Source organism: Rattus norvegicus, chromosome 7 (genome assembly GCF_021556685.1).
Source record: "Rattus norvegicus strain SHRSP/BbbUtx chromosome 7, alternate assembly SHRSP_T2T, whole genome shotgun sequence".
NCBI lineage: Eukaryota > Metazoa > Chordata > Mammalia > Rodentia > Muridae > Rattus > Rattus norvegicus.
In genome coordinates, this window is record NC_141540.1 from 21,773,711 (window position 1) to 21,845,799 (window position 72,089).

Here is a 72,089-nt window from a genome sequence, read left to right on the forward strand (position 1 = left end):
CTTTATAGTCTGATATAGTGTCCACTGTTTTGCTGCGTTTTGTTTCATGTATGCAGTAGAATGCTCAATCTTGTTTTAGGTTTCAGTCTGTTAGTCTGTGTCTATTTTTATTGGTGATTTGACATTGAGAGATGTTAAGGACCAATGATGGTTAGTTGCTATTATTTTGATGTTGATGTTGGGGGTGTTAGTGTGTGTATGTAATTCTCTTCTCTTCTCTTCTCTTCTCTTCTCTTCTCTTCTCTTCTCTGTCTCTCTGTCTCTCTGTCTCTCTGTCTCTCTCTCTCTCTCTCTCTCTCTCTCTTTCTCTCTGTGTGTGTCTGAGTGTTTGCTTGTGTGTGTGTGTGTCTCTGTGTGTGTGATAATTAATCTCTTGTATTTTCTCAGGTGTAGTTATCCTTGTGTGTTGGAGTTTTACTTCTAGTACACTCTTTAGGACTGGAATAGTAGAAAGATATTGTTCAAAATTTGTTTTGTCATGGAATTTCTTGGTTTCTATATCTATGATGATTGAGTGTTTTGCTGAGTATTGTATTTTGGGGTGGCGCCTGCCTTCTCTTAGGATCAGCAAGAAATATGTCCCGAATTTTTATCTTTTAGAGTCTCTTTGGAGAAGTCAAGTGTAATTCTGATACTGTTATTGCCTACTTCTCCTTGGTCCTTTGCAGCTTTGAGTACTCTTCCTTTGTTCTATCCATTTTTGATTATTATGTGGTGGAAGGACTTTCCTTTCTGGTACAATTTCTTCCTTTAGTTTGGGAATTTTTTTTCTAGGATTTTGTTAAAGATATCTTCTGGCAGTTGGTACCGAGAATCTTCATCTCTTCTACTCCTATGATTCTTTGTTTGATCTTTCCAAAGTGTCCCAAAGTTCCTGGATGTTTTGAGCTAGGAACTTTTTTTTTACATTTATGTATGTATGTATGTATGTATGTATGTATGTATGTATGTATGTATACATCATACAGCTTCCTGCCTGCATGTATGCCTGCAGGCCAGAAGAGGGCACCAGACCTGATTATAGATGGTTGTGAGCCACCAAGTTGTTTGCTGGGAATTGAACTCAGGACCTCTGGAAGAGCAGACAGTGCTCTTAACTTCTGAGCCATCTCTCCAGCCCCAGATCTAGGAACTTTTTACATTTTGTGTTTTCCTTTACTAATCTATCATTTCTTTAGTATTTTGTATGCCTGCGGTTCTCTATTGCATCTCTTGTATTCTGTTGCTTTTGCTTGTATCTGTACGTCCACTTCTCTTTTCTAGGTTTTCTGTCTCCAGGGTTGTCTCCATTCCTATTTTCCTTACTGCTTCTATTTCCATTTTTAGGTCCTGGACCATTTTATTCATTTCCTTTCCCTATTTATATATTCCTGTATTTTTAAGGGATTTATTTGTTTTCTCTTTATAGGCTTACACCTCTTTTTGCTTTCCTATATTTTTTAAAGGAATTCTTTTTTCTCCATTAAAGGCCTCTATCGTCTTCATGACATGGGGTTTATGGTTATAGTCTTGCTCTTCAGGGGTGTTAGGATATTCAGGGCTTGATGAAGTAGGAGAATTGTGTTCCAGTGGTGGCATATTGCAGTGGCTTCTGTGGATTATTTTCCTGAACTTGCCTGTTTCTCTCTGTTTGTCTGTGTTGGTGGCTGAACTTGGTGTCCTGGGTTGGAGCAGACCTCCTGGTATGCATAGGAAACTGTGGACTGGGACTTTGTGTACTGCTGTATAGCTGCAGGTGCAGAGGTTAGAGGTCATTCACTGGGAATCAGTTCCCTCCTTTTGTCTGAGACCTGGGAATTGAAGTCATGTCTTCAGGCTTTGTAAGAAGTGAATGTCTTTGTGTGAAGAACCATCTCATTAATCCAAGTATTTTAGGGTTTGGCGATGTTGTTTTCTGGTACTGGGAACTGAATTTACGGCCTCATATATATTAAGCAAGCCGCCTACCACCAGTCTATGTTCCTAGCTCTATATCCTTTATATTCCTTTGAGTTTGCATAATAAATCTATAAGAAGTGCAACCACAAGTCAAACTCCAAAAATTCTGGACAAATTAAAAAAAAAAAAAAAGAAAAAGAAAAAGAAGAAAAGGTTTATTTTTCTTACAATGCAAGTTAGAAAATATTAAAACTGTCCCCACACTATACTTATTAAGTATTGCCTTCTTTGTGTGTGTGTGTGTGTCAGGAGAGCAGTGTGAGCATCACAGAACATAGCCCTCAGACTGCCAGGCCAACAGTGTTCCCCAACCTTCATAGGGCAGCACTGACTACTTCCATTCCTGTTAGGAGCTTCTTTCATTGTCTACCCTCCTACTCCCTCTTAAAGTTCATCCCAACCGTTATCTAAAACTGTGGTGAGTCATATTGTGTATCTATGCAGGGGAATGATGTCACCAGGGACTGAATGTGTCTCGTTGAATCCTCTGAGGTTGAACTTAGCACATGAAAACGCTGGAAGAGAGTACATGCTTGGGCTGCATGCCCCTGTACTCATGTACTCAGTCTTCTTCCTTGTATCCAGAAAATCTTTCTCTTTCAATAGGACCCTTGTCTACCTCTTTCTTCTCCATGAAATTGCAGGGTTTCATGCATCATTGTAGTGTGGAATAAGAGTATTGACATAATTTTCCCAATGGATATTATCAGAATAGATGGACAATTATGCAAGACACTGTTCAATAGCAAGTAGATCTACAGAAATGATGCTTCCTCTCGGGAAAATAAAATTTATGCTTTTTTCAATGGTCTGTTTTGGTGCTATTGTATACCAGATAACATTCTAAGCAGTTTTTCTCAACTTCACTTTTAATAAACAAAACCTCCTTGTTAAATTATTTTTTTCCTTTTTCTTTTTTTCTTTATTAACTTGAGCATTTCTTATTTACATTTCGATTGTTATTCCCTTTCCTGGTTTCTGGGCCAACATCCCCCTAACCCCTCCCACTCCCCTTCTATTTGAGTATTCCCCTCCCCATCCTCCCCCCATTTCTGCCCTCCCCCAATAAACACGTTCACTGGGGGTTCAGTCTTAGCAGTACCAAGGGCTTCCCCTTCCACTGGTGCTCTTACTAGGCAATTCCTTGCTACCTATGAGGTTGGAGCCCAGGGTCAGTCCCTGTAAAGTCTTTGGGTAGTGGCTTAGTCCTTGGAAGCTCTGGTTGGTTGGCATTGTTGTTCATATGGGGTCTCGAGCCCCTTCAAGCTCTTCCAGTCCTTTCTCTGATTCCTTCAGCGTGGGTCCTGTTCTCAGTTCAGTGTTTTGCTGCTGGCATTCACCTATGTATTTGCTGTGTTATGGGTCTATCTCTTAGGAGAGATCTACATCCGGTTCCTGTCAGCCTGCACTTCTTTGCTTGATCCATCTTGTCTAATTGGGTGGCTGAAGCAGAAAGATAAATCTACTTATTTCCCCTTTCCTTCAGTCTGGGACCCTGTTCCATGAAATGGTGCCTTTGAATTCTATCTAGATGTTTCTATTTCAGGCAAACACTTTTGAATGCAAATTCGCGAATATGTTCAGAGGTCAGTCTCTGACTCAGTTACTTTAACATTGTTATAATATGGCACTTGACCTCGGCAATTTAAAGCATAAAGAGTTTCTTTGTGGCTAATAGTTTTGGAGAGTAGTACCTGACCATCTTGTCAGGGTGTATGGCTACAGGAAGGCAGTTATGGCATGTGAACAGTAGCTAACAAATTATTTCTTGAAGCACAAGCTAACTGGGAGAGATTTTGGCTTTAAAAACTTTTCAACTGGCTCCTAATGACACACCTCCTCCAACAAGGCCACCCTTCTGATTTAACTCTAAACAGTTCTACTGCCTGGAGACCAACTATTCAAACATGTGAGCCTTTATGGGCTGTTCTCATTCAAATGACTACAGCTACTATTTTATCCGAAACCTTAGTATAATTAACCATCTTAAATAACTTTTCCCAAATGACCCAGATGAGTGTTGGAACTAGAATTTCTGTTTAGATCATGAATGAACCTGTCTTACTAACCAGTACAAAATACCTGCAGTATTTATCCATGTAGTATATTGGATTATATCAAAATAGTGGTTACAATATCTTGTGACTAAGCTGTCTCTTTATAATCTAGAAATGATAGCCAAGCAAGACGAGAAACATGGTAGCTGACATATGACAGGAATGTGCTGTAACCAGATTCCACTCCACATACTTTGATCTTAAAGGATAGGAGAGTTGGAGAATTTCATTCAAATGACAAAGAAAATTCTGTCTGCCTATATGGAGATTTCCTTCATTCTTTTTTCCCCCCAGAAATGTGTCCAGCTCTCTTAGTTGACTCTCATTTTTAGTCTACCATTATATGATACCACGGAATGTCAAATAGTCTTGTTATCCCTCAAAATGTCTCAGTGAGGGTCCTCAGCATATGAATAGGGTCACCAAAGCTTAGAACTATCAGTAACTTTTTATGATTATGTAGCTAATAGGCGTTAGAATCCAAATGATTACTGAAGGGATCTTAGAGAAAACATACTTCAAAAGAGAGTCCCTTGGAAAGGCTTACAACGATGAGTGTCATAAATATGGATGTGCATGATTAAATATATGTCATACCTTTTCTTTTCCAAAGATACTTCTCATGACTGCTTTAATTGGATGTACCAGAGCTGTGAAGCAAATGGAAAATTTCCTTCTGTGAACTCTGGGTATTCTCCCCCTAAAATATACCACCCAGACAGGATGATATCGACCAGATTACACAGGTCCACAGAGAAAGCTTGACATGCTCACTTTGAGTGAATCACCTTCCTCTGGATGGCAGAATCAGGCAGGATCAAATCCAATAAGCATTGAAAGTCAAGAAAGAATGCTGATTTGTGTAATGAGGTCAGACAGGTTCAATGCCTAGGGCAACTTGGATCTGTTTCTCTTTTAATTAACCTTGAGACTTTGTCTTATATTATAATGTTAGTGAATTAACAAAAATGCAGGAAGTAGGAAACAATAATAACATGGGGGGGAATATATCTCATAGTAGAGCTTACATGATTGTCTTCATTTACCCTGTCTTAAGGACTATAACAAAAATGCCATTGTCTTCCAAGTATAGCCAGTGTCCCTGCATGATGTCAATCATGCAATCATTTTTCAGGCAGATGAGCTCAAGAACTTGATTCATGGCTTCAAATGTGGCTCTGTGGATGCAATTCTCTCTCATAAAAGCTAGCATTTCTGTAGGAAAATGTTTTCTTTTGTTTATCGGTATTCATTTTGTTTTTAAGTATAAATTGCTTTGCTAGTTAATAGGTTTATAGATCTCCTTGGTCCCTAAATATTTTGAATTGTTTATCTTACTAGTTCCTGCCAGTCATATCGGCATCTTCAGCAACTTGGACAGGCTCCACCAGCCTTAAGAAAGTTTCCTTTTTCCCCTTTAGTGAAAATTGTAAAGATCTGTTTCTTCAAGATATGAAAACAGGGACTGGAGAGGTGGACAATTGGCTGAGAGCACTGACTGCTCTTCCAGAGTTCCCTAGTTCAATTGCCAGAAACCACATTGAGGCTCACAACCATCTGTTACGGAACCCGACACCTTATTCTGTTATGTCTTAAAACGTCAGCATACATTGTTCTTTCATGAAACACTATATATATATATATATATATATATATATATATATATGTTTTTGTAAAAAAAAAAGTAAAGAAACATCTTGTCTCAAGACATATATGCATGTGTGCTCCCCTCACATCAACTTAACAGTCAAAAATTCTTAAACAGCGTACCAGAAGTCACCCAAGAACAGGCCACAGAACAGAGTCAGGAACCTCCCGTATAAACAAGAACTTCCCTAGAGTCACAACATAGTTTTAGAGATTTAGGACTTGTTCCCGTCACGCCACATAATTTCCATGAACTTTTCCCATACAGTAACAAGATATGTGGACTTCTTCCCATGTGGGTATCCAATAAACAGAACTGCTTCTCCTGCTGATTCATTATATCCAATGTTTCTCATGTGGATTCCAATAACAAGGATAATTCCTATACGGGTAGATGTTCATCTACAACATGCAGGAATTTTTGGTATGTGGATTTGTGATATCTAGGAGTATCACACACACACATACACACACATCATATAAACAACTTCTTAATATTCATGTAGCAAACACCCAAGACTGCTTCTTATGTGGGTCCCTGATATGCAGGAATTCTTTCCATGTGGGAATATAATATCCAGTGCCTCTTACCATGAAGGTATAGTATTTCCAGGACTTCTTTCACTGTGGGTGAATGAGATCCAAGACTTAATTTCATGCAAGTAAACTGTATACAGGACTTTATTATTATTTTGGGTTTGAAGTAAACAGGATTGTGCCCCACCTTTTTGATGATATCTGTTGCTTCCTTCAATAAAAGTACCATATCCAGGATTGTTTTTTTTACATATGTGCATAATATGCATGGCTTTTCCTATGTAGGACTATGATATCCAGAGTTTTTATCCATATACGTTCCAAATTTCCAAGACCTCTTTTCCTTCCATTGCAGGTACATGATACATAGTATTGCATGAATTCTTCCCATGCACTCCTTACCATGCATGTACCAATATTGAGGAATGATTCTCACACAGTAACATGATATCGGCAATTACTTCCCATGTGAGTGCATAAATTTGAGGACAGCTTGCCTTAACAGTCCAACATATCCAAAGCTGGTTCTTATGAACGTATATGATATCCATGACTGTTTCCAATGCTTATACATGACATATAGATCTTTGTCCCATGCAGTTGTGTAACATCCTGGACTTCTGACCATACACATAAACTCTAAGCTCTCAGAGGCCAGCCCTGATGATGACCAGGTCCCACAGAGGAGGTAGGGAGTCAGAGAGAAAGAAGTGAGTCAGTCATGGTGGTTTGGAGGAATCTTGCAGCCTGACTGATTGGCGGTCTGGTTGCTTCTTTATTTATAGAGAACTCAGTAGGCAAGGATAGATTCACGTTCCAAAACATAGAAAATATCATTTTTGTCCCCAAACACGTTTTATCTCTTTTGGCCAGAAGTTTAGGCAACATTCATAAATCATGACAGAACAGAATTATCTTTTACAATTATCATCCCTCCTTAACCCCAGAACCCAACAGTTAGGATATTGTGGATTCCAGAGCACTGGACAGAACAGCATCGATGCCGGCCTGGGTATCATGTCCTGAGCAGTGGAGCAGGGTACTGATTGTCATTAGGCCCAAGAAAAACTTCGAGGCAAAGCTAATGCAATTATTATTCAATTTCCAACATAGTACGATGTTTATATTTATTTATTTGTAGAATTTATTCATATGTACAATCTTGTTCTTGGGCATAGGACACCACTTCATGGGAAAACTTTTCTAAGAAATGGAGGTCTTGACACCTCAGTATCCTATCATTTTTTTCAAACCATCCTCTGTTCGTCAGAAGAAGCTGGAGATGACTCCAGGCCATCTAACTTTCTTGCTGTATCTTTTCCTGCAGAGTCTTGGTATATGTGGCCACCAATCTTCTATGCCACATGAGTGCCTGAGGGTATAGTAGGGAGAGGCTTTTGCCTGTTCTGCTGCTAAATTTTTAGTCCACTGAATCTTGTTCACCTTTTTAAGTTTAGTTTGCTCTGATTCCCTTGTTGTTGAGTAAGTACAGGGGAAATGTTCCAAGAATATCTATGAGCCAGAGACCCACTACGTGATCTCTGATGTCTTTGAGTTACAGCCTTCAGAGGGCAAGGATATCTTTCCAGTAGGGCCAGAAAGGCTAGCTCCCTAAAAACAGTAGTAATATGCTCAGGACTGTTGTGGGAAATCTTAGAAACAACTGAGATGTCCCTCAACAGAGGAATGGATACAGAAAGTGCAGTACATTTACACAATGGAGTTCTATTCAGCTATTAAAAACAATGACAATGAAAGTTGCAGGCAAATGGAAGGAACCAGAAAATATCATCCTAAGTGAGGTAAACCAGTCACAAAAGTTCACATGTGTGTTCAGTAAGTGGATATTAGGAGAAAAAGCTTGGAATACCAAAGATACAGCTACCAGACCATGTGAAGCTCAAAAGGAAGGGGGATTAATGTATGGATTCTTCATTCCTACATAGAAGGGGTAACAAAATAATCACAGGAGGTAGAGAGAGGTATGCACTTCAGAGCGAGAGGGAGGGGGTGGGGAAAAGGGGAGCAGGATCAGGTGTGAAAAGAGACAGGGAGACATACAGAGGATCAGAAAATTACAAGAATGTGTGCAGCAACGCGGAGTGGGGAACTAGGGTAGCCACCAGAAAGTTGAGATTCTAGCAAAGCAAGAGGCTCCCAGGACACATGGGGATCACATTAGTTGAAATACCCAACAGTGGGTTGCAAGATCCTGTAGAGAGCATATCCAGAGTTTAGGCATGGTTTGCGCCTCAGGCATGGGGCCACCCACTCATCTCAAAAATATTAACATGGAATTAATTGTTCCTATCTGAAGGAAATGCAGGGAGAAAGAATGGATCAGAGCCCTGTGTTCCTTAAGTACATTGCAGGGATCCCTGCCCCTAGTTGAGAACACTGTCCTGTATCAAGGCTGAACTGCAGATACATGCCACAGAGCTATTCCACCTAAGTCTGGTGTACTCATCCAGTGGGTTCACAGGAGCTCCATACTGAAGTATGCACATGGAGTCAATTATGAGAAGGAGTGACTCAAGGGCTGCTGATGTCCAAATGCCTGACCCAGATCTGGCTTCACCTTAGAAAATCTGTATTTCTGGAGCCTCAGGTAACCAGATATTAGCCATGCTGGTCATTGTTTTGGCTCATAGGCATCTCCAATGGCTAGGACTATGTATTGCCTCTCTCTTCAACTACCTACTGTTCATTAGTCTGAAATGAGATGATAAACTCAACAGCAAAGGACACTGAAGTACCTATAGGCTTTGACTCAATGAATAAATGTCAGCCTGCTTGATCCATGAAAGCAAGAGCTTCTAGTTCTACATCTTCCTTTCCTTTGCTCCTTAAGACGTCATGACCAAGGCAAGAAATTTGTAAAAGATAGTGTGTGATTCAGACTCACGTTTACAGAACTAGTACATTGTGGTACAGCAAAGGAACAGTTGAGAGCTCTCTGGGCCACAAGCTGGAGGCAGATTGGAAATCACTGGGAATGACTTGGGCTTTTGAAATCTATAAAACGAACCCTAGGGACACAGCTCTTCCCCAAGAAGCACTGCCTTATCCTTCTGAAACAGGTTTACCCACTAGGAACCCAATACTGAATCACATGGTTCTATGGGCACCAAACCCCTAAAGAGATCCTTAGCATCATCAGAAGGAAGGAAAAGGCCCTGATGCAAAAGTCTAGACCAACACTGTGGAGATGTGCTGAGGGCACTGTCCATTTCATGTTCACATGGAGCATTTTTGCAGAAGTTATAAGGGAAAAGGAACACCATGTATATAAGTCTGTAGTCTGGGTTGGGGTTTCATCCCTATTGTCCAGGGAGCTGTTTTTTTGCATCCAAAGGACTCCTATGTACCAGTCTTGGTTTAATTTCTAGTCTATGTGTCAGGATTTTCCCTGGACCTGTCAGCAGAGGCCAAGGAAAGTACTCAACCTCGCTGCATGGCCAGCCTCTTCAGAAGGACAAACCTCAGGAGTAATCATAGCTCCCTGGGCTTTACATTGTAACATTAGCCTGTCCTGGCCTTGCAGGGACCTGACAGGCATAATCCTACCACCCTGGAAACACAGAGGAGCATCAGTACAACATTTGTCTCGATATTACTGTTCTCCAAAAGTAAGAGCATCCAAATTTAATGTTCACATTCCATATCCTGATGACATCTGTATTTTATTTTAATCTTTGAATTCTCCTCCTGGGAAAAGATTCTTGCCACGTCTGTGAAGAACATGACCAGAAAGTATCTGAACAGAACCTAACATCAAATAATGCCCCCAAATAAAGCCCAAACCACTTATTAAATGCAGGAAACAGTGGACACTTACTAGAGCAGTAAGGAGTGGACCAGATCTGAGAGGGGAAGACAAGAGATATAGTGGCCAAAATCAGTAGACATAGTGTCTAATGTTTATGACCCAAGGTTAGAGTGAGGAATGGATGGAGACCCACAAAACAGTGTCAGGAAAATAAACAGGCCATGGGTAAGAGAAAGCAAATAAGACACATTGCATGCACAAGTGCATTCACAGAAGCTTGCACAAACACGCGTGCACACACACACACACACACACAGATGGAGAGTGAGTGTGTGTGTGTGTGTGTGTGTGTGTGTGTGTGTGTAAACAGGACATTAATGAGGTGTCATTCTGCCTGGTTCCTTTTCTGAGCTATAGTGAACAGTGCAACAATGATGCTGCATGTCTGAGTATCCCTGCATCACATCGATGGATCAGACAGCTGTCCTATTTTACTCGTTCTGAGGGACAAAATGGCTGGCAGCCAGTGGGGTGGCCCCAGTTTCACTTCCCACTATCAGTGTGTAAGCAACCATGATTCTCCCTGTCCCACCCATCGTTTGTTGACCTTGGTTTCCTTGTTACCTGTCACGGTGGACAGGACACAGGTCACATAAAGCACTTTAAATTCCTCTTCCAGGATGATGAGGATGGGGAACACTTGTTTAAGTATCTACCTTTGAGGGTCTTCTTTGGAGGACCATGTCTTTAGTTTTCTAGCCCCTGTATTCATTTGATGACAGGGTTGGTGTGTGTGTGTGTGTGTGTGTGTGTGTGTGTGTGTCCACATGCACACTCACGTGTGTAGTTTTATGTGGGTCAGTGGTGTCTGCCACAAGACAGAAGAGCTGGCACGGATGAAATAGGTTTAAAAAATTCCAGGAATTCTCCTAATTGAAAAGTGTAGGCATTAGTTACAACTCAGGCCTACTGGTCTCAGAACAAGTGACATGACATTTCACCAGGATGATGATGTCACTTAGGACAACACCTGAGATCCTCCCCCCTGCAAATGAAGCATCCTAACTTCTCAGATTGAGCCAAAGGGCAGCCTTCTTCCCTGGATCTCACCTCACCTCACCCCATGATGTTATGAAGTTCCCTGTTCACAAGGAAAAAGGTCCATGAGTTATTTCACCGAGAATCATGAGAGCATCCATTTACTGGGCTGCAATTCTCCCAGGAAGAGTTTTCTCTTAGGAAGTGTTCCTTACTGGATCTTGGTACCATCCAGCAGTCTGGGTTTGAGGTTTCTCTGCAGGTTCTTAGCATGCTACCGAAGATTCTGTTGGCTATTAATTGCACACTATATCCTGCCCCTGACTTAGTGACCCTGGCTCTGGTCCTGGGGTTCCATATAATGTGTAAAACACTCACTGGACAAGCACTGTCAAGTCAGGGGCCAACCTCCTGGCCTATGTCAGCTTTGATAGACTTTTCTTTGTGGTGTAACCCATGTGTGTCCTCTTGAGCAGCTCTCAGGTCAGTCTTAAGTGCATCTCAGGGTGTGAACTCAGGATGCAGTCTTAGGGTGACTTTGAGGTCCATGCTCAGCACCCTGGTGCTCTTCACCACCACAGAGGAAGGGACTGACCAGGAAATAGGCAGCAGAAGGGTTGAGTAAGAGGCCTGGCTTAGATGAATCCCAGAGTATCATTCTTGATAAGACTCCCGGACTGACAGGTTTATTTTGGCTTCTAGGAGCAGGAAATCCAAGGTTAAATATTTCCCTGATACACTATGGGAATGGTCAGAAGTCCAGGCCTAGGGATCTGATCTCCTGTCCCTAGTCCAGCACATAGGTAGGAGGAGAATACATTCTTGCATGCCCTGTCTTTAACGTGAACAAAGACCATGTGATTTCGGGAACCAAGGCAGTTGCCTCATGATGCTTGTGACTTGCAAGAGAAAGAAGCAACTAGAGCCAAGGTACAGATGGAGGCTGAGGCAGGCCCTGCTTTGGTTCTGCTTCAGTCAGAGCAAGAAAGCCCATCAGTCCAGCTGTGTGGCTACATAGGTCATGATACCTGGCACTTGATCTCAGTGTGTGTCCTACACTTCTGCTAGCTTGTCAGCCATCCTGTGTGGTACTCAACCAATCCTGTATATTCCAGAGACTTCCCCTATGCCCTTGGTGTGCCAGTTCCTATAAGGACAAGCTATCTTGTGGCTGTTCTGTTGTGGTGCAAGATGTCATGTAAAGGACTTTCCTCTTGCGAGAATTGAATCATCTGGTCCCGGTCACATTCCTGATCTGAATCCTCCATACGGAGGCAGATGTGCTCTTTCAGACTGGTAGCTGACACCTAGCCTGCTTTGGGCCATGAATTCAATCACACACTCCCTCCTGTGTTCCTCTTCCTTTCATTCTAGATGTAGAGTGTGGTGTGATGTCAGTATCTCCTAGAACCACCCATGACACCACCCTAGGGCCACTGTACTGCTCTGCTGCCCTGCACTAGTATTCTACTAATGGTGACATCCTATGGAGTTTGACAGAGAGCATGGCAGTCACAGCACTATGGGTCATGGAGAGTCTCCAGTGGTCATTTCAGTGAATGGCAGCTCCCAAATTCTAACGGTGGAATCCCTGAATGATTCCACGTAGGTGTAGTGTTGGTGAGTCCTGGACCTTTAAATAAATCTGTAAGATTCTCATGTCAGACACCTTGTCCTTGTATTAATTTCTGAGTGTTATCTGTACTGCTTTGAGCTGTGGGTTTCTGAATTTGTAGGGGAGAATCTTGAAAATATCAGGCTCTGAGCCTTGTTCCCAGTCAAACAAGTTTTAAAAGGGCCAATAACCACACAGGACAGAACTTCAGATTTAATGGTAACTGTGAGTCCAGTCTATTTCCAGCCCCTTAAAGGGGTAAAAATCTTTCTTGGACTATATGTCAAGTGAGATAGCATAAGGACCCAACACTTCCAAAATCAGGACTTGCAAAGTTATACAAAGGAATGTATGAAAAAAGGCCTGTGGATACCTGGGCACAAGATTCGTGAATCTGCTATCCACAGACACAAGTTTCACAATCATAGTCCTAGTTGCAATAGCATCAGCCACAGGCTTCTCCTGTGGAGTGGGGCCTTCTTCATGATCTAGGCTTCAGACGTAACCTTTGACCTGAGTCTGTCAGACCCTCTGTAGGCTGGAATGTCCAAGGAGACTTTGGTCCTTGCACCTTTATCCCGTGTACAAATGCTTTCAAATATTTCTTAAAGATGTGACTTGGCCTTAGATGGGCCAGGCTTCTTGGATGTAGTCCATCTTCTAGGCCTGGGCTCATCAGGTAGAACAATCTCTTCAGTATCAAGAAGCTGAATGTGGAGAACAAAAGGAAGGAGATTGTGTAAATGGAGGGAATATTTTTTTCAGAAGATATGTTCCCAGCTCTTTCCCAATAGTTTTTGAACATACCAGACATTCTAGCACTCTACCAATGAATAAGAAAACCCTCATTGCCATTCCTGTCCCTCTAACCTGATGTCTGAAGGATCAGAAGCTCTGAAATGTTAGCCAAGGGGATATGCAAGAGCTGAAGGAGTCAGACAGGGAGCTTGTGTGTGCTCTATCCACTGTGTCAGCAGCAGCCTTCTTTTTTTGTGGAAAGAGTTGATTTCTGCCATGCTGCCTGTCCAGAGGCTTTCTAGATATCCTGTAGAAAATGTCAGGGTCAAGCACTCAGTAATTCTGTTGTTGGTTGCCCAATTTTATTCTGCATGGCCCATACTAGGGAACAACATGACATCTCCAGGTCTTTGTTCTCTTCCCTACAATGGGGTAAAAACTGGAAACAACCTGTCAGGGGTGTCCTCAAGTATACATCAAATGCCCGGTCACTTGTGGACAGACCATGACTGGGGATCAAGTTTTACAAAACTTTGAGAATGGGTGAGCACAGAGAACATGAAGATCCTGGGTACTGAGGGAGAGAGACACAACTACACCTTCAGGGACCTACGCCGAGTTATAGAAAGCATCACCTGTGCTATCAATGTACAGAAGACAAGCAAGGAGACCCACTGCACATCCTGCAGTGATATGACCAAGATTCCCCCTGGAGACTCAAAAGCTCAAGGTCTGCGACACAAATATAAACACAACCAGCGGTGAAGATGATGGACAAAGGGTTCCTTCTCCATAGCTGAAAAATGTCTAAATGGTACTTCTGAAGAATGCCCAGTCTACTGTGCACAGCCCAACAGTCATACAACAGAGTTTATATTTTAATGTTACTGTGTGCTCTCTATTTCCTGGTCTCATAGGAGCATCATGAAAATGTAGGGACACATTGCAGATATGCCACTGTCCAGAGTTTTCTTCGCAGAGCAGTACCTTGCTAAAGACACAAGCAGAGCCCTAATGACCCAAAAAACTCCAGTAGACTTCTTATGCCTTTTGTGCAAATGTGGGGGAGGAGGGTAAAATAAATTTTCTGGGCACTTACTTAACAAACAAAGGGTCTAGATCACCTTATTATACTTGATAAAAGTCGCCTGGAATCTGCTCATCATGAACCAGAAGAGACTCTTTCGTCCAATGACTGACAGATCTCTACTCTCCACCAAGATTGGCTTATGAGGGCCCAAAGATGTCATTGCCATCCAAGGATGATCTACTTTCTGGAAAATGAATTCTCAGAGATGGACGGAAGGTTTATACATGATGATAAATGTTGGGAAGAAGTCTGGAGGGATCACATGACTTGGTAATGCCACAGACAGGGCTCAAAATGGAGGCACACAGTGGTCTACAAAACAGTATCTGTTGAGAATCCTAACTCATCCACCATCCCATAAAGAGAAACTTATCACATACTAGACTGTGCCTTGATCAGAACCAGTTTGGTCCAAGATGAAAACCTGTGAGAGAGTAGTGAGGAGAAAGCCAGCTAAGCATCCAGTTCTCATTGTGCACTGCCACCCACAGTAGAGCAGTGTACACATAAAGCTTGACCAGTGATTCCAGACTGTGGGTACCTGTCCTGCCTCACTCTGCTGAAGTACCTTGAACTCAGGAAAACCCCACAACTCACTCAGCTTCTACTTAGGGTATATGCCAGCCGACCCCTCATTGCAACATCATCCAAATTTTGTAATGTACCAGATTATGGGAAGGCTGGTACTTCAAAAAAAGAACATGACATAGTCTTAGAGACAGCAAGGACACATGACAGATAAGGAGGATAAAACCCTAAAAGATGACAGTTACCAACAATAAAAGGATCATTTATGACATCTAGTAGGACCATCTATCTTTACACAGTTGTGGGAATGCCAAAGGCTTTTAGTAGATTTGTCTTTCAGTACTGCACTATAACTGTATGGACTCTGCCTGGCTATGCCTTAGCCCAGCCTTTTAAAAAGGACTATTTAGGCTCCACACTAACAAATGAGTTCTCCAAATTTTAAGCACCATCTTGAGCATCGCATATTTGAACACATCACTGAGAATTTGAGACTATTTCACAACTTTTTTCTTTGCCCTCGTCAGTCTCATGTCTTCGAGTTTCCTTGACAATTAAGCCCATGAGCACAACATTGCAAGTGGTCTTTTCAACTGCTTCTTGCAAGCTATGTTAAACTGACTGCACATCAGACAATACAAGTGAGAGGGTCTTCACAGCAACCATCTGAGAAAAATGACATAGTCTGCCTGCCTAAAGCAGCAGGGTCATTGCTAAGAACCAGAAGGAGACATCCCCAGGAATCACTGGCCAGATGCGACAGAGCCAATCTTGGGGGTTTGATAACTAGTAGGGTTGGAGCAGTGGTTCAGGAATATAATGGCTTAGAAAAACAGCATTTACTGTTTGTGAATACATCTTGTATGTAGAGTTTTATGTTGATTTTCATGAATGTTCATATGTACCAAACAATAGTAAAAGCATTTAATGGCATTATGAAGAGCACATGGCATTTCAGGATGCAACCTCCAAAAAAAGTGGTAGTACCAAGCCAGATTGAGTCCACCCTTGAGACTGGGAAAGCTTAGAGTACAGCATAGCATTCTGTGAACCCAGAGAGCATGGTTGCAATGTAGCCACAATGTGCAGCAAATGGAGGCACAGCAACATTAGAGACCACACTGACCTGTATCCCAGTGGCTGCCTATGTTAAACTCAGAGGATCCTGGGATTTCCAGGGACCAGAAAGAATCAGATATGTGATCCACAATTTCTTCTTGGGACAGAAGAAATTGACAACCCTGCTCACATCTATGGGAGAAGGAGCCCACCTCTCCCCCGAGTTTTAAATAGACAGAAGCCTCTGCTATGAAGAGTATAGGGCGTTGCCCCTTTAGAGACATCCCAATGTCATTGCTTCATGTCCCGAGAGGATATGTTGATCACAAAGGTCAGCTTGCAGTCATGGTCTCCCTCTATTTTGGTCTTAATAGCTAAATTCTCTGAGGATCATCATGAGAGGATATGTCACCTCTGCATTCCCTTCAAGTGCCAGCTCATCATCTGGACCTCAGAGAATTGAGAGATGGATTAAGTGCTCTAATTAGTTTGGAGGTGAGATCTGGGCCATGTCCGGAAAGAATGGGGTGTGAGTTACTGTCTTTTGCAATGGATGGAATTGCTGCTTTGGCTCACCTCAAAAGGCCAAGGACATGATGGAGAAGCTGTGAAGACTTACATGGTGGAAGGATATCCTGAGATATCATTCCCTTGTCTACTATACAAGGAAACCATACAGAAGGAAGAAGATGTCCACATGGCTCACAGTAAAGCCTGCTGTGACAGGCCTAGTTGTGAAGTGAAGTGGGCTCATTCTAGAGTTGTTAGGAAACAGGGCATGGCTGACATCTGCCCATGTTACACAAGAACGAAGCCTGCTGTGACAAGTCTAAATGTGCAGTAAAGCAGGCTTACTCTAGAATTGTTAGGACACTGGGCATGACCAAGAACTTTCCATGTTACACAAAGAGGGTGGTATGAGTTGGAAGATATCGAAACTGTGTCAAGGTCATGGCTGTGAGAATGACTGAAATGGGTGTGTCTGGGGAGGAGACTGTTTTCAAAATAAGCCAGGAGGAAGGAAAGATCCTGAGACTGTGGCCTGTCAAGCAGGGACTCAAATGTGGCCCTTTCCTGTGAGACTTGATGAGTTTCACTGTTGTTGGGGCAGTCACTGTCAGGAGAGACCTCAGAAGGGCCTTGGTTTCCCCTTCACACAAGGACACAGTGTATTACTTAACTCAGTCATGGACAGACATGGGTACATTTACCAAGACACAACCAATACCCTGTCCTTCCATATATCAATAATTTAGAATCATTGAGTTATTATTCTAGTCAGTATCTAACTCACACCTGCATCACATAGGATAAAGATGTACAGGGAACATCCCTTAAAACAGTTGTAGGGAGAGTGGTGGCACTTGTCATTTGCAACAATGTTTCCAACCTCACTTGCTTAGGATGTGGTACAATCAAAGAATCTGCTCTAAGTACAGGGACCTCAGACTGCTCGTAACAGTTTCTTTTTACATGAAATAGATACATGTCCTCCATGCCTCCTGAGAACAGAACCCCAGGACATCAGCTATGTGTGGTATGAGAGGCAGAACTGAGCTCCACTTTGTACCCTCTCCTCTCAGAGTTGTTTGGAATCCCAGTATCTCAGCAGCAAAGACTAGGTTTCCTAAGATGATCATCTTACCTTCATCTAATAGATGAGGTCCACAGTGATGGTCAATTCTAATTGCAAGGGGAGACTATGGAAAGACCATAAGAATGGCAATCTCAATCTTGTCCTTCAGATTTGTGGAGAACCTCTGAGAGCCTCATGTCAACAGTCATCCTAACTGTAACACCTTCACTCATCTTCTGGGAGGTAGGACTATATAGATTTCTTAGTGATGCCTAGAAGACAGAATTGGAAGCGTTATGGTGTTAGCCCTCAGACCCGTTTCCTTCTGTGGACTCCCTTCTACCTTGTTGTCCTCATCTCAGAGGCACATTGATCCTTGAACAGATTGTTGGTTATTTACAGTAGATGGAGGTCCCAGCGAAAAGTCACGTGTTTTTCAAAGCATCATTTATCCATCTCAAACTCTCTGTCACAGTCAGAGCTTGGCCTTCACTCTTTTGACACTTGCTCCAACTTCTTCACTGAGTGCAGCACACTAGAATAGGCATGACCTTTGGAGAGATGTGGTATATTAAATGTTAAAGGTGGAGATGGAAGACAGAAAACCCAACATGGGTCAAGATCATGTGAGAAAGTCCCGCCCTTTGCTTTCTGGACTCCCAACTTCTACAGAAGTTGTGAATGATACTAACAAGAAAGGAATGAAAACAAGTCCTGTTCTAAGTTTTAAGTTCCTTCTCACCACTGAGTTAAGATTGGGTTACTGGCTTGGACTTCTCACAGGTAAATAAGAGCACATTGTGTATGGGCTCTGGGTACCTTCGTGTGGGCTTACACATCATAAAGTGTTATAGATGGAATAACTTACCCATAGAAAATTCTGGCAAAATAAAGGTAGAAAGAACAGTGGCAAATAACGTACTATGCTAAGAGTCGATATGACTTAACATTAGAGAACTAAGCTGGGATATTGAGGATCTCCAAATCTACAACCAAGACAACTCCAGTAGACAGAGAAGATTGTGTTGTTGCGACGGGTATCCAATGAAGGAGAACAGCACATCTGTGGGCCAATGCCTTGGCTCCTACTCCCGAGTCCAGTCAAGTATTTCTCCAGCATGTACTGGCACAGCCTCTGATCCTTCAGGTTCTTCACCTACAAAAGCTTTTCCAATAATAGGTAGTAGAGTTCAGTTACTAGGTCCTTTATGAGTTTGAGAAAGACCTCACTTGAGTTAAACTTTGACCTTCACAGGCTCTCCAGGAAATATACATGCTACCTGCCTCCACATGCATGGATACACACACACACACACACACACACACACACACACACACACACACACACACAGAGAGAGAGAGAGAGAGAGAGAGAGAGAGAGAGAGAGAGAAAGAGAGAGATAGAGCAAGGGAGAGACAGATTGATAGACAAAGAGGCAGCTAAGCAGTAAGAAAGAGAACAGGAGAGAGTCAGAAACAGATGCCAAGAATGAGAAAAAGACAGAACAAAAGATATAAAATCCAGAGAAGAGATAGAAGAGACACTACAGACAGGATGTAGGGGAGAGTGAATAGGTAAATGAGAAAATATGTAAATAATTTAAAATGCTTTGCAGGGCTACATGTTCTCAGTGCCCACACCATCTGTTTAAATTAGGGTAAAGTATATAAGCATCATACATACGTAGTAGCACTGATTTGGACTTACTCTAAGAAGCACAATCTAGCTGCCATAAATGCCATGAAAGCCCGACAAGTTGCTAACCTTTATTGGTGGGAGGGGCTCCACAACTGTCAAAAGACCTGGCAGAGGAAACAGAAAAAGAAAAAGATCAACCTGAAGGACACCAAGTCTGCTGTGAAATTTTTATCTCTGCCTAGAAAGTACTAGTCAATGACACAGTACATACATCATAGTGTTGAGCTGATGGCTGAATGGAAACACTGTCAGGTATAATATGGGGAGAAACTGAGAAGGCCAGAAAGGACACTCTACAAGATGTCAGCTTTGACCCTAGGTAAAATGAGAAGCTAAAGCCTCTAGTCACATATCTGACAGTTTTCAATGTTGAGCAGCGAGGTGGCCACTGGGAGAAATTCATGATCTTTAATTATAACTGTCAATTAGTACAGGAAACGTGACCTGGAGGGAGACTCTTCACAAAGGAATCCTCTAGATGATCCTTCTCCTGTGAGCAAGTCTGTAGAGAATCGATTTTATGATCTTAAATGACATGGGAAGTAACAAGAATTTTAGCAGTGCCACTCCCTAGTCTTAGGGAAAGACTTCATAAGAGCAGAGGCCTTTAGATGAGCACTAGCAAGCAAGCCTACATGCATGCATTAATTTCTCACACTCCTGCCTGTGGATAGAACATGGGTAGCCCCTTTGTAGTGCCTTAGCTACACTGTGCTAATGCAGTATACCAGGAAGTATTAAGTCACTGGATTGAAATGAAACTAAAAATATTTTGTTTCAGATAATCACACTGACACTTAAAAACAACAACTCAGACAACAGTGGAAGTTATCTGGTGGTTCTCTTAGTCAAATTTATCAAACTGTAGCTACCAACTCTTGCTCGGTAGGACCAGGTGGACATGGCTTCATTCTCTATGAATGTCTGATCTCCATTCATATTCTAAGAAAACCAAGAGAAGAAGGCACTCTGCAACAGCTGGATACACAGATTTCCCACATTTAAGGAATAACCAATAACACAAAACGCCATCGCATTTGCTCTTGGACCTTTCCCAAGCCCTAACCAGCAGAAGAACTCTAGATCTTGGCACTGAAATGGATGACCTATATGACACTTGATGGTGGCAACCAGGGAAGGAAGGGGCCATACCATGTTGACCAGATATCCACACTGCAGATGCTTGTGACGATGCAGATGAGGTTGCTTGACACATTGTTGGTGCCCTCCTGTCTGCAGACAGAGGCTTTTGTTTGGCCTGCCTGGTAGCCATATTGAGCAACTTCTTGTGGGAAAGCACCAGGATCTGCAAGGGACAATTGAGAGTATGGAATACCATGGGATGATAAGGACAGCGTCCCCACTACTTCTTCACATAATGACACTGTACTGAGACTCTGGAGAGAAGATGTGTAAATAGAGGAGAGGGTGAGCATCCCAGGAAGACAGTCACAGGGTTCAAGTGCCCAGAAGTAGAGGACAGCAGAGGGTAGAACTTTAGAGGATATTCCCATGTTCCTACACAATCAGGTCAGTTCTGGTATTGAGTATTTAGTTCTAGTATTTAGAAAAGAATTAGAAAAGATAGAATCAAAGAAAAGTGTTTTTCTGTGCTGATAACTAATCACAAAATCTATAGTGCTGAAGGATACAGGGATGACTGGATCCAGTAGCCCCATCTTGTGCTGCTTCTAGGCATTACAGAAGGCCAGCTATTCATCACACTGTGTTAGTCAGATTCCCGTTTTACAGCACTAAGCACCCTCTATAGAAAAGGAAGCTGGATCCCAGAAGTCAATCAGAGTGGGAGAACGATCCTGAAGTGGTAGGCAGGACTGCAAACTGACCAGTGAATATCTGAGTGTTCAGGGAGAGCATTCATAACCTATGATGTTCAAAGAGTGAGGAGAAATCTGCCCACACCAAAGATCCTGAAGGGTCTCTTCATGGGACACGCCACCCAGGGAGCCCTCAGTCTCTATCAGCACTTCAGGGCTCTATTCATGCTAGGCCTACTAATTTGATGCTGGAACTAAAGGAACTTTGGGAAGTGGGTTGAGATCAATCACATAGTGAGAAATCCACATGGGACCTCCCCATCTTCCTCACCTGGTCTTTCCTTTGACGTGTAGACACGGTCCTCTCTGAGACAGAATGTTCCAGGAGATTGAAGAGTGTATTTTTTCACATATTGAACTAGATTTTTAAATCAATAGCAGCATTAGCTACAATTGCAGTTCAAAATCAGAGGTCAAGTGGTTTTGCCTTCACTGAGAGATCAGGTCCAGACTTTCAGGTCAGCCTGTGCTCACCAGTGACAAACAGGGAAGGACTTTGGTGCACAGCCTCGGGATTTGGGCTCCAGGCTGTGTTGCCTCAGTCAGAAAAGCCTCATGGCCCTCGACTGCTTTCATTGGATGTCAGAGTCATAGTTGGTGATATCTAAAAAGAGGACAGGGACAGAATGTAAGAGAACAAAGGATTGAGCTAGGTCATTCCACCTGTAACAACCCAGTGTGTTATTTGTATAGCTAAGAAAATTCCTGGACAGTAAGAGTGTGTGCTGAGGGAGACTGAGTGTCTGCATGGGAGATAAAGCCAACTACAGTGCTGGTGTACAACCAAGGTTCAGGATTACCTCTGGTGACAGTTTTTATCTGCACTCCTTACTGGCTTAGAAACTGACATGCAAAATCAACGATGGTTAGCCACGTGCAGCAACATGGCCTGTTGTTTCTGGGATTCCTACACTGTCTCTATCAGGATGGCCTCCTCATCTTCTGACAATCCCACCACCAGCACAACAGTAGTGCACACTTCAGGCCTTTGGCAGGTGGCAATACCCAACACTCCCAGGGTCTGTGATCTGCGTGGAGAACAGCATTTCACTAAGAGATGAAACACAATAAATTTCCTTTTAGGGTGTCCATAAATATCTATCACAGTATCAAAGACACTCGTCAGGTCCAGTCATTCATGATGGCTGCCTGTCACATGGCTGCCATAGCCTTCCTTCTCATGCCTTCTTTCTCTCCAGGCTCAGTTCGACAGAGCTGTCTTCTCAGGGACAGTGTTTCCCAACAACCTGCACAAGGATGCGAACTGACAGTTTTATTACTGTTTTTACCTGTTTTGATGCAGACTTACCTTACCACCTCTGTCTTCCTGGATGTCCTGGACTCTGCCAGAGTGTCAGCTCCTTGGGCACAGCTTGTTTGTCACACTAATGCCACTGGGATCTGGCTTCTCCTGAGAGCCTTACACGTCACAATGCTTATTGAATGGCAACTGACAAAAGGACAGATGACACCAATTCACATAGACAGTTTACAAGCTGTGCTCACATCTAGAGTGAATCTACATCCTTACTCCTTGTGGGTAAGAATGACAGGACTGTGAAGAGAGCAATGGCTTCCATGATAGTACCTGAGGACTGGAGCAGGCAAAGTCCAGGACGTGAGGAACAGGTTGCATAGCAAAAACGTGGAACCCAGCTTTCTCAGACATCCCACAATTTGAACACCATCCCAAGTAAAAGCAGTGGTAGTGGTCAATGGTCCAGAGCCAGTGACTGACCTACAGAGGCCATCCTCTGTGCTCTTCAAGTCTCACGACTGGGAAGCAAAGCTGGGGAAGAGTCAGGGAGAAGTTGTTGTCATTGGCTAGCAGGGCTGTCACTAGGAAGACACCAGAATAGAATGAAGGTCTGAACAGGGCCTCAGGGATTGTACCATGTAGCTTCCAGGTACAGTTTGGCCCCACATCACTTTTGCCTGCAGCCTCCCACGGTCACATTCCTCCTCTGCTTTCTGTTTCCTTGGTGACAGAAGGCTAGGTCTCCTACATGCACAACCATCATATGAGCTTGAAGGGCAGAACAACCTTGTCAAGGATACATGGGCTGAAAGAGGAGATGGTGACAACATTGCAGCTTGAACTGAAGGCAAACAGATCCAGCTACACTGTTCATGTCCAAGTTCACTCATACAGGCATTAGAGTGTTCAGCAGCCTCCCTTGTCTTCAGGCTCCACATCATGGCACCCTGTGTTCTATATGTACTCGGGCATTCCTCTTGTATCTTTTTGACCTAATGAGAACAAACTTCATTCCTTAGACCCCAGAGTCCATCCAATGTACTGTACATTCTCGCACACTGAAGTCCTCCAGAGCTGGATTCTGGACAGAATTCCTGGAGAGGCCTCAGAAATCTCTGTACAGTCTTGGCTTCTGATCACCAGAATATTAATTTGATTGGATCAGGGTTCCAAATGTCTGTTTTCTTCTCTTGACTCAGTTGAAGAGTATGGGAAATAGAATTAGCAGAGTGTTCCAGGCAGTTTAAGAAGTCTGTAGGAGCTAACCTGTTCAAGCTCCCTTAAAAGACAATGACAATGGAAAGGAGGAGGCCTCCTTGGCTTTCCTGTCTGCAGGGTTTCTCAACAGGGTTTCTCAGGAGTGACCTTCACTGATAAAGGTTATGTTTGGTTTAGCAGGAGGTGACCCTTGGGGCTCCTGATGGGGTTACAGGTCACCAGAACACCTGTCCCTTTATCCATCATAACTTTTGGCCTCTAGTGGTTTGGCAGTGTCCCTTGCTCTCAGAAAGTGTTCTAGTACTTGCAGACAGTATGTTTCACAGTGATTCAGGCCTTTGATGTTCTCTTTCAAACTGGGTGCCCTTCAAGAGTTCAACATATGTGCATGCTCGGGGCCTCTTCCTTCCTGATGAAATTCTCCACTCAGGAAAGATTCTGGTACAGGCAGACATCCTATTTCACAGTCTTTCGAGCTCAGAGGTTCTCTCAGAAACAGCATGACTTTTAAGTGGTCAGGATATATACACTATTTTTCTCATGTGGACCGATGTCCACATAGACAAGACTATTTCATTTCCTGGGTAATTACACAGAGTGAGGGATCTTTCTGTGCACCCCAGAAACTTACTACTCCCCTCTTCTGGTCAGATGCATCGTCCATCCAAACCTGGTGGATTCCTGCATGCTGGTTTGATTCATATCCAGAAGGAACACTCAGCTCTCACCCTTGCAGTCCACCTCCTTTGAGGCCTGAGCATCTTAGTCAGTATTAAAAGGGAATTCAATTTTTTTTTGCACCCAGCATCCTACTCTCATAGTCCTCATGTCCTTAGTGTTCCCGCAGCGACATTAGCACAGTGTTGGGGCAGGCAGGTTGGTTCATATGGAGACAGGGGAATCCTCACATTATTGTTAAGGGCAGAATGGCACTGTTAGGTAGTCTATTGGCTCAAGTGCTTCTGCCGTAGATATGGACAAACACAGCTGCTCAGCCCATCCTGCAGCTGTCACAGGATCTTCCAGAGACTGTCCATCCTGAAGGTCCATACAGACAAATGAGGACATGGAGGTTCAGATCGACTTTTCATATGTGTTCCATGAATTGCGGAACAAGATTCAGATCAGAGCATGGGAAGGAAAGGTCTTCATCCAGATAGGAGATAGAAGGAATTGGAGAATGAAGATAAACGAGGACCAGCTTATGTATCCTATCAGAATGAGTGTTATTTGGTCTTGAGGTACAGGGATCGAAGGCTTCTCACATCTTCTCACCTGATTTCAGATGGTTTGGGTGGCTACCAAAGAGGCCCTGTTCTTGTGAATCAAGTTTGTGTGGATAATCCTCTATCATTATGTACATACTTCATTAGGGGATAGGCTGTTGTTTTACTGTTTGGGCGTACGGAACTAAAGTGTGGGAACCAGTCTCTCCCTGGTCTACAGATGCTGGTGTCCATTCTTGGCAGATGCTCCACAGTGATAGAGGAATCACAGAGCTCTGGCCATTGGTGTTCTTCTGAGATGCAGGGAGACTTTGAGGGGGCCCATTAGATAGTTGACCATTTTTCCTCTGCCAGGCATAGATCATCACTATAGATTTCATATGGATACTTGTCCCTGCGAACAGCAGTCTCAGTTTTTCCTGCATACCTTGCTCAGGTAGGAGGATTTTAGTTTGTGTTTTCAGTCCAGTGTTGCTAATTTGAGTTGGGATCCTTAGCAACAATGAGCCACTGTCCTTGTACTCAGGAATCCATGACTATCCTGGCCTCAAATGCACCATTATCTGCAGTAGGGAAGCTGAAGGAGGGAAAGAAATTAGTTGTGAGGGGGACTTAAACCCAGGTTTCCAGGACAATGACAGAATAATCCTTTCTCAGAACCTCCGACTGAATGAGACCTCCCTTTGTAGATTATAACTAGGGGAACTGCGAAAGCACTCAGGAGGGAAGGACACTAGAGCAAGTACAGAGAAGGGAGAAGTTATGGATCCTTTCCCTTTTCCTGAATGACTAAAGACTGCACTTGAGAGAGCCAGAGGCCATTAAGAACTGCTAAGGCCATTGACTGCTGGATGTCAGGATGTTGTGTATCAGGAAGCTAATGGATCAGCATGTCCTTTAGGGTGAGAGGGAAGAGTCCACATGTGTTGTTGGGCTTTGTCTCATGCTGACTCTGGGATACAGAGAGTGCAGACACTCTATGTACTGTCTGAATTTAGGTTCCAGAGGGAATCTATTGACCATCATCTGCAGATAAACACAGCAGCTACAAATCATAGAACTTAAACAAATGGAGGATAGAATTGATGAGGAGATGGTGAGTGGCTGAGAAATCTAATAGATACCCGAGTGAAAGTGTGAAATAAGACAAATTCAAGTTTTCCACAGATCCAAGTGACCCGGACAAGTGCACACCCTGATGTGACTGACATGCCAGAAAGGGATTGCCCCTCCCCATATGGGTTGGACACTTTCCTGGAAATTTGGTCAACTTTAGGCCATTGGGATGAAAATATTTGTTTATATTATGCCACTGCCTAATTGTCCACTGCATTTATAGTACATTTTCTTGATTGACTAAGTGTGTAGGGATGTATGGATGGTAGCTCATCTGGCAGTAGGAAAGAGGTCAAGGAAATCATTGTGAAGAAGCCAGTAAAGAGCACCAGTCATGACCTCTATTCTTGTTTCTGCCTCTAAATATCTACCTTCAGTTACTATGACTTCCCTCATTATATTTACATACATCAGTTTTAAATTACACAACAGTTTCCTCCACAGCCAAGCAAGACCCACTGCTCAATGTTCCTGGCAGCAATGAAGACAAAAACATTTGGTGAACACTTGTTGGACTGTGGCTCCAGCTCAGGGCAGCCTAATCCCAGAAGATTCATAGTAGCTTCCTAACTTATTGAAAATTCTCAGCTGGAGAAATCTAAGGAGACCATGGATAGATGGTGAAACGTGAGAGAAAAAGCCAAGTCAGTATAACTGGGCCGCTTTTCAGCTATACTTTAGAGTAGAAAGATATTTCTATGACACTGAAAATGTTGTCTTGAGGTTATGGAGCCATTGATTTGGATGGGAAGCACGAACACACACACACACACACACACACACACACACACACACACACACACACACACAGATCCATAGAGGTGCCTGGTGACACTTTTTACTTAGAACCACCACTGAGTTTGAAACGCCTACAGGTGCATGTGAAGGAAGGTTGGGGCCTCTAGACTCTGGGATGCCACCATGAGCCCCATTTCTATTTGACTCTGTTCTTTTCCTCTGTTCTCTTCACTATCTTATCCTTTCCAATCCTTAGGACTCAGGAGAGTGCACCCCTCAGGTCTTTTCCATGTGTGGACCTTCAAGACTGAGAGAGCCTGAAAGTCAAGAGGAATTTCAGGAGTTTTCACCTAAAGGAGAAACTTACAGTTTATTCTTAAGTGACTCAAAACACGGCAGTATCAGAAAAAGACACCATCATATGCATCATATACAGAGATTGATGCTGGCTGTAGGTCACACAGCTTCCACCATGGCCCTCTGTGCCTTCTATTAGTTTCTTCCAGGGTCTCTCCTGCTGTAACTCTCACAAAAGTGTCTCTTCTGATGCCCTGGACTACCATGCATGCTCTTTTTTCTCTTACCAAGTTAGTTGTTTGCATGCAGAACTACACCATCAATTTTGTCTTCCTGATTTTCCTGGATTCTGCCAGGTTATCTGCTGCTTGGGGACAGATAGGTCTTCAGGCCTAAAGATCCCTGGACCCAGGAGTGAGTGAAGGCTTGGGACAGAGCACATTTTTATTCAATGACTTCTGACTGGATAACTGATCATAGCATGACACAGAGTAAACCTAGAGCACAGGATTGAATCTCAGATCTCATTTTGACACTGGAAGACTTGTTCCAGTTAGGAAAGAATGACGTGAGGCCTATGAAAGAAGACTTAACTTTAGCAATGAACTGGACACACAGATGCTGTAGGGGAAGAAATTGAACATGCTCTGCCCACAATGCAAAGAGCAAGCTGGATGGCTAGGACATTGAACCCTAACCATGACGAAGAGCCCACACCCTGGCAACAAAATCCCATGGAAATGCAGGGACATATGTCATGAGGCTAACCTCTGACAAATGAGGAGAGTCCCAGCTCCAGGCTCTTCAGATGTGGAAGAGGACTGTGTGTCAGAAAGATGGCAAATGCTTAGGGAGCAACCCTTCTAGTTTCCCAGGCTTAGCCGCTTTGAGGTTCACTCACAAGTTTTGCATCTTTCTTGGACACAGTGAGAGAGATGCGCTGGGTGCCTACTCTTATCCTTCTCACAGGAGAGCAGGTCACACAAGCCGAGTGATCTCCATGATAGAAGCACTGTGTATTATTCTCTAAATCTCCGTGTGGCATCCTTCAGCCCAGCACTGAGACTCATACTAGACATGGTAGACAGAAGCCTGGACTTTCCAAAGCTGGAGCACTTTTGGAATGTGCTTCACGATCACATCGTGGAGGCACTTAAGCTCTCACACCTGAAGCCCACTTCCCATGTCCCTCAAGTCTACTGCTGTCTGCTGCATACAGTGCCCCAAGCCTACTACAGTAGATTCTCAAGAGGATGGCTAGTTCAAAGAAATTCGAGCTTTAGAGTGAGACCTCAGTGAGTTTGGTTTGTATGAAATACTGGGAAGGTGTGTCCTAGGTATGTAGCACATGTGGGAACGTGAATAGATGTCACTTTGAATGCCCAGTGGCCTGATCAGGAGCTGACCAAGCCAGCACATGCACTGCAGCTTAGGGAAAGCAGCAAGAACAGAGTTGTGGACTGAAACTTCCCATTTCTGCTCCTTGTGAACTATGGAGCAGGCATTTGCTGTACTCACAGGGAACATAGGTCTCCTTGTTGGTAGCATACCAAATGATGGGAGGAAAAGAAACCTAGGAGCCCATGGGTCTGTGTCCCGGGACATTCAGTTTGAGGTTTAGTTGCCTTGAGCCTGGTAGCAAGGAAGATCCCCTACCAGCTATTCAGCCCTGGTTAGTAGATGGTAAGTAAGACTATCATGACACTGTACGTCCAATCTCTGAATGCCAGATTGGAACTTCTGGTGACACTGACCCCTCTCTGCTGCATGCAGGATACATAAGAACTGGGTATCCACAGCTGAATCCCAATGTATTCATTCAAGCAGCATTGTCAGACCTCACAGGACTCAGTACACTCCGCCTGTCCAGTTCAATTGTAGGGAGACATGGAGGTGGCCCCTTAGTACTTTGACCACTGTCACTCTGCCAGGCACTAGGTCCCTAAGCAGAATCTCTATCTGAATATGTTCCCCATAGAGAACAGCCTTATATGCCCCCTTTCAGACTGGCTGTACCCACAATCACTTGCTGATTATTGCTAGTTTGTTTACATCAGCACCACCTAGGAATTCTCTAAAAATATTTCTTCCTCAGATGGTACGGAAATGAGCATGGTTTTATCCAGCTGGAGTAGACATACTTCTCCCCAACCCAAGAGACCCCATGTATACTCTTCTGATATTTCCAGTGAGAATACATGAATAAAGACAGAGACAATAAAATTCAGAGTGGAGATGCACCCTCCCACATTAGCTTACCTTTTATATGGTACTGCTTGCTGCCTTTTTCAGGGGGGCCACTCTCTTGGAGGATCTATGCTGGGGTTTTTTCTTTGGAGCCCGAGGGAGGCAGCAAAGTCTTGAGAGACAGTCCCTGATTCCTTTGCGGAGTCTCTTAAACCATCCCATCGTCTGAGGGGGAGATGACTTATTCATCTCAATGTCCTGCTTATGTGGCAGGATTATTTCAACTCCCAACATGTTGTTGTAGACGCATGGGGAAGCCACAGGTCTTGAGTGGAGGGCACGGGTAGAAGTGCTTCTCTGCTTCTTAGGATAGTATACCGCAATGGGAGGCATGGAGACACACCTGCCCATATTGAGTCCTGATAGAATCAGGTCAAGAGGATTCTGTTCCCTTGAGGGCTGTCTGTGGAGGAGGCCAAAGTTGGGCTCACTGGCCCTTCTCCTGAGAGGAAGGCCAAAGATAGAGGGATGTGCTGGTGATGGGGGTGGCGGAGGGCACGGATCCCCAGGCTTGGTTTGAGTGATAGATGCAAGATCATACCCTTCGCTTACATGATTTTTTAAGCTCAAATATGCCCCCATTGGCTCATCGTATCTTTTCTTTTGGAGGGATTCCAAGATGTCCTTGGCATTATACCCCATGCCACACAGCATTTCTATAATTTTGTAATCTGGGTCAGTCATTGTCGGGATTTTAAACTCGCATTTCTTGATCCATGGGTGATTTTCAATTTCCTCTATAGAGGGCCTCATTTCTGGGGAAACCGTGAAGATTTGATGTATCAGGTTTTCGAGTTGCCCAGACAGGTGATGTGGAACGGTATAGGTCCCCGTTGTAATCTTTTGCTCAATCTCATTGATGGTGTTTCCTCTGAATGGAAAGTAGCCAGTGGTGATGAAATATAGGAGTACGCCCAAACTCCACACATCAGAACTCTTGCCATCATATGGCTGCCGTAATACCAGTTCAGGGGCATTAAAGCCCCTGGTTCCACAGTGCCTACTCAGTAATGTACCAGGTCTGCATTTGACTGCCAGGCCAAAGTCGATCAGCTTAACATTGCCCACTCCATCTATCAGTATATTCTGTGGCTTGATGTCTCGATGGACAATGTCCAGACTATGGCAATGTCTTATGGCAGATACGATCTGTCCGAACATTTTCTTCGCCTTTTCTTCTGGCAGCGGACCCTCCTCACGTATTAGTTCTACTAAGTTGCCTCCTGGAGCATATTGTAAAATAAAATGAATCTGGTTCGCTGTAACCAGGATCTGGAAGAGGGAAATTATATTTGGATGGTGCAGTAACTCCAAAGTGGTCATTTCGGACAGAATTGCCCTGATGGTCTTCTTGCTGATCTCTACCGTTTTGATGGCAACCAGGGCCTGTGTTCTCCGGTGCCAGGCCAATTTCACACTGCCATATGAACCCTGGCCAAGAAAGAATGCCACCCTATACTGACTGCCCAAAGTCTTTTTAATAGAAGTGATGTCCATCCCTGTGATCTGGTGAACACAGGTTGCGAGTTACAATAACCAGTCAACTAACAAAATACACAGCTATCAAGGAGTCCCACAGGTCAACGTTAACCCGCTCCCTGGTCCGTATGGACAAATTCAACAGGTTGGCCCACTGTCTTATACAGAGGACACTCATTCTTACATCACAGTGGTTCTTTGTGAGGTCACAGCATGAAATGCACCAAATAGACAAGGCTGTAAACCATAGTGGCTGTCTCCACTCTGGGCCTCAGGGAACTTTCCATTCTTGTGAAAAGGAAACTAGCCTCTCTGAGCTTCTTTCAGCAGATCAAAGAGTCAGTATTTACTGTTTAGCAATTACAGGCAGTACTGTGCTGCACAGGGAAGTGCATTAAAGCTTTAACCTGGTGTTGGGGATTTAGCTCAGTGGTAGAGTGCTTGCATAGGAAGTGCAAGGCCCTGGGTTCGGTCCCCAGCTCTGAAAAAAAGAAAAAAAAAGCTGTAACCTAAGAGAGACTTTGATCACCTCTCCAGCTGCTCTATTGGCCCCTGAGGCTCTGGTTAGAGGAGCAGCACCTGGGAAGTGCATTGAGGGTCCAATATCAGATCGATTATTTTGTCCTCCTCACATTATGTATGCATTCATTCGTTCATTCATTCATTCATCCATCCATTCCTATTTCTTTCTAAAAGGAAGACAGAATGACGGTTACTCAGACAGTTCAGAAGCCTCTCTGCAAGGAAGGGGAGCTGGTAAATCATCTAAAAGGAATGAAGCACTGGGGACTTGAGAGCAGGAGGGACCCTGAGGTGCCCATTGTGAAGAGTTTCTTCTTGGCTCTACTCACTGACCCAATATTTTAGTATAAACTCCACTTCTGGCCTTTGATTGTGGATCTGGTACCTTTTGTTGTCACCTCTTGGTCATTGTCCTCTGAAGTTTCTACTTCCTCCTTGCTGTCCCTGCCCTGATCCAGGAAGTTCCTGCTTCCACCCTGCTGTCCCATCAAATCACCATGGCTGCCATCTGCTGCCCCTGCCCCCTTGATATCTTTCTGGGGGTCCTTTCAGCTCTGGCTCCTCAGTGGCCACGGTGAGCTGCCAGCATCTCCAACCGTGCCACTTCACCTGTGTTTCTGTGTCTGCTTCAGTGCAGACATCAAAACAAACTTCCAGTTTTCCTTTGAGGAAGACCATCCCCTTTATTTTGGCATCGATGTTCTTGCCTAGCTGCTCCTCAAGTTCCTTCCAAGCATAGCTCAGTTGGACATCTCAACAAAGCACTGCAGTTACATGGTCTCAAAGGCTGCTGGGCAGTGGATCAGGGAGCACTGGTCGACCGATGTCGCCCCTGATCTGTGGAGATAGAGCAGCTACCAGGTCTCTACAGCTCCTTTCTCCTCAGTCAGCGTCTCAGCTGACCGCTTGAAATGGCCAACGGCAGTGGGGGCAGAGTCCAATAGTCTGATGGCATCTTTGCTGGAGGCTTTCATTATTTGTTTCAGAAGGAAGACCTATTCGTTCAAATTTAGTGCTGGCTTTCCGCTCCACCTGGGGTAACTGGTACTCTTCTTTGGTAAAAGCAGTTCAAACCCCTATCCTTCCAGCTCTGCCTCTTCTTCTTGAAAGATCAAAGACTCCATTTCCATTGGTGTACATCTATGAACAACCAGGTCACCTTCGGGGATGTCTAACCCACTTGCAGCCAGTAAACCCACAAAATTGCCATTTCAGCACCTTTCAGGGTGATTTCCTTTTGCTTCTGCAGAATGTCCCCATGTAAGGACTGGGCATTCCTGCTTTATGCATGTGTTTTGTGACAGCTCCTGCCACTGTTCGTGGATTCACAGAAGTTGAACATGTCCCCTTGAGGACCACTGTAGCCTCGGAACACATCCCCACTCACCACTGTCCTCTCTGTCTCCTGTGCTCCACAGTTAAGGCTGCTTTCTGAGTCTTTTCCCAATCAGGTCCACCCGTTCATACGTAGGTTTTGTATATTTTTAGCAACATTAAATACCCAATGAGACCATGTTGCAGAGAAAAAGCAATGTTTGGGGGTTGCCTTCAGAATCGTTATTGTATGCTATACATAAAATTTCTTCCACTTGATCTTCAAAACCAGTATCTAACATCTGGTCATCTTCATCCAGGACAACATGTTAAAGTTTGGTGAGATCTAGCTTGCCATTCTGCAAGTGATCCTCAATATGAGCTGGGGTCCCAACCAGGATATCAATCCCACTCTGCACTTGTTCTCGTTTAACACCATAGGGAGTTTCACCATAAAAAAACACTGATAGCTTTTATCGATGTCACTGAAGTCTTTGGTCATTTGATTTGCTAATTATCTTGTAGGTGCAGCACTAGTATCTGATTGGCTTGGCCTCTCTTCCTCTCTTGAAGTCCACCTTTAAGTTACCCAATCAAAGGGACGGCAAAGGAGAAGGTCTTCCTGCTTACTGTCCATGCCTGGGCAATGAAGTCTGTCTCACTGTATACATGACGGAATGTCTTGGTTTTTAGAAAAAACGGGAAGTAAACCCCTCAAGCTTTGAGCTTTGAGAAGCTTGACAGTCTCTTCGGGTATGGGAAAATTAGAGAGAATCCTTTCTTCTCCATGAGTATTTCCTTTTCTATCTCATTACTATTTTCTTCCCCAGGAGCATCCCTGGAGTTGGAGTTTGGTTCGGAATGGGAGAGGACATTCTTGAGCCTGGGCTGTTCTCTCCCTTGTCTCATTAACTTCTTTCCCTTTCTTCTTCTCCTTGGGCTTGGGCATGTCTGCCTCTGCTTCAGAAACTTCCTGGTTTTTGTCTCTGTTTTATTTTTTTCCCATTGGCTGTTTTCTTCTCAAGGGACTCCTTTTCTTCTGGGATGTTTTGCTTTTACAAGCATTGTGGTCTTGAGGCTCATCCTCCTTCTTGGCCTTGTTGGATTTAGCAGAACACACATCAACTTCAGAAGGCCCTTTCTCTTTCACTGTTTTTGCTTTGGAGGAACAAGTCTTTTCCATTCCTTTCGTTGCTTCTTCTGTCTTCGATTTTGGCTTCTCCTTTCTACTTTTCCTCCTGCTTGCGTTGGCAGCATCTCCTCTTTCAGAGAACAGAGGAGTTGTGGTCATCAAAGTCCTTCAACATAGACAGGAGAACAAAAGGTGACTTTGCGATGCTGGAGTTTATGCAGAAAGATGTCTAGCCATGAAACAACACGAGAGCAAGGTGCATTCTCGGTTCTTTCCCAGGCCATATCACTTAAGTTCCAGCTGCTGGACCTTGGAGATAAGCACATCCAGATGAACACTAGGAGTTCAGCTTCAGCTTGTTTGGGAGCAACAGGACTTCTCAGTGAATATCTCTTTGGTGGCTCCAGGTGGAAAAGTCAGACCCCTTTATTTGTACCTCATGCAACATGGGATCTGAAGAGGTAGAATGCTTCCTCCCTAGGTATATGCACACTGGTACAAGACTGACATGCTGTCATGTTTGTCAAGGAAAAGGTGTGTGTGCCTTTGCCTGTTTAAGAGGACAATGCTTCTGGTAGCTTTTCATAGGGATCCTCTAACTTGTTGACTTGGCATGATTTGAATTCTCCCAGGTCCTCAATCTACGAAGTGTTGATATAAGCCACTGGTCAGGGGATTGCCTATTGCTCCCTCCATGATGTTAATACCAAGGCTTTTTTAAAAAAGTCAAAGCCATAAGACCCTGTCTTTTAAAGCCTTTTGCTGGGTGACCTAGTCTTTTCCCACCAGATGTTCTAAATCCCAAGACAACAACTCAGGTAGAGCAGGTGCTGATGGGATATTCCAAGTATGAGATGGTTGTGAGCCTGGATCCAGAGATCTACTGTGCCTGTCACCTTGAAACAGTTTCATGACTCACAGACACCTGGTGTGGTTCACCCCAATAGGGCTGCACTCACTCAGAAGGCCATCTTACAGGGGCTTTGTTCTAATCTATTTTTGAGCAGAGTCTGAGTGAAGAGTTTACCCTCTTTGAAGACTTGGGCTTGTAGGTATTCTATCCACATGTCTGCAAGGGCTCAGTGGATTGGGCTCTACCTGCTAAGGCATCCATAGGGTCAGTAACCATATGGACTTCTTGGGCTTTGTCTTCTTTTGCTAGATTATTTGGAAAACATGTCCATCTGTCTCTGTATATAGAGAAGTAGGAAGCCATGATTTGCTTTGTATTCTGGTCTTCACCCTGGCTTGGATCCTTAACCTAAAGCAACCATTCCAAGTGGTAACTCCATAGTGACATCCAGGGGGTCATGAAAGTTGGAGAAGGGATAGGACACAGATTAGTGGTTGAGAATGTATTCTCAGAACTCAAGAGGGCATCTCATACCCCAAGACTCATTCTTACCATAGTGCCTAGGTCTGGTTTAGCTTTCATTCTCGATACAAGATGCTGTCTCAGCAGGAACTTTGTGCCCTTTCTGAGGTAAGACCCACCTGCCTTGTGGGGAGCCTTCTTTTATGAATGCCTGACTGTCCGTTAGAGTCAATCAGACCGGGGTCTACTAGCAGATTTCCTGATTTGCTGATACATGGAAGGTTATGAGGGACACACTTGAAGCTCATGTTGAGGGGATCAATGTTTGTTAATGTTAGAGGAAGGAACGGAAAGGAATAGGTGAGCCTTGAGATGCTAAGTAATATTTAATATATATAAGGCATTGTCTCTGTGGGCTTGGAACTTTGTTTCCCATGATTCTATAAACTATTGTCAAGTCCAGGAGAACCTGGAGACTCGTGTAGTATGGACTGAGCAGCCCTAATCATTTTGTTCTTTGTTTAATTTCTTTTATTTATTCTATTCATTCACATGTCAAATGCTATCTCACATCCAGGTTACCCTTCCATAATCCCCATCCCACATCTGCCCTCACAGCCCTCTGCTATGTCTATATGTAGGTGCTCGCCCACCCCCCCACCCCCTCCCACTTCTCCGGTTTCTCCCTGTGCTGGGGGAATCAAACCTCTAGAAGACCAAGGGGCTACCCTCCCATTGCTGTCAGGCAATTCTCTTCTCTGATAAATAGATATTTGGAGCTATGGATCCCTCCCTGTACACACCGTGTTCAGTGATTAAGACTCTGGGGCTTCTGGGTTGTTAGTTAGGCCAATGTTTTTCTTCCTATTGGGTTACAATAACCCTCTCCTTCTGTAGTCCCTGTGACAGCTGCTCCACCAGGGTCCCTGAGTTCAGTCTGATGGTTAGCTCCAAGCTTCCACATCTGCATTGCTTAGTTGATAACCAAGCCTCCCAAGAATCAGTCAAACCAGGATTCTGTTAGCAAGCGCCTCATGACAAAGACAACAGTTTCAGGTTTGGTGTCTGCACACAGTGTGGATTCCCAGGTAGGAAAGTTCCTTGAGGACCCTTCCTTCAGTCTCTGCTCCATATTTTGTCCTTGTTCTTTCTTTGGACAGGAACATTTCTGGGTAAAATACTTTTGAGATGGGCAGGCTCAGTCCTCCATTGGGGACTGTGCCTATATACTGGAGGTGGTCTCTTCAGGATCTATGTCCCTGTTCTCTGCACATTTAGGCTAAAGCCATTCTCAGTGGTCCTAGTAGCCGCTCATTTCCTGGTCTGTGGGACCCTCAGTGGCCATCTCCAGTTTGTAATCCCTGTTACATATTTTTATCCATTTCCTAAACCTCTCTTCCTCTTTACCATCTCCTCCACTATCTTATATTGCCCCCTTATTTCCTCCTCCTCCTGTCTCCCTCCCTGGTCCCCTTATTCCTCCACCTCCTGCAATAATCCTGTAACCTCCTCAATGCAGAACTGAAGCATCCAACCCTGGTCTTCCTTCCTCCTTAGCTCCATATGGTCTGTGGGTTTTATCATGGGTATTGTGAGCTTTTTGGATAATATCCTCTTTTCAGTGAGTACAAAGTGTGTGGGTTTTTTGTGACTGGGTTACCTCACTTAGCATGATATTTTCTAGCTCCATCCATTTGCCTGGGAATTTTATGAAGTCATTGTATTTAATAACTGACTAGTATTCTACTGTGTAAATGGACCACATTTTCTGCATCCATTCTGCTACTGAGGGACTTTTGGTTTGTTTCCAGCTTGGCTGTTACAAATAAGGGATTTATCAATATAGTGGAACATGTGTCCTTGCTATATGTAGGGAACTTTTGTGTATGTGCCCAGGAGAGGTATCCTTTGTCTCTGAGAGTTATATTCTGTCTTTCCAGTAATCCCCTCTCTCAACATAGAAGGCTGCTGGACATTTTGCCAGACAGACACATACTCTGCTCTCCTCTCTAGGGACAGTTAGCTCTCATTGTCTTTTCAGTCTCATCACAGGCACCGATGGTCACATTTCAAGCTTTTTTTCCTGTCCCAGTCCAGGAGGATTTGGATCTTTCTTGCATGAACTCTGTTCTCTCCTCAATTAACCATATCCTGTTTCTTCAGCCAGCTGAGAAGATGCCAGAGCCACTACATGTACCCTAGCCTCAGAAGACAGGCCTTGCCATACTTTCAGAGTCCTCTGCCTATCACAAAGTCACTTGTTGTTCTTGTCGTCGTCGTTGTTGTTGTCGTTGTCATTGTCGTTGTTGTTGTTGTTGTCGTTGTTGTTGTTGTCGTTGTCGTTGTTAAGAAATATCCCTAGCTCACCTGTTGTTGTCCTCCCTCAGTCACCTCTTCACTGTGAACAAAATGGCAGGAGGAAAGTAAACACTCTGCTGAGCCATCTGTGTCTGTCCACCAAGTTTACCCTTCTATTCCTAATGGGCCCTGTTCACAGGGGCTGAGGTCTGCAGTTGCCATTCTTTACTGTTGTGTGTCTCCGTTCTCAGTTCTAACAAGGCTACGTAAAGTACACTGGGGTGGAGTAGGTAAGGCAGTAACCTGAGACGTGGAGCTGAGATACTGTGGCCTCAGCTCATGCTCCATAAAGGATGCAGCCATTTGGCCCCATGGAGAACAGGAGCACTAGATGTTGCCTTGTCCAGCAACCCCTCAAGCCTATTTCTGCTGGAGTAAGGGAGGCCCCAGCCTGCCTAGGGGGGATGTGGTTCAAAATGAACATCATTTATATTATGGTTCCATAAAGAGTCGGTTCATGTATTCAAATGTTTGGAAATGAGTGGTCAGAATTGTCAGTGAACTTTACTCAATACATTTTGAGTCCCTTAAACTCAGGCAAGGAAAATCAGACCTGTATATTCCCTGAGATCTTCAGGGGTCCCAGTGTCTGTCTAATGGAAAACATTCTACAGGAACATGGAAGGATTTCTAAAGCAGGTTATGTATATTAGGAGGGTTAATTTAGGAATATCTGAATACAGAGGGCACTTGGCTCCTAAAAGTGGGAGTAAGTCTTTTACTATGTGGCAGTTCTCCATAGGTATTTTCCCATCTCCTTGGTCGATGCCTCCATTGGTGAGACAAACTTAGCGACAATCCAAGAGTCACCACTGGACCTCTGGATGAGCCCAGCTGTTTGAGAAGAGCTTCGGAACATACAATATTGACACCAACTGCCATCCTATCTGTACATTGGCATTTCTCTCCAAATGCCTTTTTATTGTACAATGAGAATCTCTCTCCAACTGCCTACCTCCCTGTACATATGGAATCTGTTGTCAACTGCCATCTTTTTTGAACATAGACTGTCTATCTGCAATTAAGTTCCTCCCCAAATAGAGGGCATCTCTCGAAACCTGCCTTCCTCCGAGGACATAGAGTAACTCTGAGCAATTGCATCCCTTGACTGCCTCTAAAATTCTTAAGTGGAAGAAAAAATAGTCTTGGGGCCCAGAACCAATATCTCAAAATTGACATCTCTCTAAACCATTCAGATGAACTGTAAGGACAGTAGAAGATAGGAAAATTCAGTCTGATTAAATCAGGGTAGAATTATCCCCAGTTTCTTACAAAGTTAGGTAGGGGTATGTCAGGTAGTGACTTGGAGATATTTGTGTAGAGATAGGAGTATCTGATAGAATCTGTACATTATGTCCAGTTCTGAGGGACCCTGTCTGACAAATGAGCAAAGTTCAATGATAAGAACATATATAATTGAAAAATTAATAGATCAGGAAGAAGGCGTGGGAAGCAAGGGTTAAATAGTGTAGTCATCCAAGAAACCTAACCTTATGGCCAGCACCACAGGAAAAAAACAACTCAGGAGTCAGTACATGATACTTTTTCTAATTGGCCAGGGTGCATTTGAGATCATGAATCCTGCCTGCCACATAAAAACACAGGCCTTAGTGATTATAAAACTATAGAGGTCATCAAATACCTCATTGGAAGGATCCAGTCACAAATATAAACTATGAAAACACTATACCATTCTAATATCAAGAGCCTCTATCAGGTTCTAGGAACGTCAATTCAGATCCATCTACTTTCTGAGAATGCTCTAGAAGAAAACGTCCTTGACCAAAGAGTGGAGGGGGGCATGTTGCAGAAGGAAGATCATAGAAAATACTTGGACACTTATGGGCATCAATAAAGTACTGCCACAAAAATTGAACTTGTCCATCCACACATAAAATTCCAGAATATCCACAAAGATGCAGTGGATAATGTAAAATTCATGGACATCACCAGCCCATCAATGCAGACACAGCCCCTCACTGAAATGGCAGCATAGGACCAAGGATTTTATGCTACAGCACTCACACTAGGAGAGCCACAGGATGGCAAAGAGGCAAATGGGTTGAGTGTGGGCAAACTACTCCATTATATCACCACAGGGTCCAATTTCTTCAGTGGAAGGACCACGAAAGAGATCAGAAATAGATTATCACAGGGCCCTATGACATTGCAACTCACGTCTGGCAACCGGAAACCTAATCCACCAAATCCTTACAGTTCGCCCAGAGATGAGGCCCTCTATTGAGAACATTGAGACATTTTTGTGTAATGAGAGGAAATGTGAAGTACTTATCTCGATTGTCACCTATCCAGATTCTCAAACTGTAGACGTGCTCTGAGGTATGGAATTTTATCGTTGCAGGAAATTAAATCCTTGAACAAGTAAAACGACAGCAAAATGTTGGGGGACATATTTAAATTTAAAAGAACAGGAACAGAGGGCACTTGAGCATGGATCTAAGACTTTTGTCATTACTGGGCTTACATGCCCTATGCCACCCAAATCATGAGCACATCCATTTATTCTCTTCTTCCACCAAAGAGAAAGGGGAGTAACCCCAACTTTGGCCTCATCCATATCCAGCCCTAGGAGAGCATTGGCCTGCTGCCCTGACACAATAAGGCCAGTAGTGGCAAGAAGTGCTTCCATGCCTGCCACTACATTACAGTGTCCCAAGAGGAGGAGCACAGAGACTGCCTGTGCCCTCCATTCTGGAGATGTGTCTACCCACTGAGTCCACATCAGCATACCAGAAGAGCAATTGCCCCTGCGGTCTAAGGAATTCTTAGACAAGGAGCTCTAAGTAAACCCTCAGAGGATTGAGTGCTTCAAGGGACTAGACAAGAGTATCAGGGTTTTCCTGTCAAGAATCTGCTGTGTTAAGGAGTCTGTGAAGATGAAAGCCTACTATGTAACTTTCAAAAATATGGATCTTATGAAAGAAGCAGGACCCAGAACCCCATAAGTTTCTAGGCAAGTACGAGATGGTGCATCACTTCTTGACCTTCTTCACTATACCATGCTACAGTCATTAGCCTCTTCTAGGGCCTACTAACATCAAAGGGGGTCCATGTAGATACTGAGTGTGCTCCAGCAGGGGACTTCTTGAACTAATAATGGAGGAGGCCGCAAGCAGGAAGACGGGGCAAAAATATTTGTGCAATAGTGACAGCCATAAAATATTGAAACACCCTTGACTTTGTCTATGCAAACATAAAACACCAGAATATCCTCAGCCAGTCAGAGGTTGATGAGAAATAGACAGAGATGACCTGAACCTCAATGCAGACTTTGCATCTTCCTGAAAAGGCAGCATGGGTCCAAGGGAATTATGCTCTAGACCTCACACTAGATGAGCCATTTGATGGCAAAAAAGGCAGATGCGGACAGTTTGGGCATGCTCTTATATTACCTGACCACATGTTCACAGGCACTGAGAGTAAACACCATGGAAGAGACAAATATTGTCACAGGGACCTATGACATTGCAACTCACTTCTCTTGGCAAATTGAAATCTAAATCACCAGACACTCATAATTTCCCCAAAGTTGAGTTCCTCCATAGAAAACATTGAAGGACATTCCCGGGTAATGAAATGTGAAGTTAATATGTAGACTGTGACTTCTCCAGATTCTAACATTATGGACAGGCTTTGAATCATGGAGTTTCATGTCAAGGAACTGGAATCCCCAAAAAAGTAAATGGAAAAAATGGGGCCCTAACTACTCTAGAAGAACAGACACAAGATGTGAGCATACATCTAAGACTTCATCCAAGCCTGTGGATCCAGGTGCTCCACCACCCCGACTCCTGCACACCCCTTCATGTCTTGTCTTCCACCCAACGGAAGGGCCTGTGAGCCCAACTGTGTCCTCCTCCTTTACCAGCCCTCATGAGAGCATGGACCTGCTGCCCTGACTCTGTCAGGACACAGGAGGGCAAGAAGAGCTCCCATGCTTTCCATTGCTCTACACTGTCCCAAGAGGAGGAGCAGATACTGCCTGTGCCCTGTATTCTGTAGATGGGTCTGCCCCTGTGAACACATGAGCACATCAGAACAGGAAATTCCACTGTTGCCTAAGGAAGACTTGGACAAGGAAACCTTCATCACCCTCTCAGAAAATTGGGTGTCTCAACAGAATGGGCATAAGAGAGAGCTTCCCTGTTGTTTCCTGTTTCCTTTTCTGTTATTTCAAAAGTCTCTGAAGATAAATCACAACCCCCCACCCACCCATATCTTCCAAGAACCTAGGTCCTCTAAAGCAGGGAGGACACAGTAGGAAATGAAATGGTATGCTTGTATGGGAGTGTTCATCACAACATTGACCTTGTACACTACACCATCCTATTACCATTAACCTCTTCTAGGTCCTAGTAACATCAAATCCTTTCCAGCTAGATACTCAGTATGTTCCAGCGGGAAACTTCTTTGACCTCAGAATGGAGGAGGGGCTGCTGCAAGAGGAGGAGTCAAAGAATTCTATTTGGGCAGATAGTGCCGGACATAAAGAATTGCCACTATCTTGACATTGTTTATTGAGACATTAAACATCAATACATTTTGCAAATTGCAGACTGATATACGAAGGTAATAGTACTTGTTTACCAGGATCAAAATCAAATATTCTTATTAATATTCCTCTATCTTCTCACATTAAAGCATTATATGTGCATCAAGGTGGCATTGCCTGAGAAGACGTAAACAAATACCTGTGTAACCCAGATGTGGAATCAGCAAAAGACCACAGAATTAGTCTACCTGAGTCTATCTTATTCAACATTGACTTCACAGGTGCTCCATGCTCAGGAAAGTGTGTGGGGTCACTTAGAAGAAGGGGTTACTCGGGCAGTTGTTCTCTATGTGCTTCAGCCAGCACTGTCTTCAGCTTGGATAAGCTGAATTTCTGAAGCCTCTGATAGCAGGATCACCGCTCATGCTTGTCATTGTTGAGATTTATAAGTACTCCAAGTGTCCAGGACATTGGATCGCCCTTCCCTACAATAACATGCCTTTAGCATTCCCAAATGTTGGTATAGACTCAACAGCAAAGGGCACTAAAATATCCACTGGCTTTGACTTTGGAATGAGTAAATTTCAGTGCATTGGATCCACTAGAGCAATAGCTACTAAGGTCTGCATGTTCCTTACATTCGCTGCAAAAAGACACCAGGACCCAAGCAGCAAACGTATAAAGTGAATGTGTGCTTTAAACTCATTTACAAGTTGAGTATCTACTGGGATCATCAAAACCATTGTGAACAGAACAGCTGAGAGCTCACTTGGACCACAAGTGGGAGGCAGAGAGGGAATCAATTCGAATGGCCTGGGCTTTTGATACCTGTAAACCCAGCCCCAGGGACACAGCTCTTCCCCAGACTATACTGCCTAATTCTTCCTAAACTGTTGTCCCAACTAGGAATTGTATTGAAGCACATGACCCTAGGGGAACCAACCTAATTCAGTCTCCTACATAGGTGCTGATCATTGTCACTAGGAAGAAAAAGGCTGTGAAGGCAACAGTCAAGACAGGCACTGTGCTGAGGTAGTGAGCGGGACACTCTCCACCTCTCCAGGTCCTGTTCTCATGGATCATTCATGAGGGAATTATAAGTGGAAAAAAAAAGGAAAACACTCTGTGGATATGTTTGTGCTTTGGACTGGGGTTTGGTCCCTATAGTCCAGGGAGACGTGGTTTTTTTCCCATGAAACCAAATGATTCCTATGTACCTATTTTAGCTCAATTTCAAGTCCATATGTTGGGGTTTTTCCTGTATATCTCAGCAGAGGTCAAGGAAAATACTCAACCTCAATTGATGGCCATCCTCTTCAGAAAGAAGAACCTAGGCATTCAGTACATGCTGCTTTCCTGTATAGCTGTGAAGGCTTGACTCTGTAAATTATCCTACCATGGCCTTGCAGGGACCTGAAAAGCATAAATATATTGGCGAGGAAGGCACAGAGAAGCATCTTACTACATTGTTTTGATATTGATGTTCTCCAGTATCTCTGAATTCAACTTTCAAGGGTCATGCCATGAGAACATCTGTTTTCTTAAAAAAAAAGTAAATGAATATTAATCCTGGCAGAAGAACCTTGCTAACTGTGTGAGGAAAAGGAACAGAAACTATCTGAAGAGACTGCAGTAGCATTCAATACTACCCCCAACCCCCAAACAAAGCCCAAACCAGCTGCTTATGTAGACAGCAGTATCAAGTGTTTGACTTTGTCCTTCCCAAAGGCTAGAGCCGTAACTTGTGAACCTGAACCCTTCCGGGTCCCAGACCTTGTCCTGAGGGAGTCATGCAATGGTAATGTTGAGTGCAGTCTGGGCAGGAAGCTCTCTGGGATAAGAGAACAGGGCACATCCTCTGTATAGGGAACACACAGGTTGAGCTGCAGGACAACATCGTAACAAAGTTCCATGTCCCTTACCTTGCCCGATAAACCCTCTCATGTACCAATTTTGACAGTTGTCCCAGAGAAGGCATCTGCTAGAAGATATTGAGAAACCAAAGATGAGTGAGGAAAAGTCACAGACTATTCCAAGTGAGAACTATGCAGGCCACATCACCTCAGCATTCCATATGCTGTGACTTCTATTACACACATATCATATGTGCAGAAGTGACAGTATGAGAAAATAATGGAGACATACTTAATACTACTGGATCATGCCATAAATGTGGGCTAGGCTGAAGGCCTTCACAAAGACTTGGTCCATGACCATATATTTTCTATCCCCACAATTTCTTCTCTTTCAATTTTTCCCAATAATTTAAGAAGCACTGATTCTGTTCATGCCTGTTCAGGCTGCTGTGTTTAGAACCACACCTATCTGAAGAAATGTCATGGGGAAAACTGTCTCCATGCTTAACATTTTCTTCTGCTGTCTCATGAATGGGAGCCCCAGATACAGTGAGGCCTCCCAGTGTCACTCTGTGGCTGTCCTTTATGCGAGCCGCAGCAAAGTTCAGGAGCACATCCCACGCCGTTTTGGCAATAAGGTGCTTGCAATCTGTTTGCAAACTGCAGAGGATAGAATGAAGGCAGGACTCTCAGGGTTGTTTTACCTCTTGCAGTTCAAAAGAGTTCCATCTTGATTCTTCCAAAGATTGAAATGGCAAACCGTTTCACACCTAGGAATTGTGTTTAGAGTCAGGCCTCCTGTCTATAGCTTGTGAGTTTAGCATGCACTGAAGTGCTGATAGAATGAAGCCCCCGTCATATGAAAAGCAAGAGAAGGACAGCCTCTGTAGTTCAGGGATGGATGTCCCTGGGCATCGGCTCATGTGTCACCTGATGAGTACTAATTGCAAATGCATTTTCCTCTGGTCCCTGGAGAAAACCTGAGGGAAAAAGATGCCTGAACAAAGCCCACCCACACTCAGAAGGAGTCCTATAGAGATTAAAAAGTGCTTCAGTCTACAAAACTAGCCTACCACAGACAAAGTGATTTCTATTGTGGACATAAGTCAGACTCTAGCTAGGGAAAAGTACAGATTCTCTTTGAAAAGGCAGTGTTCCCAGGCTTACATCCTAGCCATATCATGTACACATCATAACTGATTAAAATAGCATTTTAAGTCATATCCATCTCATACTGGAGTATGAGCAGCCTCGTGAATGCAGTAGACAATATGGTAATAGAGATTTGTCCAGAGACAGCATGGAGTCTTTAAAAGAGAATTGGGAAGATGCAATGGGAGGAATAATTGATTCAGGAGATCAAAGGGGGCAGCAGGCTGCTGAATGAGGAGACCCAGAAATCTCATTTGTTGTGTGACCTCTACCCAGACACTGATCAGAACCTGCACTTTTTAGAATGTACATTACTCTTCAAAAATGCTTGCTTTTCTCCCTTGAAATTCGTAGGGCAATGTCAATGATCTCTTTATGGTGGACTATGAACATAAAAGTCAGAGAATGTCTCTGAGTATCTGTGTTTATACTCAAACCCGAAGTTGAAGTGCCCAGCTCAGTCCTAAACACTCACTGACTCTAAGTAATCCCTCCTCCCTCTTGTCCTACAAGTGCTAAGAGACAGCATTTCAGGGCAGGCTTCCTCCCTTTATTTTCAGTGTAACCCTGTACTTCTTCCTGAGTGTCCCTATGTCATCCTCTATGAGGGCTAAACCTGGACCCATGTCAAAGGATTCTCAGGGACTAATATCACTACTCTTGGGCACACCCTGAGTACAGTGGGATCTTTGACCTTGGTATCTTCCTAGGTGTCCACAAGGAGGCCCTGCTCTTCTGCCCTTGCAATACAGCTTGAGTCTCCTCATGTCTAGAGAGGGCAATCTGCAAGAAATTCTTGGCTGCTTTCCTGAGGCGTCCCAGCTATTCCAAGCTCTCAAGTTCTCAGTAATATGTGAAGACTCACTTAGCAATTCTTCCAGGGTCTTTGTATAGCACAATAGGACCTTAGTGAATATAATGATGTCTATGGCTCACTGAAGGAGAAACAATGCACAACTGCAGAATAGGGATCCCAACAAAAGAAAAGAACCCATGACCACTCAAGTGCAGAAGAGGTAAACATACTGCATGGCAGTTGGGTGCTCTGGGAGGCAGCAGTCTGCCAACGTTTCTGTGACTGTCATGACATAGAGAATTGAGTTCAAAGAACTAAATCCAAAAGAATCCTGCTATCGTTCTCTGGAAGCACCAAATGTGTTATCTGGAAAATTGGTTCATGGGCAGGGGCCACTAGGGACATTGTAGGCACATTTTTCTTCAGTGAAGAGTGAAGGATTGTGGTGGGAGAGAAACAGAATGACTGACACAATGAATGAACAAATAAATGAATGAATGAATGAATGAATATTTGCTGTGGAACATATGATGAACTGGAGGTCTGATCCGATGTCAGTGCGCCCTCATTCCTTCAGGGACATTGCCCTCTCCCTTTATGGGAAGTAATTTTGGAAAGTTGTAGGGCAAGCCTCAGAGGATGTTGAAAGCTTTTCTGTCTGTCTTCTTCCAAATGGGGAGCATCCTGCCTTGATGGTTAATTGTTCTCCTGAGGGAGAAACCTATAGTGGAACTCATGATGGAGCGCCTATGTCTCCTTAGAAGTGATATGTCCTCACCCCATTGTTTGGAGGCAAAAGCCAATCAGGAAAACACACCTTTCTGTCATTCCTTGAGATACTCCTCCCTCCCTCTATAGGCCCAGCAGACGTAGGATACCAACCACTAGCATCCCAGAAATCTCACTTGTTGTGTGACCTCTACCAAGCCCAATGAGGCGTCACACAGCCTCAGGGTCTGGTTGTAAGCCTCTGCCTCAAGGAAGGGTTGATTTTTATGACCCATGCATGGAACAGGAAAAAAGGAAGTTCTGGGTACTTGGAAAGGGCCAAATAAGACAGAATTTTAGTTTTATTAAGGACTACCAAGTTGCCAGGATCAAATTCATAATCACAGAACAGACATCCTAAATGTCTTCCTTACACATGGATGTATCTTGATCCAGCTGTACTGAGGACTGTGTTTTCTTTCCCTCATCTTCTGAGGTCACTATGACTGTCCTAGGCCTGTGCTTGCATATGGCCTCCCATAAAACAGATTATGGGAGCTGTCCAATTCAGCCAGGACTCCCTCCCATGGACAGAGGTATCACATTTCTCAGAGGCATGGAGCTGTGCATTAATCAAAACTTTGGGCACTAGAAATGTCTCAGTCACAGCTGTGTTTCTGGGTGGTAGGACAGTACACCTATGTCAGCATTCTTTCACTTGACCTTACAGCATTACTCTCTAGAGCCTGATGTCAAAGACCTGATGTTTCCCCTGCATTCTGTGACTGGTGTGGTGACACCTGGTACAGAAGCCACCTTCTGTCCAGACTCTTAGTGAAGTTTCATTATTTGGTACACTCAGTTTCCATCATCTAAATCATAGGAGACAGGAATGTCTCCAGAGTCCTGTTTCAGTTTTGTTGACAGCCTTCTAGAAAGGAAAAGTGCACTCCTAGATCTGCTTCCTCAGGACACCTTCATATTCCTTCCCAAGGTATTCTCAGTGACTGTTATCCAGTGCAGGACTTCACCATGGGCCAGGTCAAATGCAGCCTCAGTCCTTCCTGCCTCTTCACTCTTCAACTGTGGAGGCCAATAGGCTGGGGCCTGCACACAGAATATGGAGCCATTAGGATTTAACTCTGAAAAGAATCCAAACATGGCTGATTCCCTTCCCACATCCCTCAAACCCATGGGGTTATGGCTATCCAGGCTGTCTACTTTAGGTGCTAGGGGCCAAGGAATCCTTTCCTCTGATCACCTTAGGAGAGATTGCTGTAGCAAGACCATCACTCTGCTGTGTAGAATGTCTAAATGTATTCCTCCTGCCCCTCTGAACTTTGTTCGCTTGGGCTACTGGGCCTGCTTCCCATTAGCTGCTCTCCCTGTGCCTGGTGCCTGGGGATGGTCACTAGACCCTCCGCATTTGGTAGTTGAATGATTGCAAATGCCTGGAGGAAGCCTTGTGGTGGAGGTGCACACCTTTACTTCCAGCAACACAGACAGGTGGATCTCTGAGTTACTTCCCAGCCTTGTGTACTGAGGGAATTCCAGGATAGTCAGGGTTACACAGAGAAACCCTGATTTGGGACCTCCATGCTCCAAAGTGAGAAACCTCTTATGGAGATAAAGGCAGAGTATCTGAGTACCTCATATCTGGCAGTAAAGTAGGCAATGTAAGTTAAACTACAGTTTCTGACAGTTAGGGCTTGCCCATCCCCCAAGGTTTTGCCCAACAATACCCTTTCTAAAAGTGGGGGGAGGGTCTATCAGCCTCCCTTCCTTCTTGCTCTGCCACAAAACAACCACTGCCTGATGTGGACCAGTGTACAAAAATGTGTGTCTGGCATAAGTTACTTTGCATTGATTTGACAGACACTATGACCAAAAGCAAGAAGGAGCACAAATGATTTAATGTGGCTCCTATATCCTGACCATTGTCAAGATTTAATGTGGCTCCTATTTCCTGACCGTTGTCCATCTGTGACGAGAAGTCAAGGCAGGAACTCAGACGAGGCATGATCCTGTAGGCAGGAAGTGAAAGAGAGCTGACAGAGTGGCAGAGGAGAGCAGCTGACTGGCATGCTGACCTGAATTTCCTGCTCAGATAATGATGCCTTCTAATGGCACATCTCCACATGGGACACCATGTTCCCATAGTAGTCACTGATGAAGAAACTCCCTTTATACCTTCCTATAGGCTATTAATACAGGAGTTAACTCAGTAACATTTTCCTCCATTCGGATTTCTTGTGCTATTGATGTTGACCAGTTGACTATCACACATGAGCACCATACAAATAAAAATTGCAGTGCTAGGGTCAGGTGAAATGTCATCAGAGACAGAAAATGAGCTAGAATGTCTAAGCAATAGAAGCAGCTGGCTGTTCCTATTATCTTGCTGTATTAAGACCTATTTGAAGCAGAAGGGAGGGCATGCAGCTGGAGGATTGAAGGATGGAATTCAGTGTTCACTAGGTGGAGGGGATCTGTCTGTCACAGTTCTGAGAGAAGCTTATGTCTCTGACCTCCCACTCTAGAGAGCCATACGGAGAGACAGGTCCTGACTGGAACTCATTCCTGTCAGTGAAATGGCTGTGACCTCCTGCATCTCCCCTCTCAGGCTGGTGGTTTAGAGGGTGAGGTTGTGGAGAGGTAAATTAATTGACAAGAGGCAAAAGAGAGAGACCTCCGTCTGCCTTCCTCCCACATCCCTTCTCCAGCCAGGAAGAGTGGGACTCCTGAGCTAGAGCTCAGAGTATTCCCTCCCTATTACATACAAGCATCTGCTGGCCTCGTGGTCTCCCACCTGCTCCTGGCCCAGCCAGCAGAACCAGGAGGGTAGGAGGCTGCTGACTGACATAAATGAGCAAGAGGAGCACAAAGGGTGCTAGACCTATCACAATGCCTGATTCTTGGAAGAAGCTCCACTGCACCCCAACCCTGCTTTGCCCTGGCGTAACCCATCACCAAGAAGCTGAGCTCTCTCCTCAGGCAGTGGGGAAGACATAGCATAATGATTTGTGTTTAATCAGGATTCAATAGTGGTTCAGCTAGGTGCAGAGAGGTCAGGGGTTGGCCACTGCTAGGGAGGGAGAGGGGACAATTCCCAACCACACCTCTCCAGATCCAGGATATTTCCTACAATCTGCTTCCCCTTCCCTCGGGCAGGTGATCAGTGATACGTATATGCTGCACCCTCAGCATAACGCCCACAGAAGATAAAGGTTGGTTTCCAACCTTTTATGAACCCCGCTACTATTTTCCACTATGTACCCATTATTAGTTTCCAGTCCCAAACTGTCTGGATCTAAAACTACATTCCATCAGGAATTGGAATTGAGTCTTTGCAGGAGTGGGGAAGGGGCTGTCCACTACAGGATCAGAACCTGGGAAGGGGGCTATCAAAATGTTCTCTAGACTTCTCTCCCAGGAAGATGTTATGCCCAAAGCTGGGCTAGAAGAGGCAAGAGGAACCAGGGACTGCACGTAACAGCTGGATAGAAAAGGGGAATAGAAGGGATAGGAAAAAAGAACAAAGACAAAAAAGGAAAGGGCAAGTCCACAGCAAAAAACTTGAAGAAGGGACAAGCAAAAAGTTGGAGGGAAAAGAGAAGCCTCCTTCAGATCTCTAGCCCAGCCGTGTGAGACAGGTGAGTTGTGAGCCCTTTGTTGATTGACATCCTGCTCCTTCCCAGAAGATGTACCTAGAACCTTATTAGGTCCCCTCTCCTTATCTGTTGGGAACTCAGGAAAAGGGTGGTGTGAGGTAAGGGGTCACGTTAGGAGATCGGAGGTCAGAACCAAATGACTGGGGATCACTAAGAGCACCTCTAGCTACAGACAGCAATTCTCCCTGTTCTTACTGCGCAGAGGAAGAGACCTAATGTCACATAGATAGGGAGAAGGGAAAGGTCAGGGTGTCCTGGTGGCCACTTCAAGCTAAACAAAAGCTTCTCTTAGCTGCTTCCTGATTTAAGGGTCTGTTGATGTATCAGAGTTGTAACATTAGTAAAATTTATAGCCCACTCCCAAAGTGTAACCAGAGACTCTGGACTTTGCCCCACCAGTAGCCACTCAGGCCTCTCCTTCCCCACCCCACTAAGGTGATTATTGCCCAGCACCTTACTACAGGTCCATGGCTGTACTCTAGGGAGCAGACACAGGAGTCCAGGGACATGGAACTTGGAAAAATATTCAGATTGCTTGTGTGGCAGTGATGTGACAGACAGGACAATCATGGTCTGTCCTCTCACAGATGCATACTGCACCTGCCATGCAGAAAAGGTTATGTCCACTGGGCACCAGGGCTGCTGTCACTTTTCTCTCAAAGCAGACGATGCATGCAGGCCCTCTTACCTCAGTTTAGAGAAACCCTGTAATGGCCACGTGGGCGGCCTCTGTGTTAGCCTATGACCCCTCATTGGTGGCAGGAGATCAGTGCTCACCTGGGGGTTCTGCATATGCTTTGACTGAATAAAAGGAGGAGGAGGCAGAAGAGAAGTGCACCAGTGTGAAGATGGAGTTCCTGGTCTTCCTACAGCAGTGGGGGTGGGCAGGCTTACCTCTCACTCCATAGTACAATTCCTGCCTGCCCACACCATTGCTGGAAACAGATATCCACCTTAGCTGATGTCCCTGCCCTGCTAGCCTAAGTGCTGGGCCTCAAAGATGAGTTCATGCCACACTCACCTATACAGCCCAGGTTGTTGTGCCTGAAGGTGGAGAGTGGCTTACAGCCTGGAGCAAACACGGGCCAGGCATCTGAGTAGAGGCTATCCAGGGCTGCATGGAGTCTGACAGCCATGAAGTCAATATTATTGTCACCCAGGAAGTCACCATCCCTGTTCTACTCAAGAATCTTGCCAGTGTGTGGGGTAATGTACCTTGCTATCTCCTTCCTTGCAGTGCTGTCTACTTTCCAAGTTACCCAGGCACTGTTGACCTCAAACACCAGGTCTTAGTCCTGGCTGGAAGTTATGATGTAAGTGTTGGTCTGCTGCTGGATACAATTTGGGCACACTACCAGCATCACCACATGGTAGGGCTCATACAGGGATCATCGCTTGGCCTGGCAGAGCAGGGGGCACACTAAAGCCACACTTCGGAGATGATTTCCTGCCAGGCTGTGAACACTTCTTACTGCCTCCCAGTCACCATGAACACTGGCTCCTCATCTCACACAGGTGTCTCAATATGGGTATTGGTCTTGGCCCTCAGAGCCTTAATCCATCATCCTTGGCTACCTACGATCTCCTCCACTCGCTCAGATGTGAGCACTGGAATGCACGCTTTGGTGTTGCTGGTGGCCTTCAGGCAAAGCTTTGCATCTTTGTCCATTCCGAGCTTTGCTGTGTTCTGCCCTTTGGTGGTGTTGGGCTGCTGGATCCTCTGCACAGCTGGGTCTGCTGTCTGGGAGGCCCTGACCTGCACAAATCTGGAGTCCTGGCTGCCTGGGGTGGTGGGGGGTGGAGGGCCTGCAGGGCAGGGTCTGTCGGCTGCTCAGGGATGCCATCCCCACTCCCACTCCTCTGCCATTCCAACTCCCAGTCCTACACCATCACAGGCACCAGGTGTGGGGGTTGAGGCTCCCACAAATGCAGGAGGCAGAGTTGATCAAGATCCAACTGAAGGGCACACTCCTCTTCCTGCATACCTTGGTCTTTTTGCTTCCTCTGAAACATCATAGTTATCCAAAGCCCCGTTTCTTCCCATCATTCCAGATACCACTAGACTAGGCGTGGGGAATCAAAAGCTGAGGGAGAGGGAGGGAGGGAGAGAGAGAGGTGGTGGACAGGAGAAGCAGAGAGCGGAGGGCCTGTCTTCTTTCTTTATTTCCTCACCATCTCAGAACACCACATGAGCCAGGTGAACTCTGGAGATATCTTTCTTAGTCTCCACACTCTCCCTAACACATCAAAGGGCTGATTGGTTATTTTGTTCTTAAAGCGTTGATTAGTTATGTTGTTCTTTTTCACGGAAGCCCTCATGTTTTTTCCTGAGAACATTTCCCACCTTAAGAATATGACTTTCACAGATTTAGGCTCCCTTGGCTATGTGCTATTGTGTGCTGTGTTTTCTGAAGCATTTCAGGTCTCAACTTTGTGGCCATGATTGATTTGGAATAATCTTCATGTGTGGTCAGAGGGACTTCAATCTCCCACATATGGAAATTTGCTTTTCCCAGCACCATTTCTTGACCAAGGTGCACCTTTTCCTACAGATTTGCACCACCATCTTTGTGTACAATTAGTTGTCTCTTAATGTGTGGGTTCATTTTTAGCTGATCCACTCCAGGTCTGTGATCTGCTCCTGTGTTTCTGAGCCACACCACACATTCTATAGATGGGCACTATGGGGAATTCTCTAGCATGTTGTTTTCTCCCTCTTCTTCTTTTTTAATTCCTTCTCCTCCTTCTTCTTTCTCTTGCCCTTGGTGTTTTTCTTCTACCTCTTTTCTTTCTCTCCTGTCCTCATCATTTTCATTTCCTTCTTTTCTTTTTTTTCCTTTTTTTCTCCATCTTAATTAAATTGGGTATTTCTTAATTACATTTCAATTGTTATTCTCTTTCCCAGTTTCCATGCCAGCATCCCACTAGCCCCTCCCCCTCCCATTTTATATGGAAGTTCCCCTCCCAATACTGCCCCCACTAGAGGACAGTATGGCTCCTCTTTCAAAAGAGATTTAGCAAGGCTTCCTGGCACAGGTCTGCCATTCTAGTTACTCAGGAGGCTGGGGAAGGAGGACGACTTGTTCAAGGCTAGCTCTAAATACAGAGTAAAATCAAAACCTGCCTTAAGAACAGAGTGAGATCTTGTCTCAAAATAAGAAGCAAAGAGACTGCTACAGATGGACTCCATGGTAGAGAACCAGCCTCACCTGAATGAGGTTCTGGGGTCAGGCATTTTCACTGGAGAAAAAGAGAACCAAAGTAATTTACCCAGAAGCTGGAGCTCACTTTGAAGGGACAGGGAGATGGAAGGGTTCAGGGATATTTGTCCTAGGGGATAAAGGATAGAGAGGAAACAAAAGAGGACCATAGACAATGACATTTTATAAAGGTACCAGGGGAACTCCCCCGTGTTAGGATGAGGTGTTTAATAAGGAACTAGGCCTTGGTGGCCAGCTCTAGGAATGCAATCTAAGGGGTTTTTGCAAAGCACAGAGAATTGGGGAGATGGGCAAGGCCTGCCAGAGCCATGCTCACAGCCATACTTGAGCTGACCAGAGGCCCTTCACCTAGAATGCACAAAGCCACAGACTCCTGATCCTCAGTCTTGCCTTTATGAGGTGCAGTGACACAGGCTTGTAGCTACAGCACTTTGTCAGAAAGAAAGAGATGAGAGAGAGAGAGAGAGAGAGAGAGAGAGAGAGAGAGAGAGAGAGAGAGAGAGAGAGAGAAATCTAAAGCCAAGGAAGATACCCTCAGAGATAAGTATGTACCAAATCTTGCTTCATTACAGGGTTCTGTAGACTTCTAAGATCTGGAGTGGAGCCATCTGAAAGAAGTGGGGGTGCTGGGATCCAGCCAGTGATGGAGAGCCCTCAGCTAGCACCATGGGGTTCCAGGTACCATCTCCAAGGGAATCTCCCTTCCTATGCTCCCCTTCCAAGAGAGAGAGGACATGTGATTCATGCCTGTAATTCCAGCTCTGGTGAGTCTGAGGCAGGAGGACAGCGTGGACTACATAATAAGACACTGTTTCATAAAAACAATTCCTAAAAGAATCTGCACAGAGTATGAGGATGAGAGTATAAAGATAAGAGCCTTGAGCCCGTTCAAATCAGAAAGCCACAGAGGAGAGATGTTCATACAGTTAAACTACATAGTGGTGTACAGTTCTACGACGCAGCTCAACTTTATATGAATTTCAAGATCGATCTGGAGAAAGTCTGGCATCTTCTTGAATGATTCATTGATCACTTCGTGTTATCTCAGCCTTGTACTCTTAAGCATTAACCAGAGAAATGAAGGTCTGAGACTTTTAGAGACTCATACATGGATGCTCACAAGACTTTTGTTTATAGCAACCGAAAATTAGAATTAGGGAGGGGGTGCTAGAGAGATGGCTCAGTGGTTAAGAGCACTGACTACTCTTCTAGAGGGCCTGGGTTCAGTTCCCAACACCCACATGGCAACTTACAACTGTCTGTAACTCCAAGATCTGACATCCTCACATAGACATACATGCGTGCAGAAAACCAATACACATAATAAAAATATATAAATTTAAAAAAGAGAGAGACAGAGAATTAGAGAGATTTCAGTGCATGGCGGGGGTGGGGTGCGGATAGGCAAATTTCCTGGATAGAGGAGACATAAATGGGAATTCAAACTCAGGATATTTGATATACAGGAGTCACATAGAGAACCAGATTGCCACAGAAAGATGGGCTTCACACAAACTGTGTGTGGTGGGGGAGGAAGCCATGAGGGTGTGCAGTTCTGAGTGAATGAGTGGTGTTGACTCGTGCCAGCCATGTTTAGGGACCCAGAGCCCCAAACCCATGGAAAAATGACAAAACCTTCTCCAGCCCTGGGTGAGGTTCAGAGGGAAATGGCAAATCCCTCCATTAATATCTGTATATGGATATTAATAGTATATTCAGAAAACGTCCACCATAATGTTCTGCCCCTGGAGATTTATAGCCGGAAGACTGCTCCCCTACAGAGAGTACTCCTACCAAGACTAGCTAAACCTGTCTGCTTGATACAGCCATGACCCAGAAACCATGCTACCTTGATCTGTGTACAATAGCCCAGTCCTTGTTCAGCTGAATGCAGTCACCCTGCCTCTCTTCAACTCTATACTAAACACACTGAGCTTCCAGGATGCTGAGGTTTCTCCAGCAGTGAGTCTGGACCACATTATCCCAGCTTCCTGTCTATGTGCCCGTCTGTCTGTCTTCCATTTTTCACCATTCTTGTCAAGTCTAAGTCCCCAAACCATGCAAGGACTTGGCAGTAAGCAATGCAAAGGAGACAGACAGAGCACCACAGAAAATATATGTGCACCAAGGTTTCTCCAGAGAGACGGTCTATGTTGGCAATAATTAAAAATAAGCCCAGTTATTTTTCTGGGAAATATCAGAGAGATTCCTGTTAAATATCCACAAGACTGGTCGTGTTAAATACCGAGAAAGATTCGGGGCAGGTAAGCTAGAGTACCCTACCAGAGGAACATGAGATGGCCTGACAGATTAGGAAACACTTGACACCTGTTAAAAGTTTTTTTTAAAAGACTTATTTTTAGGAGCCTGTCTGTGTGACTGTGTGTGTGTGTGTGTGTGTGTGTGTGTGTGTGTGTGTATGTGTGTCTGTGTCTGTGTCTGTGTTTGTGAATGCTCATGTGAGTACAACTGCCCTAGCTGACCAGATTTTCCTGATACTGGCATTAGAAGCAACAGGGATTCACCCTACTTGACTGCTTGGGAACCAAACTCAGGTCCCAGGGAAGAGCAAGAAGCACTCTCAGTGGCAGGGCCATCTCTCTGAGCCCCCATTTAGCAACTTCTTAAACCAGCACTTTCCCTGTGCCCCAGGCCTGCTACTATATATACATTTATAAAAGAGAAACAAAAGTACATGTCCATATAAAGACATGTATATGAATGTCTATAAAAGTCTGACTTTGTAGCCCAGTGGGGTGACACATGCCTATAATCCCAATTCTTGGGAAGCAGAAGGAGAATCAGGAGTCACGGTCATCCTTGGTTACATTTGGAGCTGAGACCAGCCTGGGTATCGTGAGATCCCGTCTCAATACATAAGGGTTGGAGAGAAGGAGAGGTGGGTTAAGAACATGGTTTGCTTTTGTAGATGACCCAGTTTCTGTTCCTAGCACCCATGTGACACAACCATCTGTAACTCTAGTCCTAGGGTATCCGGAGACTTTTTATGATCTTTTAGGCCATCAGGTACACATGTTACAGGACTTACAGGCAGACATACACATAAAAGAAATAATAAACATTTAAAAATAATAAATAAACATTTTAAAGTCTTATTTGTAATAACTCCAAATGGGTATGTCGATGAACACTTAAAAAGGAGTTATGCAGCTATACAACACAGTGCTTTTTAAGCAGAGAAGGCAAATGAACGTTTATGTATGCAATACCAAGATTAACCTCAAAATGATGATGGTAACTAAAGCCAGCGTGACTCCACAACGTTCCTCACAGCAGGATTCTATTAGATAAATAAATGTAAACAGATTAGTAGTGATAAGAAACAGGTCAGAGATTGGGCAGTGAGGGTGACAGAAGAGGGACTAAACAAATTCAGAAGAAAACTTTGACTAGAGATATGTGTGCTCACTTCCTTGACAGCAGTGACAGATTCACGATGTGTACAAATCCCAAACACTATTGAGCTGCTTACTATAAACATGTGCATTTTAAGGCCTGTTCTACCCCTAAGATGGCAAGAGTGCTGTCTTAAGATTTCTGAGAATTACAATAAGCTAAGGGCCTTATAAAAATAGTTTAGAATTAAATTTCCATTTGCAATACAATTTAGACTTAAGATTTCTTAGAATGCGCCTCAATTTTACTCAACACTCAAAGATATTAGGAGGTGGAGAGATGAGTCAGTGGTTAAAAGCACTTGCTGCTCTTATAGAGAACCTGGGGTTCAGCTCCTAGCACCCAGATTGGGTGGCTCACTGTGTCTTGTAACTCCAGCACCAGGACATCAGATTTTCTTTTCTGGCTTCTACAGTCACCTGCATGCCCATATTGCACATAAACACATTCTCTCTTCCTCTTCCTCTTCCTCTTCCTCGTCGTCCTCCTCCTCCTTCCCTTCTTCTTCCTCCTCCTCCTCCCTCTTTTTCTCTCAACACACACACATACACATGCCCCAATCTTCAAAAGAATCTCTCTCTCTCTCTCTCTCTCTCTCTCTCTCTCTCTCTCTCTCTCTCTCTCTGTCTGTCTCTCTCTCTCTCTCTGTGTGTGTGTGTGTGTGTGGTGTGTGTACTCACATTTGTAGAGGCCAAAGGTCAAAAGTAAGTACCTTCCTCATCACTCTCTACATTTTTAGAACAATTATTACATTTGTTTATTTGGGGAAGGGATATTCACACCATGATGCTGGTGTGGAAGTTAGAGGACAAGTTTTGGGAGTTGATTCTTTTCTTTTACCATGTGGGTCACAGGGATCACATTCTGCTTTGGCAACAAGAGCATTTACCCACCTTCATTCAGTGAGCAGAAAGCTCATAGAATAACTGGCCAATCTTGGGATCTTGGGATCCTCTACCCAGTACCTCCAATACTGAGATCACAGCTGTACTTGTTGTTGTTGTTGTTGCTGTTGTTGTTGTTGTTGTTGTTTAATGTGAATATGGAGAACTCAAGTCCTCAGACTTCTGTGGTGAGCATTTTACCCACTAAGCCATTTCCCCTAAATTCTCTCTATTTTGAATAAGAAGAAAGCTCATCAGATCATAGAAATTGTATCCAAAAGGTATAACAACAAAAATGGCACTGTAAATCTTTAAATAGTTTTTCAGATCTATCTTAATTTTAACAGAGGAGGTGGTGTGTGTAGTGAATTCTGGAGCCCACAGAGACATAAAGGTCCTTTGTAGCTGGAGTCATAGGTGGATGTGAGTCAGGGCTGTAAAGAGAATATAATATATAATATATGATGTATGATGTATGATACATGGATATATATATATATATATATATATATATATATATATATATATAATCTAGATTTTACAATCTCTTCGGAATATGGTGATGACCTTTTTCACCAAAATTTGAAGCAAAGGATGTATAATTGGTTATGGAGTCTAAATAGGATACAGAAGCATATTTGTTTGTTTTTCTGTTTTTTGAGACATCATTTCTCTATAACAGCCATGGCTGTCCTGAAACTTGATTTGTAGACCAGCTGGCCTCAAGCTCACAGGGATCCTCTTGCCTCTGCCTCCTGAGTGCTAGGATTAAACGTGTTCTCCACCCTGCCTGTCCCTAGAAGGAATGTTTTTAATTAAATGTAAGTAGTTACTTTGACTATATGTTTATGATGATAAGGATTGGACCAGGAGCTTCATGCATGCTGAACATATATTGTGCCACTAACTGGTAGCCCCAGCTCCCTAAAATTTCTTAGACACTCTATCCAGTGGTAAAATAAATAATGTAAATGTCCAAATTCTCATTCAAATGCAATGCATTAAACTTGATGCATCCTAGAAATGGAAGTTCAGGGAATGAGATGTCATTCTGCAGTTATTAGGGAGAAAAAAATTGACACCAGCATCAGCTACTGTAGTAGAGTGCTTGTGTTTATGTTGGGAGCAGTAGGATCCAGTCCAATCTGCTTGAAAGCAATATTGTAACATCAACTAACAGTAACTGTGCTTATAAGAATGTAAATAACATCTATGCTGATCCTGAAATATGGCATTTTAACAAGCTAATTATTTAAACTAGAGATCCCTCGAGAAGAGCTGCTCTGGGAGGACACTTTTGCTTTGACATCCGTTTATCTACCTAAATCCAGATTTCCAAAGAACACAGTTATTTTTGCTTCCTTCCCTAGGTTTCATTAACTAACCCCATATAGTCGGGAATCAAGACTAAAGAATGTAATCACAACGGGACAGTCTTTTCACAAGCCATGGAGTATCTCCTAGGCCCATTCGATTCCCAAACACACTCCGTCACTAACTGCTGTCTAGGCCTGGGGTTCATTTATTCCTCTAATATTCCTTTCGACTCCTCAGATTGCTCATCTTCCCCATCTCCCTCCCACGAAGAAGACAGTATAATTATGTAGACCTCATTGAGTAATGGCACTTCTGTGGTTCTTCCTCAAGCATGTTAATAGATGTGTTTATCTTTTTCTCCTATTAATCTCTCATTGTTGCTTCATTCCAGCAAGTCAGTGGAAAAGGTAGGGGCCACTTTCCCTTTGCCCTGCATCTACATAATGATTCAGTTGAGCTGGAGAGAGGAAAGCACCGATCCAGGCCATTTAATTGATTTTTTTTTTTTTTGCAACAGGCTGGATGAAGTTAGAGATAACGAAACGATAAAAATGCTAAGAATGTCCTGTGTGCTGATTAAAGATGAGGAACTATTGCTGTCTCCGTGGATTTGGAATGACTTCCAAGAGATACTGTTCAGTAAAAGGGGCAAAAGGGAAGAGCATTTTGCATGAACCAGTGCTCTGCTGGAGAATCAGAGCTAGAGACTTCTGGAGGACTTTGGGGCTGGGGGTTGGGGGGGCTTGGGGAAGGGGCTGGAACAGGTAATCTGAAGAGTGCAGAGGCCAGGCCATAGGTCAGAGGTGGGGCAGCGGATCCTTCCACTGGTATATTTTCTTCTTCCCAAATGTCTTAGTTCTGCTGTTAAGGACTTGCCTGTTTCTGGTTGGTTGGTTGGTTGGTTGGTGGGTAGGTGGGTGGGTGGATGGGTGGGCATATGTGGACCCAGGGCACTCTGCATACCAGGCAAGTATTCTGATCCCCAGGGCCTCTGAATATCTTTCAGCTCATTGAAAAAGAGCCACGGAGACGATGGAGAATATTCCCCTTTACTCAAAGTCAACTGATTGTGACTTTAATCACATAAACAACAAACACCGTCACAGCAACACCAAAGCAAACAGTTGATGGAATAAAACCTAATAGCGGTCAGAGGAATAATGCTTCTCTTGTTTCCTTTGCGCTTGATCTTAGCCTAGAGGCAAACAAATGACTGTTTCATTTTTTATAAAAACGAATAATGAGAAACTCTGCGTCATACCTTCCACTACCTTCCCCTTATCTGAGGTAGGACTTTGTGCAGCTTAGGTCAACCTGTGTGGCCTACTGACAGCAGAGTTCAAGGCCTTAGTTCCTCCCTCAGTTTGACAGCTAGAGGCGTGGTTTTTACTGTAGCAACTTCAGCAGGCAACTAAGTTTTCTTTCCTAACTAAGCAGATAACCTCCGTCTTCCCATTAAAGGGAGCACCAAGTACTAATTCTAAACAATTGTTCCCGGAACAGTGATCATAATCCTGGAAAATGTGTCTAAAATGAATCTACTTGGATTGATGTGCTGACCCAGTTAGGAAGATTGGGCTTCAGAGAGCGGCAGTTAGCATTTCTTCTCCAGGCACAATGAGCTTGTGTCAGTTCTTGTCTGGGTCTGTTCCCTTGTCAAGGTTACTTGGGATCCTCTCAGACAGCTGGAAACTCAGTGAGCAGCCTGTGATTCTCTTTTGTCTGCGACCTTGGTGCTAGGTCCTGAGGAACATTTTGGAGGCCTGTGTTTCTGCCTTTGTGTGACAGAGTAGCTGAGGGCTGGGTATTCCTCGGAGGTCCCTTTCAGACATCAGTGCAGAGTACAGTTAAGTGTAAACTATTTTAAAACTTGCTTTTCTTCAAGAGTGGGGGCTGGGAGTAGAAGATGACTCAGCAGTTAAGAACTCCAGCTGCTGCTCTCCCAGAGGACAGAGGAGCCAGATTTGGTTCCCAGCACCTGCAGGGAAGTTCACAACTGTCTGTAACTCCAGTTCCAGGGGATCCGACACTGTCATCTGACCTCTGAAGCCTCCGGGCACACACGTGGTGCAACAGACCTACATGTGGACAAGACACTCATATGAAAGAACCTAGCTCGAGTCTCAGGATGGCTCGCCCCAGGAAACACAAGAGACCAGCTTGATGTAAAAGCAAGAGGCAGTTTATTATAATGAAGCTCCGGCTGACACGTGTCTCTTGCAGGAGACAGAGGAGTCGACCCTGAAACTCAAAAATCAGGGGTTTATATAGGGAAAGCTAGGGAGTTTGGCCCGGTTACACACAATTGGCTGTTTCAAACAGTGGCGGCTAATTTCCAACGAGGCTGTAAGTGATTGGCTCATTCAAACATAGCAGTGAGATTACAACACAGCAAAAGAGTATGTGCTGACTGGGGCGTTCGGGATTTTAGAAGCCAGGTGTTTATCAGGCCTTGAAGGACATATGGTTAAAATGTGACTCTGAGTAAACTGGGGGAGATGCCCTCCTGCCAGATGGCTTATGGGTCAGTCCTGATAACTCGGGCTGGTTTCTGCATTCCTTTTCTTTATCTTTATGGTCTGTTAGTCCTGGCGGCAGGGCGGGCCGTGTCATGCTTGGACTTGCCTGGGCCTGCATTTCACAGGTTTCTTAGCCCTGAGTCTGTGAATTTTGAAACTTACTCTTTACTTTAAATCTATATCCTTTCATTCCCCTCTTCTTCTTTTGACTCTTATTCTAATCATAGAATGTAAACACCAGTGTCCCCCAGTTCTGCCTCAAATTGGACTATAGGTTGGTATTGTCTCTGTATTACCATGAGCTTTACTGCGTCTATCCGGTTCTGAATAAACGCCATGCCCTTGTTAATTATGCAGGGGCCAAAAATTAGAGCTAGGCAAACAAGGAGTACAGGTCCAGCCAGGGCTGAGAACAATGTGGTCATCCATGGCGACTGAGAATACCCTGACCTCCAAACACACACACACACACACACACACACACACACACACACACACACACAAGTTTCGAAATGTGAGTGAGGTGGATGAGAGGATGGCTCAGAGAGTGAATTGCCATGCACAGGACCCGAGTTTGAGCGCCAGCACACACACAAAATGCCAGGAGCTGTGACATGTGCTTGTAGCCCCACAGCAAGGAGACAAGGAGACGGAGACAGAAGATCTCTGGGACATGGGGTACCCTAACTAGTGAGCTCTAAAGCATGCACAGACATAAAAAAAATACCACCTGATGGTAGGCAAGTTTATCTCAAAGAACTATAAGGCACCTGTATCAGCTGACGGTGGAGTTAACAGATTTCAGGAGCCATAACACTCAAAACAGCCTACAAGGAAATACCCCTTTCTTGAGGTATTTGAGAGTTTGAAATATTAACTGCCAACTTTTTTTTAGTAGTTTACTAATCTTTTTACAGATTTTATTCTTATTTATGTGTAGAAATGCTGTGACTGCACGTATATAGGAGGACTCCATGCATGCCTGGTGCCTGCAGGAGACAGAGCAGGCTGTTGAATTTCCTGGAACTGGTTGTTACAGGTACCTGTAAGCTATCAAATAGTGGCTGGAACCAGACCTGGGTCCTTCGCAAGAGCAGCGAGTGTTCTAATCCTCAACCATCTCTCCAGCCCCATATTTTAATTTTTAATTAAATGTCTATGCAGGGTTTTCTTTGTTCTTGTTTTTTTAATAGGAGCATGGTCATGTGTTAGTATAGACACCCAAGGAGTCTAGAAGAGAGTGTCAGATACCCTGGAACTAGAGTGTCAAGTAATTGTTAGCGACTAGATGCCAGCACTGGGACCAAACCCTTCATCCTCTCTATGAGACAAGGTTAATTTCTGAGCCATCTCTCCAGCCCCTAACTGCCAAAATGTTAATGGCAGATTTCATACTCACAAAATGTTCTGGAGCTAGAAAGAAAGAAAGAAAGAAAGAAAGAAAGAAAGAAAGAGAGAGAGAGAAAGAGAGAGAAAGAAAAAGAAAGAAAGAAAGAAAGAAAGAAAGAAAGAAAGAAAGAAAGAAAGAATTCATTCTCCATTATATAGAAAGTAAGCGAAACTCGGAATTTGAACTCAGTTCTGCCTCTTTCTAGAGCTGCCTCCCAAATATTAGTCTAGACGTGTGCTGCTTATCCTAACTTGCTTCCTGTTGCGGTGATGAACATCATGACCAAAAGCAACTTGGGGGAGAAAGGTCTATTTCAGCTCGCAGGTTCTAGACCATCTTAGAGGGAGGCCAGGCAGGAAGGAGCTCCAGGCAGGAACCTGGAGGCAGGAACTGAATTAGGAACCATGAAGGATTGCTGCTCAGCTAGCTTTTTAAATCAACTCAGGCCTGTCTGTGCTGCAGGTACCCGCAGAAGTCAGAACACATCGGAGCGCTTCTGAGTCAATCAGCAAAGTATCCCGCAGACAGGCCGGCAAGCCAATTGGATGGAGACAATTCTTTAGTAGAGGTTCCTTCTGCCCCGGTGTCAAATTGACAATTAAGATTAACAAGGCACTAAGAAAGCCTATTCTAAATCTCCATAATATTACTTTTAAACAGTGGCTTGGTTTCCCAGGTTCTGGAGGGCTTCGGTGGCTCTCTGTGTCCTGACTGTCGGGGAGAACTACTTCAGCGTCATGCTCTCTGGCACACCCCCTCAAAAGAGCAGTCAGCAGCATTCAGAGCAGCCCCTGGACGCCTGCCCCGCAAGGACTTTGATGATGGCTCTTCTATTTTGAGATTGGAGAGAGAGAGAGAGAGAGAGAGAGAGAGAGAGAGAGAGAGAGAGAGAGAGAGAGAGGGAGCAAGTTCAGCATCCAGTGGGCCAGAAACCTATTCCAGCATCAGCTTTTTAAATCTCCTGATACATTTTACACTGCAGAAGCTTCAGGAGACTTGAGCTGTTTCCAGTTTGACTGTGGTAAGACGGATTTCACTCCAATTGGGGAGAGCTGTAGGTTAGACAAGTGTTCAATTCCCAGTACCCCACAAGGCAGCTAACAACCGTCCCTAACTCCAGTTCTGGGGAATCCAACACTCTCACACAGAAACACATGCAGGCAAAACGACAACACACTTAAAAATAAATAAGTGTGTGTGTGTGTGTGTGTGTGTGTGTGTGTGTGTGTGTGTGTGTGCGTTTTAAAAGAACAGCCTGTGAGGTCTGATAGGAATTATTTGCAAATGATTTGCATGGAGTGCGGTACAGGCAGACTATGAGGCCCATGTAAGAAGAAGCATACACGTTTGGTGATGACACAGAAGGCTTTGGGAGCTAAAAGTATTCTGTATTGGTTGTCCAATATGGTCTCACACACCTATTATCCCGGCACTTGGGAGGTTGCAGCCGAGAGAATCGGGAGTTCAAGGTCATCTTTTGAACTATAGAGCAAGTTGAAGGCTTGCCTGTACTAAATGAGAATGTTTCAAAAAACAACAAAAATTCTACATTTTTATTGTGATTATACTTCTTAAAGCTTAAAATTGAGACACATCATCTGATAATGAGATGAAATATTCTAAGATGTAGTTATTTGAATTTTATGAGTATGAGTGCCCTGTTTGTATGTAGTATGTGTGTGTGCCACATGTATGCCTGGTACCTGTAGGGGCAAGAAGAGGGCCTCAGATGCTCTGGAACTGGAGTTATAAATATTTGTAAGCTGCCATGTGGTTGCTGAGAATAGATTCTGGGTCCTCTGCAAGAGCAGCACGTGCTCTACCCACTGAGCCACCTCTCCAGTCTGAAAGGAGACGCTTTAAATCAGAACACTTAACCACCATGCGTGCTTGACAGTTAATATAATATTTCCCCAATATGCTCCTTGTTTGTAATTGCTTCTATTATTGTGTATTCAACAATTTTGGCCTTAATCAAACACTTCCACTAAGAGGGGGAATCAATGAAACGTGTTAAAGGATAAAAGAAGTCTATAATTTAGTGGTGCAAAATAACTGAAAATCGTGGTGTTTGGGAATTTAATATTCTTCCACTAACCATAGTTATTATTTTTAATAAGCCTTATTTTTGACGCAGTTATTAGGCCATTTAAAATTGTGTTACAGTTCTAGCTGATCTGATCTGCAAGAACAAAAAGACCGAAATGTAATCTTCCTGTGCTCAGGCCTGTAAAGATTATGTGTATTGTGTACAGTTTTGGTTCCTAATAGAAGAAAGATGTGCATAACTTGGGAACAGACTCAAACACATCAACTAACAATATTCAGAGGCCAGAAAAGAAGCCATGTGGGCTTTATCCTACGACGTACTCATGTAAACTAGTACTAATGAGCAAAGCTCACACACTATAGCAAAAGCAAAGAATTGGAAGCCATCCATGAATACACATCTGTATAATGAACTCACCTCAAAAATAGTTAAAGAAAAAGGCTGAGAAGTAGGGACAGGCTGGCACACTTCCGTGTTCCTAGTAATGTTCAGAGGCTGAGACTGGAAGATCCAGAGTTCAAGACCAGCCTGATCTATGTATCCAGACCTTACTTCAAAACATTAGAAGGTTCCTTTATAGAAAGGTTTCCAAGATGTATTGTTAAAGGAAGCATGACAGCACACAACTTGTGTGTAAGATGCTACCGCTGAGTTAAAAAATTAAATGTAGGGATGGGAGGGTGGGCAGGGAGACTGCCTTGGGAGTATGAGACACTTCTTGTCAAGCCTGACAACCTGAAGTCCACCCTAAGGGTTCACATGGTAGAAAGAGAGTATCAAGTCTGGCAGGTTGACCTCTGACCTCCACACACTCACATACACACATGCAAAACCAAGTGCAATACCTACTTTTAGTTCAAACGGGAGTCTTTGTAGTAGAGTCCTTGCTTAGAATGTTTGAGGAGAAAAGTGAAAGTAGGAGAACATGTACATTTATATCCGTGCATGACTGAGATTAAGTCTGAAAGTATACATACGAAATCATTAGTCATGATTTTCTGTGAAAGGGGTGGGTCGGGAAAAAATGAGGAGGTGTAGAAAGAGAAAGGGATGTTTTCTTTTGTAGCTCTGTATACCCTTTTGACATTTCCTATTGTGCTATTTACTTTAAAAACCAAATAAATAACATTAAATGAGGAGCATTAAAGAACCACTATGGAGAAAAACGAGGAGAAGAATGAGGGCTGCATTGTGTCTGTACTTAGGAATGGTCCTTAGTAACTTATCTTATGGGCATCTCTACAACCAGTGTAAATTACCACACTCTTAACTCAATTGTAAAGACGATGAATGGATTGTTCCACAGGACAGTTCGTTCATGATTTAGACATGGTCCTAATTCACAGAGGAGCATATTAAATTTGTGGCTTTTTTGGTTATGAAAAAGCATTAGTCAGTGAAGAATAATACAATGTTCTGCTCCCTAGACTTGATGGTTGTAAATTTATTGTTTATAAATGGCTTTCTTGTTTAATCCACCTTTATAAAAGCCATTCTGTAATACATAGGATAGAAGTTTCTATCTTCTGGTCTACAAAGTGAATTCCAGGTCAGCCTGGTCCATACAGAGAAAAACTGTCTCAAGAAACAAAACCAAAAACTTTGTTTCCTATTTGCATGTTCTAAAGAAGAAATGTGGATGAGATGGCTGGGAGATGGTGTAAAGGCTTGAGAGTATTTGTTTTGCAAAAGGAGGACCTGCATTCAAGTCCCATGTACCAGTGTAAAGTCCAGGATGGATATAAGTGTCTGTAACTCTAGCAATGCGAGAGGAAGACAAGTGGATTGTCTCACTGGCTAGCCTGGCTAGCCAAAATGGGTGAGCTTCTGGTTCAAGTGAGAGACCTGGCTCATGGCAATAAGATGGACAGAGAGAGGGAAACTCTCAGTGTCATAACTCTCAGTGTCATACTCTGTCCTCTGCATGCAAAGGCATGGACATCTCCACATTCATGAATGCAGCATGCACACACACACACACACACACACACACACACACACACACACACACACAAAATGGATATAAGACATTAAAATTTACTGATGCACCCAACTACTGGAACACAATTTTGTTTGTTTCGTGATACTACAAATGGAACCCTAGGTCTTCTACACACTAAACAAGTTCTCTACCATTGAGCAACACCCTCAGTCCATCCAAGACAGCACTTGAAACTGAGTCTAGCTTGAAATTAAGAGTTAAATCATCACTGAGGGCTTGCTGGTTTGCTGAATGCTCTAGAAGGTCTCAGACTGTTAAACTGTGTCTACTCCTGCTGTTTCTGGCACTGAATTATTGCACAGTTACGTTTTCTTTACTCTGATCCCGAGATTTTCCTGAATTTCTAACTTATTTCTTCATAGTAAAAAGCATATGAAAAACTCTTTAATCTAGCTAGGCACTGGTGGCCTTTAATTTCAGCACTGTGCCTGGGGAAGGGTGGGACAAAAGCAGGGAGTTCTCTGAGTTCTAGGCTAACCTAGTCTACAGTGAAAGTTCCAGAACATCCAGGGCTACATAGAGAAATCCAGTCTCAGAAAAGAAAACAGAAGCAGAGCAAAGAGAAGCAGAGAGTAGCCCCTCACCAGACGCTGAATTTGCCAGCACCATGATATTGGGCTTTTCAGAATCTGAAACTAAGTAAGTAGAAATAAAATTATGCCCTTTGTATATTTAAAAGTAACATATATCCAAAGTAGTAAAAATAGAGGGAAGTAGTGTGAGGGGCTGGAGAGAAGATGACTGGGTGGTAAGAGCAGGTGGCACTGGCCAGAAGACCTGGATTCAGTTTCCAGTATCCACATGGTAGTTTACAACTGTCTTTAAGTCCAGTTCCAGGGTCTCCACAGGGTGCTAGGTGTGCAGGAAGTGCATGTATATGTATATGTATATGTATATGTATATGTATATGTATATGTATATGTATATTTGAAATACTCATACACATCAAATAAATATACACAAAATTGTATATCATACAACGTATGTATATGAATTATGTAGCTCAAAGTCCTAGCACAGGAAGGAAGTAGGAGAGGAAAGAAGGGAGGGGAGCAAAGGAAGCAAAAAGGGAGAGGTGAAATCAAACTAAGGCATACATTATGCTGAAAGAAATGTTTGCTTTCCAACAAATGCTTCTAGAATGTTTGCTATATTGTAGCACTACTCATTATAGCATTGAGCACTTACTGCCTACTGGCGGGCTTTTAGTTTTTCTTTGAAAACATCTTATTATTTTGATCTCCACAGCATACATGTGGAACAACTCCCAGGATGCAGATCTCCTTACACAGTGTAGGTTCTGGGGCTCCAGCTCAAGTCATCAAGCTTGGTGGTGAGAATCATCACTCACTGAGCCATCTTGCTGCCACCCCACCCCTCCCAAAGGCTTCATTACAGTACAATTTGTATACCAGAAGATGTCACCATCAATGATTCCTCAACGCATTTGCTGTCACTCTTGGTCCCTTGTCCCCCGCCTGGTCATGTTGTGTTTCCTATGTAAATGGACTCCCAAGCTGTGCGTTCTCCTTTGGCTGGCTTCTTTCACTAAGCACATTTCTGCTGCTTAGCTATGAATAGGTGTGGACATTCACACACAAGCCTTGGTGTGTGTGTGTGTGTGTGTGTGTGTGTGTGTGTGTGTGTGTGCGTTCAGAGAGAGAGAGAGAGAGAGAGAGAGAGAGAGAGAGATCTCATCTCAGAAGTGAGAAACCTCTGTCTGTAAAAGGTTAACTAACTTTCAGGCAGCCATGCTGCCCAGACAAAGCCAGCATTCAGCCTAATCCTAGTCTACATCCCACCATTTTTCACCCATGGGATGAGGGCTCACTGGTTATTTGCTTTCTTGAACACGGATGCCTTTTTATCCAGCCCAGGCTATGATCCTTGCAATAAATCAGGTGAATAATGGGGCCTTGGGCCAGGGAAAGAGTGGCTGGTCTTTTTGTCACCTAGTTCAGGATATCAAGCCCCGGAAATGACTCACATGACTCATTTGTGCCTTCTAGTCTGAGATGAGATTTCAGTCTGGACGTAGCGAACGTGGTACATGAGCCAGCTGGCCACGGGAGAGTCTTTCGCCCCTCGGACTCTGACAGTCTCGCAGAATCTTCCCTCTTGCCTCTGAATCAGCGAGCATTTTCTGAAATCACATCCATTGACAAGTCCAGGCAGCCATTGCGTGTGCCTCTCCCATCACCTTGCTTTGTTTGATTTGTCATAACACAGGCAGCTGGGGCTCAGACTGATTCTAGGGAGACACAGGACATGACTTAGGTTGATGGAGCAAATGTGTCCACATTCTGGAATTTTACATGCACCAGGATTTTTAATAAAACCCCACCTTCTCTTATTCATGTCTCTCTGCACCACCGTCCCAATGGGAGGTCTGCTGGGGTAAGCAAGTGTAGAACCTGGCATTCTCTCTCGTTCATCCTTGACACCAGGGGCCCTGTCTTGTTCAGCTTCGTCTTCCCACAGAGCATGGCATGACACCTTGTAATATCAGACCTGCCTCACAGTTCTCACAGCTTTCCCAAACTAGGGCAATCAGTCTCTCCGTGTTTGCTGCTCTCCACATGCCTTTCCTTGACCCCATCTGGGTCCTACGCCTCCTTAATTATCTTTCTAATGCACTGTTTGTTTTGTAACTTAAAGAAAAAATGGCATATTTCCATTGCAAATAAGACAACAGCAGAACAAGACTTTTTGTATGCTTTGTTTACTTTCACAGGACCATGGCTCAGATTCAGGGACCACTGCAAACCATAGGGAGCCGCAGTTACTGAGCAGCATCCCTGTCTCAAATCAGTCTTTTGAAAATAAGTTGAACTAACTAGCCTATGTATTTATGCATGTGTGTGTTTTAATAGCTTATTTATTTTTATTTTATGTGCATTCATGTTTTGCCTGCATGTTATGTCTGTGTGAGGGTCTCAGATCTTGGAGTTACAAACTGTTGTGAGCTGCCGTGTGGGTGCTGGGAGTTGAACCCAGGTCCTCTGGAAGAGCAGTCAGGGTTCTTAACTGCTGAGTCATCTCTCTAGCCCAGTATGCGTGTGTTTGGAGACAGAATCTCACTGTGTAGCCCAGGCAGTGCTTGTACTGATCCTCCTGCCTCAGCTTCCTCAGTGTCAGCATTATAGAAGCAGACGCTATGCCTGGCCCCAAACACATCTTCTTTAATTATTTTTACATCTGTAGTCCCAGGATTCAAACCTCCCGCTCTCACACATCCTATGCTAGTACTTTACCACTGAACTACACTTCCCTAGCCCTCTCTGTGCATTTTAAAGATGGCTGCTGACTTATGGGCCTACCCAAGGTAACAAGACAAATAAATTTAAGGCTGTCAGTTGCTGTGCAAGAAAATCCATTTTCCTTGGCAGGTCCTAAGAGACCCGACTCACAACCTGTAGCTTGATGTCTCACTGTTCACCTCTCTGCTGTCCGAAAGGCCATGTCCTCATCCTTACACACTCTAGCACGTGCTTCCGGCCTGAATGGGATGTGAGCATTCAACACAGACCTCCCGTTAGGTGGACAGCTGCTTTGTCCTTCAATAAGGCTTCCAGGACTTCTAATTCCTCCATCGTTCTTTGTGTTGGTGGAGGCATAAGGATGGCAAACGAATGATGATTTTTACCTTTTCCCAAGTGGAATCACTGATTCCCTCAGCCTACATCTTGAAGATTTTTTTAAAGGTCAGTCTTTACTTTAAGACTGTAGAAATGTCTGTGCTTCAGAACAGAAGAAATTGAGAAATAACAAGTCACTGGATAGGGCGGTGCATGCCTACAGTTCCAGCATTTTGGAAGCATCAATAGAAAAATCAGAAATTCAGGGCTAGCCTGGACTACACAGCAAGATCTTGGGGTTTGTTGTTGTTGTTTAAAAAATAAAAATAAGAAAGTAAAAATAATCCGGGTGCTGGTGATGCTCGCCTTTAACCCCAGCAAATGAAAGGCAGAGGCAAGTGGATCTCCTGGTGAGGCCAGCATGATCCACAGCCTAAGTTCCAGGACAGCCTGGGCTATACAGACAGACACTATTAAAGAAACCTCCCACCACCAAAAACAATACAAAACAAAACAACAGCAACAACAAAAACAGACAAATGCAAAAACAAACAAAACAGAGCAAGAAAAACTGGAATAATGTAATAATAATAATAATAATAATAATAATAATAATAATAATACATGAGTGCCAATTTGTACACGATTGGGCAGTGGAGTAAGTGTAATTTGAAAGATTTGCTGTTATTGTTGTTGCTGGGGTGTTTTGGGGTTGTTTGTTTGTTTGCTTTGAGACAGGATCTCCCTATACAGCCCTGGCTGTAGTGGAACTCACTAGGATGACAAGGCTGGTTCTTAGAGCTACAGAGATCTGCCTGCTTCTGCTCACAGCACCACTGCCAGGCTGACAGCTTTGTTTGTTTGTCTGTTTGTTTGTTTGTTCTTTGAAAGGCTTTTATTGGACATTTAAAGTTGAACTGCTAGTTATTGTTCTCTGTCGTTTTGTTTTTTAAGACAGGGTTTCTCTGTGTAGCTCTGTGTGCCGGTTATTGTCTTAAGAAACAATATAAGCAGTGGAGCTAACGGTCTAAGTGTAGAAAGCTTACCTAGCACACACAAGACCCTGAGTCCACACCTCCTCCAGCTTATAAAATAAATAAAGGAAGGGGCCGGGACAAAAGCTCAGTGGTAGGGCCCTTTCCTGGTATACGCAGGCTCCTGAGTTTGATAAACACTCCAGAAATTGAAAACTGAAGTGCTAGGCTTTGGAAGAGTGCTTTGACCCGTCAAGGTTCATGTGATGCATGCAGGCTGAGTGCTCAGTGTTAGCCCTGCTGGAAGGAGGTGCAATCTCTCACCTGAGTAGCCTGAAGTAAGTAATGAGGTCATCGGAAGCTTGGCCTCAGAGAGGATTGATGGCATCTCCTGGGGACTGATTGGAACTGGGGAGGACTGGAATAGTTACCATGAGAGTGGATTAGTATAAAGAAGCCAGCCTATCCTCTGTTGGTCCCTGTGAAGGCACCGATCCCAGCTCCCAACCACACTCATGTAAAGATGCAGCAAGAGGTTTGTGATGAATCATCTCGATTGCCAACTTGGTGAGACCCGAATCACCATTGAAGCACATCTCTAGGCACATCTGTGAAAGAGTATCTGGATTAAGTCAGCTGAGGTGTCATCCTAAATGGGGGTGGTGCTTTTCCATGGGCGGGAGTCTTGGACT

At 44.0% G+C, this 72,089-nt stretch overlaps 3 pseudogenes across 1 annotated transcript; all 3 read right to left on the bottom strand.

Annotated features, from left to right (window-relative positions):
- Nucleotides 1-13,603: 13,603 nt before the first annotated feature.
- On the bottom strand, nucleotides 13,604-30,842 carry LOC148004506 (putative sperm motility kinase W pseudogene; annotated as a pseudogene). Its single transcript, XR_015624452.1, has 9 exons — nucleotides 29,242-30,842; nucleotides 22,718-25,408; nucleotides 22,439-22,579; nucleotides 21,401-21,733; nucleotides 20,444-20,597; nucleotides 19,358-19,395; nucleotides 17,936-18,757; nucleotides 17,662-17,864; nucleotides 13,604-13,646 (listed from the first exon to the last, which is right to left on the bottom strand). The product of XR_015624452.1 is annotated as a putative sperm motility kinase W pseudogene (transcript).
- Nucleotides 30,843-31,551: 709 nt separating this feature from the next.
- Nucleotides 31,552-33,864, bottom strand: LOC148004507 (nucleolar RNA helicase 2 pseudogene; annotated as a pseudogene).
- Nucleotides 33,865-50,523: 16,659 nt separating this feature from the next.
- LOC148004508 (RNA-binding protein MEX3A pseudogene) lies at nucleotides 50,524-52,061 on the bottom strand (annotated as a pseudogene).
- Between the last annotated feature and the right edge of the window lie 20,028 nt (nucleotides 52,062-72,089).